This window comes from Arachis hypogaea, chromosome 16 (genome assembly GCF_003086295.3).
Source record: "Arachis hypogaea cultivar Tifrunner chromosome 16, arahy.Tifrunner.gnm2.J5K5, whole genome shotgun sequence".
In the NCBI taxonomy this organism is placed as follows: Eukaryota; Viridiplantae; Streptophyta; class Magnoliopsida; order Fabales; family Fabaceae; genus Arachis; species Arachis hypogaea.
In genome coordinates, this window is record NC_092051.1 from 141,639,615 (window position 1) to 141,711,377 (window position 71,763).

Here is a 71,763-nt window from a genome sequence, read left to right on the forward strand (position 1 = left end):
TTACAGGTACATGCAATCCAAGATATGCCTAAGTGCGTCTTTGTTGCTATCTACCAGTTCTGATTTGCAAAATGTAACTAGAATTCCTATAACATTTGGTACTTTTTAGATTTAAATATTCTCTTACCGTCACTATTCCCAATTTTTTATTTTGTTAGGGATTAAGTCAATTCTCCATTTTTTATACTAATTTGCTTTTTTTTTTTTTAACAGTAATTGGGTTGATTTTTATATTGACAATAATGCTAATGAAGTTTGTTTGTTTGTTTGTTTTTTTTTTTTTTGCAATCTGTAAGAGACTACATTGTTTGAATGATGTTTAGACTCTATTCCTTGATTGATGTAAGTGAGAACTCTTCATGAGTTATGTACATAGGGTGTGGACTCTAACGGGAAATGGTTCTCTTCTGAATACAATCATAGATAGTAGAAAAAATTATTTTATCTGGATAACAATACAAGCAAAGGAAGGGGGGAAATCATATGAACACCTTTATCAAGTTAATAGTTTTCTTTGAATAAAGTAATACATTAACTTTCATGGAAATAGGGATGTCTAGTTCTAGAGGCTGGACACTTCCTCAAGGTCCTATTTTCCCTCTAGATAAAATAAGGTATATAGCACATTAATTATGGAAAATTAAATTCTTCCCAGTTCTCATTCACGTGACTATGAAGAAAAGAATATATGGTTCACCTCATAGGAGTCAATTCCTCTTCAGCATTAGATGAATTACAATTTATCCCTCTTGATGTCCTTGCTGCAAATTCCAATAGTAATGCAGCAAACAATAGCAAGACTGCAATTGAAGAAACTTACATTAATGCAAGGAAAAGCTAAAAGAGAAAGGTGTCAATGGACTGTAAAGGTACATGCATACTTACATGGCCCGACAAAAGCCATTCCTGTAGCAAAAAGAGACCCGAAAAGTTGTCCAAGTGTAGCACCAGCCCCAACAAATCCAAATAATCTCGAACCTGACTGAACACAGGGCAAGTTAAATGAGCGCTGAATAACTAGACTGTGTTGAAAAATAATGTATCTATAAACAAACCTCACTGTCCATCACATCAATTACCCTTGCCCAAGTTGAAGAAATTGTGATTAGATTAAGCAAAGCAACCTTCAGAAAAGTATAAACTAGATCAAAACAATGTCTATTAAAGCATGCTTGCAGCAGAAAGAAGTCAAATTATACATTAGAACATAAAATAGTAAATATAATTATCATTGTTATATAATATATACCCAAAGAAACAATCCAATTCGGACTGAGATATAGAACCATCCATGGCTATCCCAACCTAATGGAGGTGTAGGACTGCCTTGATCACCAATCTTCCCATCTTGCTCTGAGGAATATGTCGAAGTAGTAGACTCCTGAGAACAAAACCCTAATTTAACACAATCAAATATAAATAATACTGAAGTGAACAAGAAGTTCAGAACGAAACATTGGTCAGCTATCTTATTGGCTTACTATCAATTTAGATGTTGATGAGGAGCGCCACAAAAAAAAGAAGACTATGAGTGATATGCTAAAGAACCTGTGTATTGAAACCAATGCCTGTAATACAAAGGAGAACCATTGCAGCATCACATCCAAGCAAACTTAAATTAATAACTATCATATACCATTTTCGATCATTTTATATGATAAAAATGACTAATACTTAAAAAAATTAAATATGGAAGCATGTTTTCTAGTGATAATGATTTTCCCAGAGTATAATTACACCATTGGTCACCCATTGATATATGCATTAAGTTAGGCAGCATAAAATACACCATTACATATCTATTGCACCAAAATTTCAAGTAACTATCTAATTTCTTTTGTCCTCTAGGGTTTCATCACACCTCACTCATAGTACTCCCCTGCATACAAAGCTTCTCATATCCTCAAACTCCAACACTGTCGAAGCCCTTTGATCACCAACATCAGGCTCACTTACAAGTTACAATTTGAGTCAGCCATTGTGGTGGTTTATTTTCGTATTTTGTGCTATTTAACTGGCTATTATAGCTCCAAGTTCAAGATACCACTCTAAAATTCCCTCACATATAACAGGTTACGATCAAAATGTCATAGAGCGATATTTAAAATCTTAAGAGGAATTAAAAACGAACTATTGGCCGTGCATCAGGGGGAAATGTTCAATTAAGTTGCTCAAAATTATGCGAATAAGATGAGTGCATGAATAATAAGATGAATTATGAGAATTCAGTCCAAGATATCCTAATGATGAGTAGAAAGAATAAAATACATGTAAAAATTCAAGAGTACCTTGTTTTTTGAAAGATTAGGGAGAGAAAATATGAGAGATGAAACGGGTGCGGCAATGAGTGTGAGCACCAAAGACCCAACGAATAAACCTGGTAGATTCGATAAGCCCAACGAGATAGCACCCTCGTCTCGCAAAGGAAGAACCACAAAATACGCACTCAAAATCTGCACCAAAAAATAAAACAAAAAACTGTATCAAACGAAGAAGCAGAAGCGTGCGAGCTGTCACAGTAGTTGAATTTTGAAGTTCAGTGCAGAGAAACTCACGAAGAAGAAGCAGAAGAAGGAGTGAAGCAGAGCAGAGGTCTCGTGCGGGTGCACCGTAACGAACACGGAGACGAGCGCATCCAACCGAGACCGCCCCATCGCGTTTTGGATCGGAAAAAAATAAGAACACACCAAAAAATAAAAAATCGAAGAAGATCAAACTTAACGAACACCCTCTCAGGTCAAAACTCAAAAGTCTTCGTTTGCACGTGCAACAATAAAAACAGAACACCGATAGAGAATAATGTGCAGTAGCACTATATAATAACCAAAAATTCAAATACAATCCAACGGTTAACATAAATCCACGTGAACTTTCCTTTTTACATGAAGCGCACCGTAACAGAAGCGTTCCACACTAGAATCGTCTACATCAGCGTCACCAAAGAATCTAGAAAACAATGACTTCAGCGTTCTCTGGAGTAGCAGTGGCGCAAGGTCCAAGACTTCTTCTGAGGAGCCTCAGATTCTGCTCGAACTCGCACGCTAGCGTGAGAAATTGCCGTCCGTTCGCGATGGATTCTTCTTCTGTTAGGGTTTCTTCTTCCAATGGTGGCGGTGGCGACGGCGAGGTCCGGTTTCCGTTGTCATCGGCGGCGTCGGGCGCTCTGATCATTCAGAAGGGAGATATCACGAAGTGGTCCATTGATGGTTCCACTGATGCAATAGTATGCTCAAACTTTCCTCTTTTTTCTCTCTTTTTTATTTCTATTTGAAGAATGGTTTTGAAAAATAAATTATAAATAAAACAAGTTGGTCAATGTGTTTCTTATGCGAATTTTTTTCGTGCAAGGTGAATCCTGCCAATGAGAGAATGCTTGGAGGTGGTGGAGCTGACGGAGGTAACTGAATTTTTTTTCTTTTTTAATTTTAGAAGCTTAGAAAGATTTTGAACGCGTGTAAGTTATTGTTCTCAAATATGATCCCTGAAATTTGAAAATGTTGAAGAAGAAGAATGGAATAGAAAATTCATCATTTTTGCTTCAGCATCTAGAATTGAGTACTTATGTATAGACAGTATAAAACTATTTTTCCAATTGAATACTTAGGTTTGCATGACTATTCAAATAGCTTGGGTAAAAGTCAACGACATATGCAGTTGTTTGTGATCGGACGATAATGCAAAACTTTTTCAGTTGCATTCAAATTGATTCCTTAAAGTTTCAACGACGAGTTTTCATACTTTTTGGTAAGAATTGATCTAGCAAACTAGCTACGAATGACGCCATTTTATGTGACTTCCAGCTATACATAGAGCTGCAGGCCCAGATCTTGTTCAAGCTTGCCTCAAGGTTCCAGAAGTCAGGCCTGGAATCCGCTGCCCAACAGGGGAAGCAAGGATCACGCCGTGAGTTCTTATTACATTTAGAAAAGCATGTTTAAAATGAAGCTTAAACTTGTGAAAATTAGGCAATAAAAAGTATGTAAAAACAGCTTTTGCTGTAAAGGGAATATATACCAATGGTAATAACAAAATAGCACTTCTGTTATACTTGTGAATTGTTATACTATAACTTCCTTTGGTTATTTATTATAAACTCTTTTCTTCGTTCATGTGCACTGCACAGAGGTTTCAAGCTTCCAGCTTCTCATGTTATTCATACCGTTGGACCAATTTACCATGCAGATAATAATCCAGCTGCCTCTCTGGCGAATGCGTACAGGTAGGTTTTGTAAAGCCATGCTCTGTGCAAATATTTTGTTTCAGTTTATAATCTGAGTAAGTTTCATCCTTTTTGTGTTTTGGTTCAGTGACATTGTATTCTGAAATTGGTTTTCAGAAATAGCTTGAAGGTTGCAAAAGAGAACAGCATTCAGTATATAGCATTCCCAGCCATATCATGTGGTGTCTATGGGTAGGTTCATTTTCAATTTTCACCCTGCCATCCTAAATTTTAATGTATTTAGCCTTATGTTTTGATTATGAATAATGATCATTTAGGGCTAGCCAATGTGGCTGCACCAATGATTTGCTTTTAGGAGATTTATATTTAATTATTTCCAAGAATAAAAAGACCATTGTGGCTATTCGTTTTAGGAGTTTATCTTTGGAATTAAAAGAAAATCTACCCAAAAAATAACAGAATAGCTGATTATGATATCAAACACTATCTTTTGGAATGACCAATTTGTTGTCAAATCTCATAGTTTTAATTCCTTTCCTTTCAGCTCATTTTCAATTTTCCAATAGACCTTAAGCTTTTCATAGCAATTGCATAATGTTGCATGTTTTCAGCTACCCTTACGATGAAGCTGCTACGGTGGCTATTTCTTCCATAAAAGAGTTTCCAAATGACTTTAAAGAGGTACTTTATTACGTTTACGCCTTTTTTCTTTATTGGATGAGATATGATAAGAATAGTTATAATTAACTATACATTGCAATTCTTAATTTTAATAAAATGAACATTCACATTACTAATAGCCCTTTAGATATTGACAAATTTAAGCACTGTAATTTCACACTAGTGTTTGATAATTGTGAGATGTCCGGCAATATTATAGGCCAAGATTAAAGAAACCTATTAGTAATGTGACTAAATATTCAGAAGTGGTGATGATGGTGGTGGTGGGAAGGGGAGTGGGGCGTGGTTATGGGTTCGGTTTGAGGGTGAAGAGATGATTGAATGGTGATTTGGTATAGGAGAGAGAAGAAAAAGGGTTTCATTGATGTTTCATGACAAAAATAAGTTAGAGGAAGATAGTGTAGATTGGATAACTAGAGGGGAGGTGAGTGTAATTTACTAATTTACTTAAATATTGGCCTTCAATGTTGATCCAACAATTATGAAAGGTCTTTCTCATATCTCACTATAAACCAAGCTTCTTACAGGTTACATTGTGAATGCAAAACGTTATTACGTAATTATCTAATCATATGTAGTAAAATATAAAGATTATTCGCATATAATTACGTCAGAGATTATATGAAAAAATTGATATTATTGTTTACCACGTAATAGTATAGAGCACTTAAAACTGACTGCTTGTAAGACTAGTAGTGTCTTGGAAGCTCATTTCAACTTTTATTCAATAATTTTACATAGCAACAAAATATCAACAACTACACAAAAGAAGGATACACACACTCACACTGACACACATTTCTCACCTTTTTTTTGTAGTTGTTAAAATAATATAGTTGTTGGTGGGAGTTGTTAATGTAAGAGTTTTGTTTTACAAAAATAACTTATATTGTATAATCAAATTAGTTGTTATTATATAACTTTCCAAATAAACTCAATTCTCAATATTGTGATTGAGTTGTTATATTGGAACAATATGTCAAGTCACTTTATCTATTATTAGATGGAATGTGAAATCAATTAATCCAAATAGAATCCACATTTATTCAATGATAAGTAGGGTATTCAGTATATTGTCCCGTACGTAGTATGTATACACTTTTCTTTTTTTTCTTTTTTTTTATTCTAAGCATAGTGTTCCAAAGTTCAAAATCTCCGTACACGTATAAATTAAAATTAACATCTAGAATTGTAATATGAGCCATGAGACAACTTACTGAGTTATTTGAAATGTGAGAATTTAATTGTTGAAGATTTCAGATTTGTGTACAATAATGCTTTTATGACTTGAAAAGTACAAATTTGATTGGTTAATATTTATGTATTTAAATTCTAAACTTTTATTTCAGGTCCACTTTGTTCTGTTTTTGCCTGAAATTTATGACACTTGGGTAAACAAGGCAAAGGAGTTGCTGAAAGAGTAAATATGCTTCATCTTATACGGGTCCATAGAATTGAACACCATAACGCATTGTTCCACTTCAAACGGTTCCTTTTGGAAAAGATACAAGTTTTTGTAAAACTGCTTGAGGATGTAGTTTTCTCTTGAAAATTCGGGTGTTATATGTAATGACTTGGTTTGTACTAATTGAGATCCATTCGAGTGTTTGATACTTCTGGCTAAAATCATGGTGTGTATACATTTTGCATTTCTTCGGTTAAATAAATAACAAGCAATTTGTGGGCTTAACTACCAATTTCGCTGTCTGAAAGATCCAGCCGCTGATTAAAAACTCCTTGATGTTATTGACAATTCAGTCCTTGAATGATTTAAAAATGTGACCAAAAACACTTAATAATATTGCCCTATACTTTATGTAAGTAACAAAAATTTTCGTATTTAGCAAATGATTTATCTATTTGTCTTGAATTTTTGTATCAATATTTGAATAAATATTTAGAAGTTTTTAGATTTTTTTATTTAAAAAAATGGTCATTCACAATAAAAAATTAAAAAATTTACTTCAGATAAAATTATCAAATTTTAAGGATGAAAAAATTTATTTCAAACAGTAATAATAATTACAAATTTGCTTCAAATTTTTATTTCTAAAGCTTTTTTTTAGAATATATATTTAATATTTAATATCTGATTTTTTTTTTTTGTCGTATTTTTAAATTTTTGGGAACTTTTCTATTATTAGCAAGTTTTGGGGGTTTTTTTGTCAACAATGTTTACTTTCGGCTTCGGGTAGGGGTGTGCATGGGTCAGGTGAAACTAGGTTTGATGTGATCCAGACCCAACCCGAAATATATATCGGGCTTATTTATTAGACCCGAACCCGACCCTAGACCCGATAAAACCTATACACTTTCGGGTCACGATTATAACGGGTAAAAACCGAGCTGTTAACATTACATTACCTTGATACCTTCTTATAAGCTAGCATGTGAAAATATCCAAATTTCCAAAACTCCAACCATTATTTGACATAGTAAAATTCACTTAGAAAAATATAACAAGAACCAACTCTTCTCTAAAATTAATGTATAACCATAATCAATACTAATATTGTCTAATAGCACCAAATATTTAAATCAATACAAATAACACAATATTATACATTAGTCTAAAATCTTATGCATTTTAAACATAAAACATTAACTTATAGACTTATAATAACTAATAACACAAAATATTAAGGTTTACAATACTTAAATTCCACGTAAGAATAGCCATCATCCATCACTAATAACACAAAATATTAATTGTGTATGATGACCGGACCACCGGACCGAATTCGGGTGACCCGAGCCATGGTCCAGACCCGACCCGAAATAATGACCGGGCTTATTTTTTAGACCCTTACACAGCCCTACACCCGGTAAAATCACACCAAAATAGCCCCTAAAGTGTTCGAGGCCAAGCCGGATCTTCGGGGTCGGGCCGGACCATGCACACCCCTACTTTCGGATATCATTTTGATAGTTTACTCTCATTTGTGTGGATATATATATATTGTCTAATTTCAAAATTTATTAAAATGATATCTAACAATTAATTTAGTTTGCTTTAATTTTTTCTCTATCATTTTAAAAAGTAATCAATTTTATTCTTCTATTCAAGTCATTAGTTTTTACCATTCAATTAAATTCTTTAAAATTTGATTTGGTAAAGGTTTTTATTTTCTCAAAAAGTAATTTATAAAAATTAATTTTTAAAAGATAAATTTTTAAAAGTTGTAGTATTTATACTTGGTACATTAAATTAAAAATAATTTTTAATAAATACAAACAACAATGGTATTGAGTAAAATAGTTTTTAGAATTTGAAATACTATAATAACTATAAATATTATAAGAGTTAAATTTAAGAATTAATTAATTAAATATAAACACATGATTTTTTAATTTATCAAACATAAAATAAAATATTTGTGCTTACCTTTCCAAAATACTACATTTAAATTAAGCCTAAATTCAAGGTCTCAAAGACATCATTTTCCTTTTTCATCGTTTAAATTATCTTGTAACATGTGACTTGCTGAATTAGATTAAGTAATATTTATATAAACTGGCAACATGCTGTTCGGTTACGTTATAAGAAGTGAAATCCCAAACTAACTGAATTGCACAAAAACAGATTCAAAATATAAAAATTGTAACACCCTAACTTTTAGCACGTCATAATCGTACCCTAACTTTTAGCACGTCATAATCGTACCAAAAGTAAGGAGTTACTAACCTATTTTTTTTTATTATCTATTTAATATTGAGCCTTTACGTCGATATCGTGTTTCTGTTTTTAAGAAAATTCCAGAAAATAGATTTTAGTAACTAAAATCACATAACAAAAGATCTTCAAATAATAATCACATAATTATTAATAATAATAGATACTATACAATTAAATTCAATGTAAAACTCAAATATAATACCTATCTCTCTGGATAAAATAAAAACCCTAAAGCGACAAGGGCGAGAGAACTCTATAAAAACAACAGGAATCACAAGTAAATCTACTAGTCGTCTGCATCTCCTTACTGAATCTTCGAACCTGTGTCACGCTGAAAGGGTGAAAGATTTTGGGGTGAGAACAAACCACACGTTCTTAGTAAGGAATGGGAATGCCGTAAAAGTAATGAATTTAATGCAAATAATTAACTTACATAGTAAAACTATTTTAGTAAAACTATTTTGTTAAACTTTTGAAAATACTTTTATTTCTACTTTAGATAATTAATTACTTTTCTTTAAATTTCTAATCTCAATACTGATTTTAATTACAAAATTAGCCATACTAACCATCTCTCAGCTACATAATCATTTTTTTTCACAACATCTCACCTCAATACATCCGTGAACTAACAGCACAAGTAAGGATTCAAACCAACATACAAACAAGTTAAACAGCACAATCACAGAGAAGTAATACAAGCAAACACAACCAAATACAAATATGCAAACAACATGATGCATGTCTATTCTTAATGCAGGCCATGAGCTCATGTGTCGGTTGCCTACTCGCTCCCGACATTACCCGGGCGCAAGTCCCAGATATGGCTTTCCAGATACATACAGTGTGCTTATAAGTCGTAGGGCTAGGCCGCATACAATGTAACTTTCCAAATCAATAAGCGTACATCTGGAAAACAATTCTCAGTGTGTGGGCGTCCCCACTTTACATTTGGCGCTAAGGCCCAAACAATGTCACATCTGCTCTCCTGTGGCAGTCATTTCATTAATTAATGTATTCCTTTAATCTTTGTTCCCTGCTCTCCTATGGCAGATATCCTTTTAGTTAATATATTCTCTAATCTTTATTCTCTGCTCTCATGTGGTAGAGATTCTATTAATTATCTTTCAAACCCTTTTCAAAATATTTTCAAGTAATAAATCGTTTTCAATATTCACATCGTTCAAAATATCAAATAGAATCAAATCATTTTCTTTAAAACTAAGCCTCTTTCTATTTCAATAAAATTAGCCCGTTTCAAATCTTTTGTTTTTGAAAATTAAAGGAAATTCTTTTCTTCATTCAGACTTTACAAATACCTCCAACCATACTCGTTTAACATTTAATACTAACCAAAATCACCTTCTTGCGTATTTTTACCGGCCCTTCATCAGCACCTATTCACCATCATACTAGATACTACTACCAAAATCAGTTATCATCCATTTCCATAACCATAAATTCCAGCATCAAACACAGTCTCAATTTAAACCCAATTCATAAACTCAAATCACATTTCAATTTAACAAGCAACACCAAATTGACCAACACTCACAATTACAACCAATTCTCGTCAATTAGACACACAAAACAAGTGTAAACTATTTGCAATTACTCAATAAACTTCTTGGCATTCTTAAATTAAAAACTTGTAATTTTAAAAACGAAACTCCCTACCTCCGTATGACATCAAAATTAACGATAGCTCCGGAGAAGCTTTTCTGACCGAACTGCTAAAGAAGAAAACGTCAGAAATCATCTGTGCTTCCTAGAACTCCAGTTAGCCGAACTCAAAGGGAAGAGGAGTTACGTCACCGTCAACTTCTACTGGACAAAAATAACGTCAATGTGTAGAGGATGAGGATACGAACACTTTTACCGGATTAGATTTTTAATTAGAATTACGGATCTCAAAAAATCGAAGTCGAAAATCTTATGGTCATGGAGGTTCTCTCTTCCTCACTCTCGGTTCCTTTCTTTTCTTTCAAGTTCAGTGACAAATGAAGAGAAGTGAATATGGATTCTTGATTAAGTGACATTAGTTTATTGAAATGAAAGGACATGTGTCATACTTATATATATATATATATATATGCTTATGAACCACACTTCTTATTTCTTTTCTTATGGCTTCGGTGGAAGAAAGAAAAGGGGTAATGAAATTATATGATTATTAAGATACATGTGTCATGTTTATATATATAATAGCTAACTTTGGCTTTCCTTATCTTTCCTTTGGTTTCCTTAAGGCTTCGGCCAAAGGAAGCATAATAATAATAATAATAATAATAATAATAATAAATTTAATATTTGTCTAATCAAAATATATATTTTTGATAAATAACTTAAATTTAATAAAATAAATAACAATTAAATTAAACTTTAATATTTATAAAATTATATTTAATTATTTTTGTTGAAAATAATTTTTTTTAAAATTATATCTTGATATAATATAATAACTTATAAATAGTTAATTATTTAATTTTTAAAAATTCGGGGTCTTACATCCTACTCCACTTATAAAAATTTTCGTCTTCGAAAATTGATGCAAGATGAAAAAAGTTCAAACTAGCTTTACTTTTGAACACATTAGGAAAAAAAGTAAAATATTTTGGCATATATAAGACGTAACATATAAGAAAGAAGCTTTAAGGTCTCACCATATATATATACTTATAAAGTTTTCAAATCCAAGATATTCTTATGGCTTAAAAATATAGGGAAGAAGTCTGGTGTAAAGCAAAAGATACAAGATAGGCTCGATGCAAAAAGGTTACAAGGCACGCTGATATTAGAATGACAGGTATATCGTTTGCACACAGAACTCATACCAACTTTAGAGCTTCAGCTGCCTAAACTTCAACATGACGTAACTTCACCATTTCCAATCATACCATATTAAACAGATTCTCTGTGGATTCTCAACCTCATCAAACATTTCGCAACCCACTAATAGGCACAAGTCTAACTTCAACAAAACTCCTTCGCAAGAATCAAGTTCCTCAACTTCCTGTGACGTCGCACACTTACAAACTCCACCTCCCGCATCCGCACAATGTATCTTAAAGACCTAACATATCTCTTGCTATATCTAATGATCGCACGTGTCATCAAAACAAATCTCGAGCCACTCAAAATGATACAAGACCTCAGAGAAAGGACAAGCAACAAGGATAATATTTACAAAGATTTCTATGTTTCTCTTTGATGCAAGTCCAAAGTTACATCAGAGAATACATGAGCCAAGAAAAAGAGTTTAAACAGCACAAGGCAGATATCCAAGGAATCGCATGTTACTCTAAAACAAGCTTGAGTTACCTAAAAGGATATCAAACTTAGGAAGATCTTACTCACTTGACTTAATATTTTGAGTCATTATTGTAATAAATACTATACTATTAAATATGATTATATATAGTATATATAAAAGTTAAGTATACTTATAATAGATTTTATTATAATCAAACTAAAAAAAATTTAATTATCTTTTTTTTTAATTTTAAATATTATTTACTATCTCATTGAAAAAGTGAATAATAATAATCACTCACATAATTAAAATATATCATCCTAATATACACATGACACTACATATATCAAAGATTACTATATGTGATAAATTATTTCTTTATTTTTCTAAAGATAATTTATATGTAATTTAACTAATTTTTATAACATATGAGCCAAGAAAAAGAGTTTAAACAGCACAAGGCAGATATCCAAGGAATCGCATGTTACTCTAAAACAAGCTTGAGTTACCTAAAAGGATATCAAACTTAGGAAGATCTTACTCACTTGACTTAATATTTTGAGTCATTATTGTAATAAATACTATACTATTAAATATGATTATATATAGTATATATAAAAGTTAAGTATACTTATAATAGATTTTATTATAATCAAACTAAAAAAAATTTAATTATCTTTTTTTTTAATTTTAAATATTATTTACTATCTCATTGAAAAAGTGAATAATAATAATCACTCACATAATTAAAATATATCATCCTAATATACACATGACACTACATATATCAAAGATTACTATATGTGATAAATTATTTCTTTATTTTTCTAAAGATAATTTATATGTAATTTAACTAATTTTTATAACATATGATTTATTGCATAATTTTTTTCCTCTTAATATGAATAAATTGATGAATTTAATATATAAAATATAATTTATATTATTTAACATACAAAATAAGTAACTTAAGCCAATTATCTAAGACAATAAATATAATAATACAAGTATCTATATATTTATTAGTATTAAAAAAATATACAAATAATATAAACATGATTTTGTTTGTAGAATAACAATAATAAAGGTTATTATTAATTAAATTAATTACATAATAAAAAATTATAAATAATTTTTAAATAATAATAAAAAATAAGATCACTATTTTTACATACTATAAAATTTTTAAAAAAAATTAGACAATAAATCAATCCTCAATAAATTATATATTAGCTCTGTTAAAAAAATTAAATGATATATTAGATATTACTATTTGTGTACTAATATATATATATATGTGTGTATTATCGATTATTAAGTTATAATTAATTTTTAACTCAATTTTTGGTAATTAAAATTTAAATGATTAAAATTATTAAATGCCAAATATTTTGCCGTTAATTAATTTTGTTTTTGTTATTAAAGTTTTAAAAAAGGTGAGTTGTTAATTAATTCTGAATTCAAATTTAAATTTAAATTTGCGTAAGAAAATATTTTAAATTTTTTTCATTAACCAGAATTAATTTTGAAATAAAAAATTATTTTGTACATCATATTATAAAATAGTGTAGTCATTTATTTTTTTATTGGCAATTATTGTCAAATAAAATGATATAAAAATGGAAAAAAATATATTCCAATCTAGGAATAATAACTTATTTTTCAATAGAATAAATTATATATTAAATAACAAAAGTTATTATAGTTTCTTTTTACACAATTTAATATACTCAACTACGGTGTTTTGGTAATATTACCAACAAATATTAATCAATCTAATAGCTTTTTTAATGACATAAGTTTATAAATTTAGAAGTTTGAAAATCATGTCATAAAATATAAAATTTTAACCGATAATAACGTTGATCATGTTAGTTGACTTCCTGAATGAATATGATACTAATAAATAAAACCGTCACAGTTAAATTTTAACAAAGCCAAATCTCCATAAGTATTGCTATTATCAATGAGAATTGTTCTACTTTCAAGATAAATACTATTTTCTTTCACTGTATTTTCCAACTCGGCCGAGAACTAATCCTCCACGGATTGAAACTCTATTTATCAAGGGTCTGTCGCTAACCAATCGCTAACCAATGAGTTGTTGTTACATACACAAGGTGAAATTCGAAATTCTAATACTTATTTAGGTAGACGAGTGAGATGACCACTCAATCAATCCAAATCAGTTAAGACAAAGACTAAGTATTTTTAATATTTTTAATATTAAAAATAATTAAATTTTAATTTTAATTATAACTTTGTAAAATATTTATAGTAATAATTATATATATCTTTTATTTAATTTTTTTTATTAAAAAATATATATATATTTTTATTAATTATCCCGTACAATATACGAAAACATATACTAGTTGAAGCAAAATCAAATAAGATTCGATAAATCATTTTAATTTTTCACTAAAATAAAATGGGGAGTACTTCAATTTTGAACAAAAATCATAATGGGAGTACTTTGATTTTGCCTAACTTAAAAAAACATTTCTGGCATATAAAGTTGTATTAATTTGATTTAGGAATTAATGACTTTATTTTATTTATTTCAAAAAAATATTTCATTAAAAACTACATTATTCTAAATGTGCACACAATATAGAAAATAAAACAAAATTATAGATAAAAAAAAAGGAAAATGGAATGAAGTAAAAATAAAATGTTTAAATAAAATGTTTAGATGGATAAGAGTGAAAAAAGTGAAGAACTGAAAGATTGAAAAATTTAACAATTCTATTAGCTAGTGTAACCAACGGTAACTAATTAATACTTTTTTTGAATTATTTATTTAAAAGATACGTAAATTTAAATTATCATGTGAAATATTTAAAATTTAATAAAAAGAAACATCTAAAATAAAAAAATCATTATCTGATTTTCAATATGCGATAATTAATTAAGATAACATTAAAGTAGTTCTCAAATAATTTTAGATAACGTATTTTATTTTCAATAAAATTTTTATTATCCAAAAGAATTTGAATATTTTTTTTGAGATAAATTAGTTTTTTTATTATTTTAAAGAAAATTAATTTATTTTTAATATCTTTTAAAATCTAATTAACTTATTATAAAATTTATTAAGAATTATTTATTTGACATGTATATTAAAAATTGATTACAAATGAAGAAAAAACCAATTTATTTATCAAAAGTAATAAATCTAAAATTGATTAGAAATTACCTATTTAATTAATTACTTATCTCTTCCCTCCTTGCATACTCCATTCTCCCTCCAACATGTGGATTTGATTTTGTTTAAAATATTTTGAACATCATAAAGAGACATAAACCAAGCAAGGCACCTTTCTTGTGTGTCCTCACATGTTTAAGCATTTCAGCACACGTTGCAATAACAAGTAACAACATCCTTGAAACAAAAACACATTTTGCTTTGCTCGCACAACATTTAAAACCCCGCTCCCTCCTTCTCTCTCTCATTCAAATTAATTTCAGATCCATTCATCCATCATCCCTTTTATTTCCCACCAACCCTAAATTCTCCCAACCACACTCTATTAGCTGCTTTTCCCTTTTCTTCTCTTATTCTCTCTTGATCCTTTAACTTCAAAACCTAATATGGGAATTATTGACTCTTAGATTGTTAGATGATACCTACTGTGTTACTATGGAAGAACACTGCAATTCGGAACTTGCTACATCCGAAAAGTCTATGTTAACTACACAATCGGACTCCAAGGTTGGATTTTTAATATATAGGGTCTTGGATTTTAGTGTTCCAGTTCGTTTTACTATATAATCTGAACCAATTTTCCCTCTTTCCTTTACTTTTGTGCTTTTAGATTTTTGGGGAGAAGCGTGGAAGTTCCCATTTCAGAGAGAAGCACGACCTACCTCGGAAACGGGTCAAAATTAGGGATCTTGAATCCGTGGTTCAGTCGGCGGGTAACTTCATATTTTTGGCTCAATCTACTTCGACATTTTCTCCCCGCCACCATTGGAAACAAAAATTCGGTTTTTTCAATAAAAAAAACAAGTTTTAAGATAAATATCGGTTATTAGTGGTGGATGTTAGATTTTTATGTTTTAGAAGTTTTCAATTTTTAAATTCAATATTGTAACTGATGTTCAGCTTATTTGCATTTGAATGTTAGTTATCACTTATTCAAAAACATAACTGCAAGTTGGACTTATTTTCCGATTTATTTATTTGAATCCTGTGCGAAAATTTTCATACCTATGTTACGGGTTGTTGTGTTAGTATTAGCCATAACTTGCACTTCTCGTCAAGTAAAAACCATAATTTGCAGTTGGAATTTTGCAGCACAAACTAGTACTCATTATTCAGATTTTACAAGGCAGGAAGAACATTGTGATTGGCAGGCAGTTAGTGAGAAGGAGGTGTCACGAGTGGCTGAAATCCCCGAAGCTATGGAAATGGATGTTTTCGATGAACAGGAAACCAAGAGGGAAGTAATCCAGGAGGGACCCAGGAATCTCGATCTTAACAATGATGCATGTGGGGGCAAATTTTCCTCTACGGATACAAGAGGCGGATGTGTTGAGAATCTCACTAATGTATCAAAGCAAGAGAAGGAACAAGGTGGTAATCTTATGATATCAAGGGGAATTAATGTCGATCTTAATGCAGAAGATGTTACTAGTTCTATAAATTTGGAAGCAACACATCGTCATAAAGGATACAGTCATCTTAAATCTAAAGATGTTTCAGAGAGTGGAAGCTGCTCTGGACCAATAGAGGAGAAGGATCCAATGAGGATATGGAAGGAGATGAAGCAAAATGGGTTTCTTTCTTCGTCTCATGGAGGCATTCCGGTGCCAAAACAACGTGGGAGAAAAAGCAAAAATGAAATGCTCAAGAAAAAGATGGAAATTGCTAAGAGAGAACAGGTAAGCAGGTTTACAAAGATTGCTGCTCCAAGTGGACTACTTAATGACCTAAACCCTGGAATTATAAATCATGTAAGAAATAGAAAGCAGGTCCATTCAATAATTGAAGCTCTTGTAAGGTCTGAAAATAATGAACACAACAATGCTGGGAGTAATCAAACTGCACACCGAACAAATGTAAGCACTGAAAACAGAAAAAGGGACTTGGATTATATGGCTGATGGGAGCAGACATACGAAAAAACATGTGGGAAAAATGAATGATTCCCCTTGGATTATGGATAGTAGAGTTTGTGATCGTGACAAGTCCATGTTAGAGAAATCTAACCTTCGAAGTTGTTCGTCACACTCGATGTTTGAAAGAGGAGATGATATTTTAGCTTTGAAATTGTCATCTTCAACGAAGGCATTGATGGGTTCGACCACTTTGTCAAGTGAGGAATCATCAAACTTAGCAATCGTTCCTTCTCTTTCCCTAAAAGGCTAGCCACTCTCCCTATCCCCCCCCCCCCCCCCCCCTCCCCTTTCTTTTTCTCTTCAGTTTTAGATGTTTGCCTTCGCTTTCATTTATGCATATCTTTAAATAGTTTCATGTAATGCATAAATAAAAGGAAGGATCAATTGTTTCACCATATTTTCTGTTTGTGTTTGAGATTTAGCAGTTGTTTAAGATAGTAGGAAATTAATTCTTTACATGTGCTTCTCTGGCTCTGCTGATGTTGATTCTTCTATCTTTTATCAGCTGCTACTGTTGCTTCACAATGGTTGGAGCTTCTATATCAAGACATTAAAGGGCGTCTTTCGGGTAATGGCCATATTTATTCTGTTTGAGCTGTTTTTAGAAGTGTAATTGCTTATGTTTGCTTTTCGGACTTTTTTTTCTACATTGTTAGCTTTGCGCCGCAGTAGGAGGAGGGTTCGAGCTGTAATCACTACTGAGTTGCCTTTTCTTATATCAAAGGAATTTGCAAATAATCAAGAAAATGACCCTTTTGCTGCGAAAATGACTGCGGGAATTTCCACTAGCAAACCAGCAGATGTGCATCGGGCAAGATGGACTGCGTTGTTTGATCACATGGATGAAGCACTTTCAGAAGAGGAAAAACAACTTGTAAGTTTGAAAAGGACAAATAAAATAAAATATGTGTTGCACGGTCTTAAGGGTTATTTGCATTTCGTTTAGATCTGCAATGCAATGGTATAGTGATATGAATGATAAGCACAGAGAGAGGGAGGGAAAAAAGAGAATAAGGGGGGGGGGGGGAGGGGCTACATACATTAAAATTGAAACATCTTAATGCTGTCATCTTCATTGTCACTCTTGGAAATTTGGTAAAACAATGTTGTTTTAGCACGAGTCTCTGTTGTGTCTCCAAAACTTGGAATCGAGTTTTTATACTTTTATGTCCTTATGGTTACATACCACTCCATCTCCTCCAATAAGATACAAACCTTGTGAAGTTTCTTGGTTTATGTCTCAAAAGGTCCAAGATACATACATTATTGGACCTTTTTAATACCAGTCACAAAATTCGAAATTGAAAGAAAAGCATTTTGCATAAATTGGAAATCCATTAGGGTTTAGGGTTTCGGGTTCATGATTCAGTTATTTGTGATTCAATTACAGAAATTTTTGCCTTTTTCATCCAAATCTGGAGTATTTTTGGTTCACAATTTCAGGAAAGTTGGTTGAATCAGGTAAAAGAAAAGCAAGTGCTATGTGACCAAGGTCTGCAACAAGTAAACTGGAACATTGCATATGGTTTGCAACAGATGGGAACTTCCGAAAATGATTCCAGGTAAATTTATTATGTATCTTATAAAGATTGGCAATATGTCTCTTCTAAAACAAAGTCAAGCTTTCTGCATTAGAAGAGGTTTTGTTTATATAGCCATATCTTCTGACATGGATAGAGGTTTCTTAATGCAATCTTTTGATGGAAAATACCATCCTGTTCATACATAGCACTAATAAATAATTGTTTCCCTTAATACTCATAAATTTTACGCGATCAAAAATTCCCTTGATCTAGAGTTGTTACTAGAAGAGATAGTGTGTTTTTCTTTGACGCTGGATTGAAACTACTAAAATTTTCTCAAAGAGTCTTCCGATTTTATGTATGAGATGGACTATAAGTTGCTCTTGTGCAACATAGTATCTAAGGCTAATAGTCCAGATGACTGAGGTTGTCAAACCTTAGAATGTATGTAACTCATGAAGTCTCAAGATTAAGTAACTCAAGTCTTAAACTTATAAGACTTTACACAACAACAAAATCCTATCTCACTAGATGAAATTAGCTATATGGATCAAACGACGCTACTAAGTCTTGCTATGGATCAAACAACTAATAAGAGTTTACCCATTTTTACAAAAAATCATGATAAAAGAAAATAATTAAATTAAACAGCATTTATTACTTTGAGTGCTAAAGATTGTGTAATTTGAGTGGCTATTAAATGGAGTTTATGATAGATCTGCCAGTGTGAGAGATAGACAAACTTTGCCCATTACCCCATGATGTTGGTCAGATGCCTGATAAGGTGATGCAGGTTTGAGAATTCTGGAGTGACATCTGAGGTTGCTCCAAAATATGGATACCAAGCTTAGTCTATCACCTATTCAGGTGTTGTGATAGAGGCAAACAAGTGTGAAATTATGGTGTGGGAGTCCTAGCAGGAGTAACTCAAGCATTTGAAGGGAGTTGAGATGAATGAAATGTAGGTCTCGATGTATATGCATGAGGGGCAGAATTGCGAGACAGTAGGAAAATAATGAGAATGAGAAATACTTTAGTTAGCAATGTAGTGAGGAGATTAGAAGCATAGACTCATAGTTGGCATACAGTGGTAGGGTGGAGGTGTAGGCTGAAACCCTTGATCAACCCTATGCCAGGAGTTGAAACTAGTATGACTGGCTTTTGGCGTAGTTGACAAATCATGGAACTATGTTCCGAGTCACCCTTCCGGCTCTTTGTCATCTGTCCACCAGATCTACCACCACGATAACCACCATGTTTGCCTCTAAAATTGTGTTAGCCTGGGATGCAAAATGCGCTTGAAGAACTAGTGTGCAGAGAACTTTGCATTTGATTCAGCTTGAGGTTTGTGAGTCATGAGATATGGCTCCACTTAAGGCATAGAGTAGGGCTTAGACTTGATGTTTATGGAGGTGACAAATGCATCGTGTTCACTTCCGAGCCTAGCAAGGATGACAACAATGTGTTCTTGCTCAGAGACTGGACTTACAACAGAGGCCAAGGTGTTCATGACAGCTCAAATGTGGAGGAGATATTCGTTAGGAGGTTGCAAAGTCTTTGATATGGTGCTCAACTCTAGTTTCCATTGTTGTGCACATGCTCTTGTTCGCGATGCAAAGCAGGGATCATGTTTCTCCCACACTTGCCATGAGAACTCACAATCGACAATAAGTATGAGCACCGAGTTGGTCTTCGTCGATGTCAACCATGCGAGGAGCATCTGATCTTGCTCATCACAAAGCTCATACTCGCTAGAGACGCGGTTGTTGAGAGCATCCTTTGGCGACGCAAGTTGTAGAGGATGAAGAGCACATTGATCAATTAGAATATGAGATTAAAGAGGCGATTGCCTTTAATGCTGATAGGACTTGATGTTGCCAAAGAAGAAAGTTTCAATCTTCGAGTTGTAGAGAGATATTCGGGAGAGGACGCGCGAAGGAGGTGGAATTGTTGGCAGTGACAGATTTCCTAGGTGTTGGAGGGAGGATCCATGCTCAATCTGAATCACTTGATACCATGAGTTTAAGAGAGAGGGATGGAGAAGAACGAGGGAAGAGAGAAGAAAGAGTTGACAGAATTGATCAGAGAAAGTGAATATTCATTCTATTATTATTACTGAGTTTAAACACAGTTCAATGCTTATATACATAGCAAAGTAGTTTATTTAGTAAGCTAGTACAAAGGGATAGAAGGGACTTTTCATGCTTAAGTTAATTGCAAGATCTATTTTAGTTGGAACTTACCCTAACTATCTAACAGATTAACCTAACTGATTCTGCCTCTTCTATACTTTTCAGTAGCGTTTGGAAGGGAGATTGAGATTGAAAATAAATTAAGTCTCTGTTTTGTATTTAGTGTAAAGTGTACAAGACTGAGTTATATCTTAGTATCTTGTTTGGTTTAAGATAAAAAAAAATGGGGACTTAAATAAGTGAAATTACTAAAATACCCTTACTAATTAAAAAAATCAAAATAAAACCCTAGTCCTTCCCCCCCCCCTCTCTCTCTCTCTCACACACACACACACACACACAGTGGCGGTTTCCATCCCTCCACGGCGACGACAGCACCCAACACCGTTGTGTCAATCATCGTGTTCGTTGCGTCCTGTTCTGTTGTGTCGTGTTCGTTGCCGCCGTGTTCATTGGGTTGTGCGTTCTGCCATCGTGTGTTCCAGTTCTGCGCTGTGCTTGCCGATGGTCTGCCGTCTGTTCCCTATTGTGCTTGCCGCGCCGCCTCTGTTTGAATTCCAATTCGTTGCCGCCGTAGTTCCAGTTCCAATATCTCCCACTATTCTCTTTTCTGTTCTGATTTTGTAATCTTGTGTTATGAATCTGATTTTGACATGTTTATGAGATTGTTATTTTTGGTATTATTAATGTTGGTGGTGGTGGAATTTGGTGATGGCAGTGGTGTGGTGGTGGGGTGGGAGGTGGGGTGGGGTTGAGGGTAAGAAGTAAGGGTTGTGAGAAAGTGTTGGCAGCGGAGGAATTGTGAAGGGTAAATTTGGAATATGAAATTTTGAATGAGGGTATTTGAGGAAAAAAAGTTATTGAAGTTTTAGGTTCGGTTTCCAAAAATTTCAGTTCTCTATTTTCTCATTTTTTGGAGGTACTGAAAGAATTGAAATTGTGTTCTGGGATTAAAATTTTAATTCCAGTTTTTAGCTACTAAACACAATTCTAAGTTTCAGTCCCTCAGTTTCGGTCCCAGTCCCAATATCACAAAACAAACACTACTAGGTAGTGTTTGAAAGAGAGACTGAGACTGAAATAAATCTCAGTATTGTATTTGGGGTAAAGTGGGAGATAAAGACTAATATAAGAATGAAGCTCTAATTTAATTTGTACAAAGGGTAAAGTTGGAATTAATTAAAGGAAATGGAGGTATTTTAGGTATAAAATGTTATTAAAGTTTTAGTCTCCATTCCCAAAAATTTCAATACTCTGTGTTTCTACTTTTTGTAGGTATTGAAATACTAAAATTTTGGAAACAGACTGAAATTTTAGTATCAGTTTCTAGGCCAACAAACATGTATTTAATCTTAGTCTTCCAGTATCTTAAAATAAACGTTACTTAAGGCTGCATTTGGAAGGGAGATTGAGACTGAGAGACATAGACTAAATTAAGTTTCTGTATTGTGTTTAGTATAAAATATACAAGACTGAGTTATGTCTCAGGATTATATTTGGTTTAAGATAAATATGAAGACCGAATGATAGTTTAGAATTTGAAAAATTAAATGAGTGTTTTTGGAAAGAAATATTATTAAAATTTTGGTTTCTATCCCTACAAATTTTGGTCTCTTGTATCCCCAGTGTTTGAAGGAATTGAAATTGTGTTCTGGGATTAAAAATCTCTCTTATTTATTTATTTAATGTTGTGCAGGGTCACAGGATTAGATGGTTCAGAGAAAGAATTAGCAGTTAATGCAGCTGCAGCTTCAATATATTCAACATGCAATTTTTTACTGTCAGAGAGCTAAGTATTTGACAAGTTTGATCTGTTTACCTTATTTTATTAATTATTCAGAATTAGTAGCGAGGTTCTTGTAATTGCCATGAGCATGCGAAAATACTAAAGATTAGGTTCCCAAATGAGGGAACCATGATACCTGTCATCACTGTAACACTAGCTGTTTTTACCTTCTAAAATCTTTACTTGTACCAATAATTGTTAGAATTAGAATTCTATAGCAGTTAGATGTTCTTCATTTCTGTATTTTAGTTACAGAAAACAATGATCAGCATCTATTTTAACATCAGTTGGAAGCAAGCTAGGATCAGTGCTTTCTCTTTTTTTTTTTCTTTGGTCTTGAGTGCTTTCTCGCTTGTTCAATTTAAATAAAGTTTCGCATTCGAATCTTGTGAATGTGAAGAGTGGGCTTAAAAATGACTTACGATAGTTTATTTCATTCTTTAATAGTGAGCTGGTTAACTTGAATCTAATTAGTTGAGTTAAATGGATTTGAATTTTGGTACTTTGGACGTTGGACTCTATAAATGTAAAGATTCATTTTAGCAAATTATTCGAAACAATAATATATTGACCATTCTCTTAAAAGGTATGTATTTTAATAGAGATGTCAAAAATATCTTAGGAAGATATTTGTTTCGTTACACTTTAAAAGCATCACTTATGGGAGAAAATAGCAGTTTAAAGGAAATAACGTTTTTATAATATACTAAAATCAAATTTCACAATCTATCATCTAATAATCAAAGGAAATCATCTAATAGTCAAAAGAAAACATCTCTACATAGATAATTATAAAGTTTTCATTGAAATATCTATCTCTTTTAAAATACAATATTATGAAATTTAATAAATTTTCACAATGAAAAAACAAATTTTCTTATTGGTAAAGATCAAAATGTGATGAAATCAATATAGAAATTAGGGGAATTAAAGTAGGCAATTTGTGTGTGTGTGTGTGAGTTTTTTCCATATTACAAGTTTATAACAATTCAGCCACACTACTTTCATACACACAATACTAGAAGAGTTCACATCCACAACTCAACTTCTCAAATTTGAGTGTGGTCATTTCAAAGGCACAAGATGTGCCATTAGACATTAGTACAAGCCTCCAACGATGGCAATATGTTGGATGAGTGCAAGTGAGAGACAAACACAATAGAAACAGAGATACCACAAATTTATAACTGATAAAAGTTTGAGTAAATGTCCTTTTTAATTCCAGACTATTTGTTTAAAGGATAAAACAGTCTTCCACAATTCAAAAATCTTTAACAGGTCTCCAACTATTTAAGTAATTAGTCTAAGCGGCTCGTATAATCTGCTGATGTATCAATGACAGATTAGACTAATAATAAAGACTGCTTAGACCAGTTACTTAAATAGTTGAAAAATAGATAAGAATATTCAAATTATAGAGTGTTATTTTGTCATTCGAATAAATGGTCCAAAAAGAGTATTTGTTCAAAATTCTTTGCCCAATCTATTTGACAAACAAAAAACCATTAGTTTTATTGTTTCACCCTTTGCTTCTCTCCGATCACTCCATATTTGGCATGTTTTCCTCATTCCCTTCTTTTTTCGTTAAACTATTTTTTGTCAACATCCACCACAAACGTTATATCTTTTTTTTTTTTGGTTGTCCACAGTATCATCCAACTCCGACAGAACAAGAACTAATTCGTCGCGAATCTGAGATCTATTTAAAGATCTGTTGCTGGCCAATGGGTTGTTGCATACACAAGGCAGAATCCAAACCCCCGACACTTGTTTAAGCGGACGAGTGAGCTGACCACTCAACCAACTCAACTTAGTTCACAAACGTAATATCTTTATTCTATAGTCTTTACCACCTCCTGGGTTTACGTTGTATCCCTTTAAAAGGAAAAATCAGAATTCAGGGGATAGGGGAGTTTGTGACTGATGAACTAACCTAAAGAGAAACATTAGAAGAGAAAAACAGAATTAAAAGAATTAAAGCAGAAAAGATAACTAAAATATGTATATCAGAACAGTTTGGACTTCCATTTCCTGTTCTAGATTTCCTATTGGGACATAATGAGACTATATTTAGGCGGGCACAATTAAAAGCTCTCGTCTCCATCCACAGCAAGGAGGTACAATTGCCTTATCTGTTATTAAAAGTTAAGCGGAGATAAAGTGTAAAATCTTTACACCTCATAGAAGACAAATGTCATTAGCCATTTTATAATCTTAGTTTAAATATATATGATACTTGGTTTCATTTTATAACAATTTGCCATATTTCAGAAACACTGCAATTAGCATGTACATGACTATCAACGTAATTATACGATTCTCTGTTTAGTTAGTTAATGGAAAGTTTTAAGGTATATACAAAGAAAGTTGAAATTAATCCTAACATTTAGACCAATCTAAAATAGAAAAAGCCACGCAGGACTGTCGCAAGGAGAACCCCATATATAATGGCTTATAAGAAAAAAATTACTAACGGTGATCTAATTACCTAGAATAATTACATCACATATTTCAACCATTTCCAAGGATATACATGTGAACGAAACAAAAGTTTCACGGTGAAAACTCAGGTGCAGTTGATTTCACGTGAAATTAATAGTTGAAAGCCGTTAGATGATTTGACTGATTTGACTAAATTTTCATCTAACGGCTCTCAACTATCAACTTCACGTGAAGTCAACTGCACTTGAGTTTCCACCAAGTTTCACAGCCTACTAAACATAAACGTGTAGATGCTTTGGCCAACACAGCAAGATTTTCTCCATTATTTGAATACCACGTGGCACGTGCTGAAATCTGAGCACCATTGTTGTTTGTAGCTGATAAATGAAGTAGAACACCTTATGTCTCAGGATAGCAGTGCAAATCAAAGGAAATCCTATCGAAATAGCTCAGGAAAAGACCACATCAAGAACTTGGAAAAGATGTCAGACTCCAGGAATTCGATATGTGCAGCACGCCCAATGAAAGAGTTTAAATTCTTGCCATAGGCAGTGGTATCAAAATTGACATCACAGCGCATAAATATTCTTCGTTCGGAGGGATTGGCGTAGATCTGTTCCAAACAACTATTCAGCATTTCCATGAACACAATCCCCTTCCTTGAAGTGTCATGTGAGGCAGCCAGGCACGTCTCAATTCTGGCAGAATGGTATGGCACGTACCCGTCCTGGAAATAGCATTACCAGTTAACAGCAAACTGACTTAATCCTGAAGTAAAAGCAAACTACCATGCATACTCTTAAAATTATTATGTGCCTCTATCCAGACAACCTAAGTTTTTCAGGAAAAAAATGATTCATTACAACACATATTTTCTTTCTACGAATGGATTCAAGAGTCAGGAGAGAAGGGACTACCTGTGGGGAAGATATCAAGATAATATTTTTAAAATGATCCAATGTCTTCTGCTGAAAGAAAGAAAAAATAGAAAGTGAACTCCATTAGAACCTCGTCAAAGCAGTTAACTCACCTATGACAGGAAAATGCTTAGGACCATTAAATCAACACTTGTTCTTTAATATGCAACTAACCATGTATACATTTAAGCACCATAAAAAACAGTATACATTAATTCATTATTTATTTGAACCAAAAATAGCTCATCTGCATGAACATAAATTAAGAAACATATTTCAAAAGATAAGGCTTGTTCACTGCAATTGAAAGTTGTGGGGTCATAGTTATTGTTATGTGAAAAGTAATAGTTATTGAAATGGAAAAGCAAAAAAAGGCATACTACTAACCTAGCCGTTTTGCAAACATTTTGTAGGATAAATTGTCAAGAGATTACTAGCAGTTTGGAAGAATTCATTATGTAAATTGTTGATACCATATTATAAAAATCAAATCAACATTATTTAATGTTTTCAAATTCAAGGAAACCTTACTTGAGCAAACAGTTGATGGTCAAGCATAGTAAATGCTCATGGTATAAGAGTGTAAGGTATTCAAGAGTAACAAATTATAGCTTATGCCAGTCACTTAATCACATACTTCAAAGAAAACTTCCCGTACCTTACACAGCTGATAGATGAATGTATTTTGGATATCTGGATCATCTGTGAAGGTGAGCTGATGAATGCACTGTGTGCCTCTTAGTTTCTTCAAGACCCATAATCCAGAATTAAACAAGGAGTTTGAACTATAAAGATACCCCAAATGAGGACCCGACAGTGAAACATAAGTATATAGATATCTTAAAAATGGCTCCATGATGCTCTCTGTAACCATAGGATAAAATTTAGTGCCAACTGTCAACGTATGAACATTGGAACATTTGAAATTATGAATTACCTGCAATCGCTGTTCTGATAATGAGGTTACCAATAGAATGTCCGACAAAACTTAGCTTAATATCTCCCAAACTCCCATATCTTGATGCTTTGTCCATTTTCTTTTTAACAAAAGAAATAACCTCCTGAGCTAGCCTTTGTCCCATTTCCCTAAAGTCTCCACTTGTTTTATCTTCATTAGTCTCTGACATAAGAAATTCTATTTTGGGATCAATCAAAAGCCATTGATTTCGAATGAGTCTTAGATCCAAATGATGCCCCTACAACATTTTATGTTATGAAGGGTAAGCATTTCACCAAAAGCATAGATAAAAAATATATATGTAGCCAAATAAATGATGCTTTGCAATCAGTTGAAATGAAAATGCTTCAATTGGATTTTGATGTCTATAATATGTTATATTACATGTATTTTCGCTTATTCTTGTTCCTTCCGAAATAAACAGAAACAAAAACAGTCTTATCACCCAGTAGGTAAAATTGGCTACATGGATCAAATAATACCAATGTGCCCTATTTGGGATCATGTCAGTAAAACTCAACCTATTTATGATTAAATTCTTTTTAATAATTTCTTTCAAAGTTTTATTAAGTCTCCCTATATCCCTACCCATCGAGCTATATCCCTCGTGTCTTTGTTCCTTATACTTTCCATTCTGGTGTGACAATTCATCCATGAAAACATCTACATGTCTACCATACTAAGCTCGTGTTCTTGTTGACTCTTTACCAGCCAACACTGTCTCATACAACATAGCTGATCTATAAATCATGTGTTCTAAGCTTTAAAGATATTGTTTTATAGCATATAAATCCCGAAGTACTATCTCTACAACTTGTCTCCACAAATCTAAATTCTCATTTATATCTTCCAAAAGAAAAAAGAAAAGGCGGAAAAACTGATTGAACATGAGCATATTAGTCAATCCTAGGTCATGGCATGAAGTGTCTGACTCTAAAATCAGCATAGGGGATCAAGAAGAATTCGCTAGAATGAATTAGAAGGAGATTTTGGTAGCTGAGATAGCACATCAATACTTGTCTTACAAACATAAAAGAAGGGTATATTTTGCAACAATTTCAACTAGAACAAGACTTGCCTGAAAACCATGCACAAAGACCACAATCTTCAACACCTGTGCATTACTTAGGGGTGTAGATTTCGTGTCTGTAGAGTCAGAACTGTGCGCTGTTTGAAAGCTATCGGAACTTAGGTATTCAACATTACTCAAGTATGAATTTTCACTCAAAGTCCGACGTGGTGCATTCATCACACGTTCAACAATGACGATTGGTATACGTAAAGGATCCCCGAATATATGCATGTCTTGAATTGATCGACTGTTTATCTACAAAAATGTGATCCATTATTAGGCCATATATAAATAAATGTAAAATATGAGCTAGTGATCACATATAAAAGTTGATAAATACCTTCATTTGTGCAATGCTTCTTCGATGAAGTTCAGCACGTGTAGCTGCAATCTGATGAGGCTGTATACAATTGGTGATAGAAAAAAAAAAAGAAAAAAGAGAAGAGAAAATAGGTTTTAGACTTCTGCTAAAAAAAAAAATTCTTAGTCAAAGCCTTATGTCAAGCATATGAAGGAAAGAGCTTACCTCTTCAGATACCTTCAACAAACTAGGAACTCTTCTATGTCCACCATGATGTGCCGACTCGTCGCTCTCACTTTTTGTATGATGATGAGGCATTTCTACCTTAGAGTACACCATCCATATTGACCATTCAGCTTTCCGATCCTTAGCCCATGTATCACGCAAAAATTCTAGTATCTTTGTTTTGTTATTCCTATTAAGATGTAAATATTAGCAGGTAAAACAGGTTGAGGTGATCTTACATAGGACATGCCCATGTGGGGTCACGAAAGAGACCACGTATAATGTTTTCTCAAATTGCAGGTTATATGCACTAAATATGGAAATATATTCTGAAAGTCCAAGGAAAAGAAGGCTTAATGAGGAGAACAGTAGGTGACAAAATTGCTTATCAGACCCAAGAAAACTTACAAAATAAACACTTTGCAAATCAAATTACATCTGCTTGCTGGAGGAAACACACATACAAAGAGAATTTTAAGTACAAAAAGGATAAGGCTCCTCATGAGAGAGAGAGAGAGAGAGAGAGAGAGAGAGAGAGAGAGAGAGGTGGTGGTGGGGGGAGCTAAATCTTAAGATAAAATGTGCAACAGTGCTTACCAATTACATCGAATGTCAAATAACAACACCCCCAAGAAATCAACCAAGAGCAGAGCACAAAAGGAAAACCAAAAATGTAAAAAATAATTCTAGCAGGTTAAAAAGGAAAGTGTTAGAACAGATGATCACAAATAAAGCAATTATGTTACAGCAATGAATGCATTGTGCCAAGGGCCTTAAGATTTCACTGATCTGAGGAAAAGTAGAGCCTGCACAACTCTCCAAGACTCTGGTTACTAACAAATGTCACCGACCCATAATTTAATCTCTTCTATTTCTTTATAAAGATTAACTCCCCTAACAGCAGGAAAACTGTTATTATGCTGCTGTAAAATGTTGCAACTACATAGCAAAAATAGCTACAATATTGAATCTGATTCAGACCCGAAACTTAGATACCTATTCTTTCCTGTTAAGTTCTAATGATGTGATGAAAAGCAAACCTGTGGAACTGCAGAAATACGCTCCATAAGTGTGTCAATTGATCTCCCAATATGTGAAAACAGTCCAACAGCTGATCAATTGCCAATAAATCAAAGTTCTCAACATTTAGAAAATCTGGATCACTATTTCTTTCCTGTACAGGAATACAAAGTACAATTAATAAAAAAAAGAAATAGTAAAATTGATATAAATGGAAAGTCAATAGTCTATAGCATGAAACAAAAGTAAGGACCTCAAGATCAATTTGTGGCTTGCCTTGTCCTGAAGGTTCAACATCTGTTGGGAACTGATTTGATTCCAGAACAGAATTTAATAAATTTGTCCTGCTCTTTTTAGATACAAATTCTGTAATATCAATAGGTTGATCAACTACTTCGTTAAGCTTCTGTAGTTCTTCAAGCAATATATCACGAGCTGCGAAGAATGCTTTAACAAACGTGACATTTTTCAAATCGAGAGAAGCAAATTCACCCAATTCCTGGTCAAATAAAGTGTTCTGTTAATGAATGATAAGAGTATCAAAAGAACTAAATCAATTGGAAGAAATATATAACATTCCTAGTTTTTATAATACAAAAACCAAACATTTAACACCACTTTTCTAAATGATTTAGAAAAATACCTCATATAATCTTTATCATATCTTTAAATAGAGTAGATTATACTAGAATATGAAAGTGAATCTTAGACGATATATTATGATTAATTTCTATATATTTCATGATTTTTTTCTTTTATTTTATTATGATAGAAAAATGACCTCATTTCTATTTATTAGGATTTATTAGGATAGATATGTATGTGACTTGTAGTTTTATTTTATATAATAATTAGATGTCTATATATTGTAAAATATTATGAACTTGCTACCTTTTTGTCTGTATATATTAAAGAAAACAGCATTAGCACAAATAATACGCAGGGACACTATGTAAGATATCAGTTATTTTAGAAGCCTAGGGTATAAATCAAGCAAAGAAAACAAACATGAAGACATGCAAAGAAAGATTTTTGCATAAAAAATTTTGTAGATAGCCACACAATGAATTAGAGCATACTTGGTCCAATGTGTCATCGTTTTTATCAGCAACAAGTTCAACATTGCCAGAATTGCTGAAATGGAGCAACTCAACAGGTTACACTATAAAATCAAACATGCAATGGGGAAAAATGCTATCAATTTTAATACATATCTAGTATAATCATACTAAAATAATCAAGAAACATGACAAACCTGGGTACCTTCGATGCCCTCTGGGACGAGGTAGCTTTCAGTAAACTAACATGTACACTGACATCAACAAGCACCGCATGTAGCATATCAAAATGGACCGGACAATAAGAATGCAATCCTAAAAGAGCTTTAGGAGGAATGCGGAATTCGTGGACAGCAGCAGGGTAAGCATCTAGAGAAGATTGCAAGTCAGCACTGTGCAGGATACACTCCAGTCAGTATGCTGATTTTACTAGAATGAGATCAACTTTAAATAAACAAGCATGTGTTTTTGGCTCTTTAAAATAAATATGCAACTTTTATCACTCACCCATTTTCAAATGTGGGAGCATACACAAGCTCAAATTTTAGAATTACAGCAGTTGTTGGTAAGCCCTGCAATTGAGAGCCACATAACACAATATAGTGAAACAAGAATACTGAACACGAGAAATAAATGATGAAAGATATAATTGATGAGTAATAGGTTGCTTAGAATCTTAGAAAGGGTTGAGTAGTTTTATTTTGGTCATTCTATAGCTTGTCTTAGAGATTAAAGCAAAATCCTCCTGACATATTTGATTGGTTTTTACATATAAAACTGTATATGAGCAGATGAAAGTGTCAACATGACAAGAAAAACCTTACAAATATTACAGATAAAAATAAGATAAAAGTAAAACAAGTTCCTATAAAGCATTTATTTACTTGAATATTATTATTTTTTCAATAAAAAAGAATTTTATTAAGATAGGGTAGAGAAGATACAAAAAGGCAGAGGAAAAGACATCCTCCCAAATAGAATAATATAAAGCAAATCAAAACATAAGTGAAACGCAGGTTTCCAATCTCTAAACGTGTCTAAGAGGGAAGTCCTCTAAAGATATCATGTCCTTTGCACCATATAGATGCCTGACGCCTAATTCTATCCCATACAGCAACATTTCCCAAAAATCTATCATTAAAAGTGAGCAAACTGCATTCGAGCCAAATACTCCGAATAGTGGCATATGTTGTACATTACCACAAAGATTTTGCCTCTTTTATATCCCAAAACCCTCAAACCAGGCCAATAGAAGCCGATCTTGCGATATGGGGCACACCAAAGATTCGCCAACAACACCAAACAAAGAACTCCATGAAGGTGCCGGAGCACCTCATCTTGTCATTTTCGTTCTTAATCAGCCATATGGCAGTGCAAAAACAAATGTGAGGTTGTTTTTGAGCTTACCCCACACATAACACACTCACATCAGGGGAAATGGCCTTATGTGGCCTTCTAACCTGCAAATTGCCATTTGTGTTAATTCTGTTGAGCACAGCTCTTCAAATTAATGATTTAACTTTAGAGGGAGCTTTGGATTTCCATATTGGTTTACCGAGGAGGAAAGGGGTTGTGATTGAGGGATTTACTCTGATATGATGTTTTTAGAATTTAATAAACTCAATTCAATACTGGTTATATTGAATGTTGATCTCAAAAATACTTTTGCAATAACTATAAAACCAATAGAGTCTCCAATCAGTAGCTTAAACTTCTAAGAGAGTAGGTCCTTGGCATAATATGAAATCCCCCATGTCCACATAGTCAATAGTTACAACCTTGCTGTTCCCCCTATTATAGCATAAGTCTATTTTCATGGTTCAAATTGTAACACCTTCACTAACAGAATACTACGCTTAAGTAGATATAAAGGTGCAGTATTCTGTTAGTGAAGGTGCTACACAAATCAAGCACAAAAAGGGCTTGCATGATGGGGCTTATATGATACATAAATCAATCATGACTTATGAGCATCATGCAACAACTTAATCATTTAAGAGAGTCAATACTTGACATGACAATTTTTAGAGCAGACAAAAGAAATAGGATATAATCGTGTGGGGAAAAACATAATGATGTCAATTCTTTAATGTGTGATTCTGCCGATCCATCGCTTGTGCCTAGATTGGCTTGACATGCTTGTGTTAGTACACAGTGGATTAGAAGATATTTTGATTCATAAATGAGATCACAAAGTGTCATTTTAAAGTTTTAGCAATCATGATACTGTTTAATTAATCAGCATAACCTGATACTAGAAAAAACTTTCTAGTACATATCTTACATTCCTACACAGTATTTACCCTTGGCACATCAATGGTTTTATATCATAATAATTCACTCTCACATGGAAGAGCCTTTGCAGTTACAAAAATTGGTTGGTCCACATAAACCTGTTAGAAAGCTTGATCAGCAACAACAAATGGTTGTAGTCTGATAGACCACAAGACATAGTTGTTAAAAAGAATAAAAATAAATAAATAAATAACTTGTATAGCAAACGATTTTGGATAGACGTGAAATTTTCTAGAGATGATCTACAACATATAAGCTTCTAATCCAACGGTTAGAATTTTAAAAATTACACAAACAAAAAGTTATTAAAATGTTGTAACATTTACTTAAATTGAGAGAGTGATCATTACCTCAAATCCAATAAGTGGTAAGTTGAATGAGATCATCATACATAAATAAATATCCTGCCTAGCATATTTTATGCGAAAGGGTTGAGTTGAAAAACTGTAGTCTGTATCGTCAATCCTCCAAATACCATATACACTACCAAGACCCAGCTCGGGAGCTGCCAGAAAATAAAGGGAAAAAAAAAAAAAAAACTTATTAGTAATCATCAAAACAAAACTGAAATAGCTCTCTAAAAGCTTTCATACGAAGAACAGTGTAACTTTACAAAATCTAATTTGAAATACAAAATGTCTACAGAATAATAAATCAAGGAACCACAGTCAAATGCATAACCAAGAAAAATCCTTGAAATATTCAATCTATATCTACAACTTACTTTACAAATACCAATTCAATAACCTCCAAGGGAGTCAAATGTTGGTTACCAATAGGCATATATATGTTATTAAAATAGGACTAGACAGGGTTGGCCCTCTTAAGGCAAGTCTTGTTGCTAAATCATATACTCATATTCATGGTCTTAATTATGGCACATTTTCCTCTGGCCAAAATTGCTTCCCTACAGCTCTTTTTTCAATTGCAGCTATTGCAGCAATACATTTTCCCCTATAACCAAAAGTACTTCACTATGGCTATCTCTTCCGCTGCAGCTATTGCAGTTATATCAATAATCAATTGCACATGAAATGCATTTCTTCACAAAGATCTAGAGGGAGAAACTTTTATAGTTCAATCTCCTCATTGTGTTGCTTAAGGGAAAAATGAAAAATCAATAGGGAAGATGATTGAATCATTAAAAAGCTCATCTGCAGTAGATTTCTCATATCTGTAAGGAACTGGTATCTAGAGTAGGAGAAAGACAATAGAATAATGAACAAGCAACATTAATAATAGAGCACAATATTGACCAATTACCTTCATATTGAACCACCCTAACTGGAATTCCAAAAGATGTATTTTCATTATCCTCCCATCTCATAGTAATCTTGATCTGATACCATCTACATAAAAATAAAGTACCGATATCAGTTAACCAAGTAAGAACTCATAACGGAACTTAGAAAGACAAAAAGTAGAAGTTGATGCATACCCCTGCTGGAAAAGGTCGAGGTTGTGAAACCTATGAATGTAGATGCCAATCTCTTGTACAGCTTTCAACATACCTCCTGGCCTGACTTTGACAGAGTTTGCCATTACATTAGACAGCCCTTCTGTTAGCCAGGATCTTCTATTTATAAACCAAAACAGAAGCCTACTTATTTCCTGTAGCCTGCATGCTGCATGTGCTTATATATCTATGACAATACCCAGTAACACACACGTACGTAATCTTTCTTTTGTTTCACATCTAGCATCAAATTCAATTGGCGATTCAGATCTCATGTGCTGCTGATTCTTAGCCAAATTGACCAGCGGTTAAAATGAAAAACTGGATTGAATTTCACAAGATTAGCTCTCAGTAACCTCCTCAATCAACTAAAAGCTGCACATATAGATAAATAACAGAACACAATCACAATGAGCATATAAACAAAAATTAATTATCAAAGGGCTTTCCAAAGAGCCAGCTTTGATCAGAAGCAACTTTAGTATGGGCGCACATACAATGATATAAAGTATTTAGTAGTTTTAAGAATAATAGTAACAATAAAACAAAATACTTGTATACCACAGCATTTACTTCTTAGTTGGTAACCAATTTTTCTTTTTCTTTTTTTTTTTCTCTTCCTTAAATGATATCATGTCATGGCATACACAGTCCCCTTACAGTCAAATTTCTACACTGATAAGTGTTTGCAAAATCTCACAATTTCTAAAACATGGAACCATCTTTTCGCTAAATTCCGTTTTCCTCTGCCTATATACCTATTAACAAGCTATCCAAAATTAAGAACAGCAACAATTAACATTACGATGACTAATTGCACGTAATTAACCATTAATCCCCATAATAATTAAGATAACAAACGAAGTTAACAAAACAAAGTTCCGGTATCAAAGCATCGGTAGAGAGAAAGAAGTTGGAGGGAAAGGCAATTAACAAAAACAAGGGGGAAGAAAATAATACCAAAGGATGAGAGTGAACGAAGCGAGGAACACGAAAACGGTGATCCCAGATTGGGAAATGGGAATGCGTTGGTAGTGTTTCGTAGGGTTTGGTGAGAGGAGAGAAGAGAAGAAGGAGAAAGTGAAGAAAAACTGCCCAAAGGGAAGAGGTAACTGGTAACAGAAAATTGGAAGGCGGAAGCACACCGGTGATCAATGTAATTCGGTAATATTTGATACTCTGAACGACATGCGTTTCGTTTCGTTCATATGCCATGTTCCAACAGTTATTTTATGTGATCCATTTCTTAAGAAATGTTTAAATATTTTATTTTAATAAAATATAATTTTGATTGTTTAATTACATTTATTCTTTTCAATAATTATTCATGTAAAATTTATTATTTTTAATATTATATAATTGGATGTATATATAAAATTATTTAAAATTTTAAAATTAAATTTTTAATAAATATATAATATATAATAAATATGTTAAAACTTTAAATTTTATATTTTAAAAAAAAAATAATATTACCCTCAAATTAATAATGTTACTCTCCTTTAATTATTTTTTATTTATATACAACATCGAATTTGTCTCATTAGATGGGTCGGCTACATAGATCAAACAATGTCATTGGACTCTATTATATATTATGTCTACAAAGATATCGTTAATATATAAATTTCGTTTGACAACTCATGGATAGTCTTCCTAGGTCTTCTGCCTTTCACCTCTTATCCATCTTCCATTCTTCCATCTCATCCACTCTTGTGACTGGATTCTGTTGGTCTTCTTCCTATATGTCCAAACCACCTAAGACCCGATTCTACCAATTTTTTTTTACAATAGATGCTATTCCAACTCTTTCTCACGTATGATCACTCATTCATCTCAACATCTTCATCTCTGCTACACTTAATTTATGTTCGTGCTTCCTTTTGGGCGCCCAACACTCTGTACCATAAAATCTAGCCGATTTGATAGCAGTGCAATAAAATTTACCTTTAAGTTTTAAAGGCACTTTTTTGTCACATATAAAACGTACTCAGCTATTTTGACTAACCTATTTGAATCCTATGATTTACATCCTATTCAATATCTCCATTCTCCTTATGCACCCAAGATACTTAAACCTTTTAACTTTTTATAGGATGTTTTCTCTAATCTTCACTTCTGTATTAAGATTTTTTCTTCGACGGCCGAACTTACATTTCATATATTTCGTCTTATACGTGCAGATCATACGTTTCTACTTTCTAGGATTTCTCTCCTTAAATCTAACTTTTTATTTAAATCTTTTCTTCTTCGTGTTAGGTCCATAAATTATCTTTTATTTATATATTCTTTTAAAATTATTTTTAATTTTTATTTGTCATATTAATATTTTCTGATACTTTTTTATCATAGCAATAAAAGTGGTGGATGATTTTCGAAGAAGGCAAAAGCTTATAATTAAGAGGAAGTATGTTTTTTTTTTTAATTGATAACCTTAAAATTTGAATTTAAAACGAATATTAACGGTATCCTTCTACTACATCAATAACTATTAATACCAACTTTTATACTTAAACTTTACATCTCAAAACTAAAATCCCTTTCATAATTAATCGAGACATTTATATAAGATGTGAATGGATTTTCTCAATTTTTTGTTTCACTTGAAAAAGTAAAGTATTTTTTATTATATATTTTGTAGGTGAGATAAAAAAAATATAATAAAAAAATATTAAAGAATTAGAAATTATATTTTATTTTCTCAATTAGAAAAAAAAATTGAGAAGATTTATTTCCTACCTAATACATCTACATTTTCTCAGCTAAAGGGAAGTTCTGAGAATTTTTATGCTTAAAGCACCGTTTTTTTTTTCGTATAAAGAAGAACTGCAAAAAAAAAAAAGGCATTAAACTAATGAATCAAATCGCACTGCATTAGGGAAGCAAATCCTTATTTGGAATGAGGCAATTCACATGAGTAAGTTGATTTTTAGCATCCTATTTAACGACCTGCTCTGCAACCAAGTTTGTTGATCTATGAATTAGAGAAAACTTCATTAATCCATCTCTTTCTATGAGTTCAATAATCTTTTGAAGAACTCTTGTAAGTTTTATATCTAAACATTATACATGAGATCATCTTCTACTATTTCTAAGTTTTATATCATGCATGTTTTATATCTATCATCTTATACATGTATGCTATAATATCTAATTTTCTATTTTTTACATTATATATATATGTATTGATTTAAATATTAGAATGTCTTTTACAATTAGATGTACTTTTACTTATTTCATGTTTGACTTCAACATTAAACTTAGATCAGGTTCACTATTTTACCATCCGTTTCTAACTCTGAAAGAAATTTTAGATAAATTATAGATCATAATATTACTTTCGTCCCAAAATACTCTGTACGATATTAGGGATTAAGAATTTCAAATCAATGTGATTGTTAAATATTAGTGTATTAATAGTCACTAAAATGTCCATTAATCCATTTTTTTAATAAATTAATATAAATAATAATAAAAATTTTAGATGACAGTAAATATATTACATTAAACCAAGAACTCATGGATTTACCTCAGCTTCCTACAATCAAAACCCCTTATGGAAGTATTCACCTTAGGATAAATGCAAAGACGCAATTCCAAAGAACACCAAATTCAATATGGTCTTTCGTGCCTAAACATAGTCCATCTAATAATTCAATATTTTGAATTCTTCGTCTCTTAACCAAATCTTGAGTGTTCCATCCACCTCTGGAACATAAAACCTTCAAAAAATTGGGCTACTATCCCAACTATTGAAGTGCCTACAGTCAACACGAGATCAGTTACCTTATTTGGTGGTTACCCCAGTCGTTTGGCCAAAAAAAAAAAAAAAAAAACTCAACCATTTTCATGTCAAAATAATCAAGATCCTCATTGAAATTAAGAATCGCTTCTTCCAAAACTTGCAAGAGTCTAACACAATAGATGCACAAATCACTGTCTCATTCAAGATTAAACAACTCTGTACAAGCATATTCTTCAGCTCTAGGTTCTTGTGCCAGCGTAGAAGTACTCAATGTTATTTTCCTTGATCTTGAAATGAAAATTTTGAATCTTAATTGATGAAATTCCTTGCTGCTTTTGTGTTTCCTTATTTAAAACCATCACCTGAATCCAAAAAAGATGAATAATTAACAAGACAAAGTAACTAGACGTTAATGTGGTAAAATTCATGGTTCAGGCAACAGTTTTACCAATATTAAGTCACCATTAAACAGAAAAGAAAAAGTGAAGCAAGTGCTATTTGCAGTTGCAGTTGCAGTTGCACTGTCACTAGAACATAATTCAACATTAGAAAGATTAACAATAAAGAGTTTCTTCCTTCTTTCCTATTTACTCGATAATTTGCAAGGATATGAAGGACTTAGCACATGAATTTACAATTCCATGAAGCAATTGTTTATAGATTTTGCATATCAATTGCATTATATAACTGCCATGCTTTATTTCAAAGATAAATTGGGCATGAAGCAACTAAAGCAAATTTTAAGCTTCGTATGGGTGCAGTTAGAACAAAAGAGGAATGGAATTCATGTGGAACTGAAATAACTTGTTTGGAATAGAACAAAAATGAGAACTGATATAATTTTCCAAATCCATGTTGTTGAGTTAGAATTAATTTTAGTGTGATAATATGATGACAAACATTGTTATTGGGTTAACAGCACAAAAGTGTGCTAATGGGTTTATGAGTAGTGTAGGCCCAATATATTCATCTCAGCCCACATCATGAAGGTTCAGCAAAAACTCCACAATGCTCAAATCAAAGCTTCAGCCCTGGGTGATGGTGAGTACAAAAATCAGAATCACCGTACCAAGAGAGATGGTTCAACATTGCATGGTTTGACTAAGGAAGCAAAAGCAAAAAGGGACAGTTGGCAACACTATGAAGAACGAGGGACAGCAAGGACATAAGGACAGCACAAGATCAAACTGCAGAAGATCATTAGCAAAGTTGGGTAGAACAAAACAAAAATGCAGAGCAACGGGCAGCTATTGTAATGGTGCAAAATGGAAAAGAAAGCACGCCAGGAAAAGGACAGCTACAACGGGCAGAATCAGCAAAGAAAAAGAAGAGGCAGTGAACCAATTCGAAGAAGCAAGCTACTCACTATATAGCTGGCTCTCAACAACATTTGAAGAGTTAAGGAAAATAGAGTGAAAAATTCAAAGTATCATCTTATACATGCATAATTATTTTCCTTCATCTTTGTGCTTCTGTTAGGGACTTGGGTATCATGGGGTGCTTAAAGTCCCACATCGAGTAGGATGGGATGCTTGATGTTGTATAGAAGGAGAGTGGTTCTTCCCCTTTATTAGCTAACTTTTAAGGTGTGGTTTTCCACTTTTCTTAGATACTTAACAATGGTATTAGAGCATGGTTGTTGGCACCATGGAAAGGGCTACCTATAAGCTGGATTAAAGTGAATACTGATACTGATAGCCGGTAACAAAGTGGCTACCGTTGGATCAATGTCGATAGAGTGAAGCCACCGTGGACATCGGCTCTCCAGGGGCGGTGTATTGTTAGGGACTTGGGTATTATGGGGTGCTCAAAGTCCCACATCGGGAAGTATAGGATGCTTAACAGCTTCATTTTAGATACTTAACAGCTTCATTTTAGATTTCTGTAATAGAAAAAGGAAAATCATGATGAGGTGAAAAATAAAAAAAGCCATGAGAGAAAAGAGGCAAGAGAGATACATTGAAAAAACCAGATATTTTCTGTGTATTTTCATGTCACTTTTAATAGAATTTGATGGGAAATGATTTGATTTAGATGACAAGAATGTAAAAAGTAAAAACATGGGTCGGAGGAGATCATGTACAGGTAGGGTAGTCCAGTTACAGGGAGTTGGAGGTGTAGATCCTCTCAATTTAAAAATCCACACGATCATGTTAAACTCTAAATACTCTTGTGGGACCCATGATAAGATTTTCACCAATGGTTGGACTCTCTTGTTTGGGGAGTGGAGAGGGCCATACTCTCAAACTACTTGAAGGTCTATTGTAGACATTCTTTTCACTTCTGCAGAGCTGCTTTGACCTAGAAGAGAGATATTGGATAACACAAGGTTCCATCACCAAACTTCTGACCTTTAATTGTTTGTTCATCTAACTTCTAACCTGAACTACGAATTGGTATCAAAGCTCCCATATTGATTTGACAGATAAGACAAACAATGTAGCCTCCAATGTGAGACTTCCATACACAATGAATATTTCAAGTTCATATGTTAAGCAATGGTATAGTCAGGTAATTCATACAAGTTGAATGTTGCAGGTCTAGTGAACAGGTCAAGGAAGAAACTTTAGGAAGCTGTTGTAGGATGAATACCAAGAAAGAGGGTCAGAAGAGGCCTATGCTTTGATGTGAAGGGTATGTTTGCATGAAGGAACAACTAAGGGTAATGCTGATATACTAGAATGTTACAGTAAGACAATTAAAGCAAGCCTCCAAATTACAACATTGTCATCAAAGTGGGCTCATATTAAGTGAGACAGAAGGGTTACGGTTTCTTGATCACGAGTTATCTCACACAATTTCATCTCAAACAAGGTGGCTGAGGAAAATGAAGAGAAACTAATCATTATGTTTGGAAAACTCTATTGAGTTTGTGAAACATTTTGTTTTCATTTTCAATGTTTTTTGTTTTCAAGATTTTTTAAAGGAAAAAGTGAGAACAAATATAAGATTTTATTGTTTTCAATTTTTTTCTTCACAAAATCCTTTTAAAAAAATGCTTTTACAAATCAACCAAACTCTAAAGGTGCCTTGAGTACGTTCACACTTTTCTTGATTAAAAGTTGGCCTCTTCACTCTCCTTAACTGCCACCCAAAATAATAATAGCGTAGTTGCAGGGTTTATTTGGCCAACAGATGAGTAAAATACACAAGGTTTGTAGAGTCTTAGCAATTAGTCATGAAAAGTAAGGAACTGCTTAGTGCCTTCTGGGTGTCAAAATCTATCAAATAGAAGTCAAAGAGAGGTTGGTCTCGATCAAAAGATTTCATTACTTTCTAGCATGAACATTATAAATAACTGGTCTATGAACTTCTTAAATAGAATGATAGAACCAAACCTGTCCATGCACATCTTTTGCTAAACCAGTAGCTAATGGATCAACCTTGATCAAGATATCAGCAAGGTACTCTATCTCTAACATAAAAGCAGGCCTCTCTCCATCTGAATAAATATCTTGATGATTGAGTGCAACAAGTGCATAGCCCTGTGACAAGAAAAGAGAGAAATAAAGAACAGAACTATATTAAAATGATCTAACAAATTGGTCGAGCAAATGTTATCTTACATTTTCTGATGTTAGCGTATAGCAGTAATGCAGGAAGTCTAAAACATCATTTGATGAGCCATTAGCAGCAACTTCAAGGCACGAGATGTCATCTATGACGACAGTGACAAATTTCTTGTTTTCTGGATGTAATTCACTGATCACTCTTTCAATTTTCTCAAAGACAGTAGCAAGTCCATCGTGCTTTGGTTTTCCTTCAACTGGTCATCAATAATGTCGGTGTTATTTGGCCATGTGTATGATCCTTCAGAGACAATGCAGATATTTCAATTTACTTACAGACTTACAGCCCCTAATGAACGGTAAGTTATAACAAGACGTTAAAACCAGAAATGTTTTGTTTTCTTTTCCATGTTTCCTTTACAACATGTCGGAAACAAGAGACGGTGAAAAAGGTGACAATTTTTTGCTTAACTTTGAAAACAAAATATGTTTTCTCAAACTAGAATAACCTAAGTATCTCAACTTACAAGCCTTATATCAATTAATTTTGTAAAAACAAATGGTTAGAAAAAGTTATAAACAGAATCAAAACCAAACATAAATAAATAATTTCCTCACCTGGACACTGCAACATAAGCATGTCAAGGAAAAAGAATCTCCCGTTATCTCTTTGAGAAGATAAGTTGCAACCCTACCATATGCAAATATGAATAATTCAAATACAATCCATAAAGAAAATAAAGGCATTTTATTTGTAAATAAACTACAGAATCATAGAAGTAACCAGTTAGCATGTAATCGAAGGACACTTCAAGCTGTGGTGGAAATGATGCAATTCATAGACAGAGATATTGGAAATGAGAAGAGTTTAAGTTTGATGCACTAATAACAACAGTTTAAAATCAACATTGTCCATTTGCATGTATGAAAACCCTAAACCCCTTCTACTAAGATGGTAATCCATAAATAATAACTGAATGTCTATATAAAGTTTCTTCTGAACGGAAGTATTTAAAGTTAAATTCTAAGAAACGGCGATGCCGAGAAAGAGGAGAAAAGTACAAGCTTCCTGAGAACACGGTCGTAGTGGTTAATAGGATGAGCAAAAGCGAGGAAGATAACGGCAGAAGAAGGGCGAGAAGTGAACGAGCGCTTGAGAATGTGGTGAAGAACGAACGCACCACTGGTGTCAACACAATCCTCCACAAGCACGAAGCGACCGCACAGAGGCCATGGCTGCTGCGTCATGTTGCTGTGAAATCCCAATGCTTGATCCATAAGGTTCAGGCCCTGGGGTTCCATCTTCTGTTCTTCTATCGTGCTTTCTAGTTCAAGTCTAGGGCACAAAACAAAAGGAAACTGAAAGTTATAATTAATTAAACAATTCACATAGGGTGGAATGAACAGAGCTAAGAAAATGGAATACCAGTATCGGATGTCTAAAAAAGTGTTGTGTTGAGAAAGTGTTTCCAGGTTGGAGCGGTGCTAATAAGGAGAATCGGCGTTGTGCGGCGGCGGGGCTGTCGTCGTGGTCGGTCACAAGTCACAACGCAGGCGGCCGGCGGTGGTGAGTCAGGAATAGGAAGAAAGCGGAGAAGACTTGTGCGGCCTGTGGTGCGGGGTGGCGGCCTATTCAGTGAAGTGAGTTTTTTATTTTTTTGGTTTTATGGATTGGATAACTCCTAATTTAGGCATTTTATTTAAGTGAGTTGACAGTAATGAATCAAAATGGGCCTAGTATTACGGCCCAATGAAGAATGAGATGGGGCTAAAAGGTGTTAAAGCAATTGAGGATACTTCTCTGTGGCCCAAGAATGAGAAGTGCGGAATGGAATTTGGAAAAAGTGGTGAGAATACATGACCAAAAAAGAAGAAAGTGATGAGAATTGTGACGATAGAGCAAATCCTCATTTTGGTGTCTAAAAAAAATACACGTATAAATCATTTTGGTTTTCATCGGGCAAAGTAGTTTTTATGGGTAATAAACTTGAGTTGAACTAATTCCATAAAAGATTTAATTTAACTCAATTCTGTTATTTATGAAACTATTTTGACTCATTTAGGGTGTGTTGAATTGCTATCTATATTCATCAGAGATATGAGATAATGAGTTAATGACACATGTTCACTTTTTTGTTTAGTAAAACACAAATTTTAATATTACATGCTAATACACAATGATACACACAAAATATATTTATTTTATTGTCTTGCCCAAAAATTAGGATAAAAATATTAGATATAAGACATGCATCTTTATCACAAATTTTATCTTCAATTTTTCAAAATTTCATTTTCTATCATTTTCACCTTAAACACGAACGACTTTTTCGTTATTAGAGGTATTTATTATAAAAATAAAACTTTACATTTAAATAAAATACTTATTTAAATTTATCCAAATTATTATAATAATTTTTTAAATCATGCATTTTTTCTCCTTCTCCGTTTCTTTCTCCTAGTTCTTCTTCTTCCCTCTTCCTCATTCTTTTTTTTTCTTCTTCTTCTTTCAAATTTGCACACACACAAAATTTTCTTCTTTCCTTTTTCTTTTTCTCCTCTTTCTTTTCCTCCTCCTCCTTCGTCTTTTTTTTATCGTCATCACCAATAATATTAACATTTTACAAACGTCTTTATTAATTCTAATTTTCTTTGCTGCAATCATTAAATAATTTCGATTCATTTCTTAATTTATTTCGATTTATTTGTGCGTTAATTATCGGTTCATTTGTGTGTTAATTTCGGTTCACTTAATGCTGTTAATAAGTATTGACCAAATTTTTTATTCACAAGTAAACCGAAATTAACACACAAATGAACTGAAATTAATTTATAAATGAACTGAAATTATTTAATGATGGCACCAGAGAAAATCAAAACAAATAAAGATGTTAGCAAAATGTTGTTGTTGTTAGTGATAACGATAACTAAAGAAGAGAAGACGAAGAAGAGGAAGAGGAGGAGAAGTAGAAGAAGAAGAGGAGGAGGAGGAGGAGGAACACAAAAAGAATCTGCATGTGCGAAGAAGAAGGAAAAAAAACACGTATAATGACTTTCTTTAATTTTTATTGGTGTTGAATCTACTTAAATAAAAAAAATACTTAAATGTATAGCAATTCTCTTATTATAAAAACATAAATCTTTTTATCGATGTATTTCTTATAAAAGCATAAAATGAGAAAAACAGAAAATGATCTTTTAGCATATTTTTAACAAGTGTCCTTGTCTTAATAATATTCGTTAACAAAAACTAAAATTTATCCCAAACCATATGACAGTTCTAATAAAGCTTTTGTAGTGAATAGTTATAGGAATGAACTGTTAAGTACAAAATATCTTGAAAGATTTGTTTCAACAGGAAGATTCCTTTTATATTGAACAAATGTTTTAGTTTCAGCCGTGAGGGATTATAATACTAAGAAAATATCCTATAGAACAAAAAATTTTCAAAATTCTGAGGATTGACCCGAATATTATTAATCTCATATTACGATCATGCAAGTAAGAATTTTGACTACTACACAAAGTTGTCCATCAATTGTTAAGAAAAAAGAACCAATTTTTCAAGAAGTGGCTATCAGCATCTGTGACAATTTATGCTAATAATAGAAGCAGCAATATTTTTATATTCTATTCTCGTTTTATAGTCCCCGCAAACAAATATCAACATATTCACAGGCCACGACTTTGTTGTGAATAAGACAGTAACTTAGTGTAACTTTGTCAAACAAGCTAAGTAATTTTATTCATGCATAATAATATTTTGAAGTATTTTGGTCAAATTCATGAGTTCGTATTATTATATCTGTTCATACCCTAACTCAACACTAAGGCCTAAATTCAAATGAGAGGTCCGATCCAAAAGATTGATCCTCACTCTACACCGATCTTCTCTCAAAAAATCAGTTCCAACCACGACTTGCTCTAAGAAAGTCGAAAGTGAAGATTAGCTGACAGATAACACTTATTCAAAAAAGTAAATGCCCCCAAAATCTCTCATCCACTTCCAGGAGCCATATCTCAACTTCCCTAAGATAAATGGACGGTTATCCTCATTAAAAGGTAGAACTACTTCAACGGTGGTTATTGGTTCACCATTATAAATACACTGACACCCCTCAGGTATCAAAAAGTTTCAATACTCTCAAAACTTGCTTAGACCCTTGCTGACTTAGGCATCGGAGTGTTTTTGCAGGTACCACCCCCATTCTCACACGCACACACAAGTCGGATGGAGGCTCTCAAACGCGAACCTAGTCAAAGGGCTCCCTCCTTCAGACGATTGGACCAACCCAATGAGTCCAACCCGTTAATCTCTGGTTACTCATCGTAATATTGACGCCATTGTCGGAGACCCGAGAGATCAACCAGCAATGGCGACAATTCACCCGAAGATAGTCACACAGCGTCCGATTTTGAATAAGAGAATCTGGACGTTGGGAACAATGACGCGGACATGGCCACCCACCAAGGGGTGACCAACCAGAACAGAGAGGGCACTTCTGGGTTGAAAGACCCAAAGGCAAACTCTTTTAACGAGCGCGAGTCAGGAAAAGAAGGACAACCCCATGCAGCTGATTTCATGGGTTTGTTCCACAGCCATCAAGGGCGCTTGGAACAGTTGGAACAAGAACTGGAACGGTAGCGAGAGGTAAAGAGAAACTTGAGGAACGAGATAGAACGACGAAAAGAGCTAGAAGAAAAGCTCTCAATGTTGGAGTCCACTCTCAAAAGTCGAAGTTCCCGTAGCGACCGAGAAGATTCTCCCTTAGGCAGGGACGGATCCAAAAATTTTAATAAGGAGGGGCCGAATTTTAGATAATTTGGCCGAATTTTAGATATTTTTTTTATTTTATAAAAATAATTAACATATAATTATTAGAGTTAGTTTTTTAAAAGATGAGTAAAATATTGTTTTTGTCCCCAACGTTTGGGGTAAATTCTATTTGTATCCCTAACGTTTAAATCGTCCTATTTGTATCCCTAACGTTTGTAAAAGTGATTCAATGTTATCCTGCCGTCAATTACACATCATGAACGCTTTAGTTTGAGTTTTAAAAATCTCTTCTTGAAGTTAGAATACAAATGTCTGGCATAAAATCGATGATCCACTCCGAAAAATTGCTCATCAAAAGTTGAAACTAATTCCTACAACATTTACATAATTCACTTTTCTAGGGACATAATTGAATCTAAATACAAATAGTGGGTATAATATTAAAATTGAACACATCCAAGTGAGGTCTAATTGAGAATGAATACATCCAAGTAAGAATAATTGAAAAATATAATCTGATTTGTTAATATAAATGATAGTAGGATAACATTGAATCACTTTTATAAACGTTAAAAATACAAATAGGACGATTTAAACGTTAGGGACACAAATAGGACTTATCCCAAACGTTGGGGACAAAAACGATACTTTACTCTTTAATATATATATATATATATATATATATATATATATATATATATATATATATATATATATATATTTTCACATATCTTATTAATTAAAATTAGTTCTTTCAAAAAATTTTAAAAAATTTAAAAATAAATTATAAATTATTAATTATTTAAAAGACACAATACCCTTATAAAATACAAGATATAAGATATCTTTATAAATTTGTTTCTTTTAACAACGTAAATTTAGAAGAAAAATGAGTATTTTTTACAAAAAAAATAATATCTAAAGTACATATTGTGATTACCAAAATATAACTACGTAAGTCATTATTAATATAATAATATAAATGTTAAATATCTTAATATAAAAAAATAAATGATTTTTTAAAAATAAATATAGAGATTATTATATAAAAACTATTTTGAAAGGTACAAAGACTTGAGAGTATGATATGAAATTAGTTAAGTAAAAAATATTAGTGAATTAAACAATTAAGACATAAATCCATCACATAATGAAAAATAATACATATAAAATTATTAAATTACATAATATTTTTTTTATTTTTTAAACACATATCTCATATATAAATATAGTTTCTTAAAATTTGGGGGGAGGGGGCGAGGCCACTACTCGCCCCCCCTCTAGGTCCGTCCCTGCCCTTAGGTGGAGAAGACCCCTTCAGCGAGGACATAATGAGGGAAAAAGTTCCAAGGAACTTTAAAAGTCCTGATATGGACCTCTACGACGGAACCACGGATCCGAAAAATCATTTAAGCAACTTTAAAAGTCGGATGTACCTGGCCGACGCTTTTGATGCTACTCGCTGCAAGGATTTCCCGACCACCTTGACGAAAGTAGCGATGAAGTGGTTCGACAGTCTTCCCCAAGGTCGGTCACTAGATTCGACGACCTCTCGCGAAAGTTCTTGATGCGGTTCTCCATCTAGAAGGACAAAGTGAAGCACGCACCGAGCCTCCTGGGAGTAAAACAAGAGGTCGGAGAACCTTTAAGAGACTACATAGAAAGGTTCAATAAAGCGTGCTTGGAGATTCAAAACCTGCCCATGGAGGCAGTGATTATGGGCCTGGTAAATGGACTTCGGGAATGCCCCTTCTCCCAGTCTATATCGAAAAGGCACCCGACCTCCTTAAGTGATGTACAGGAGAAAGTTGAAAAGTACATCAACATGGAGAAAAATGCCAGGCTACGAGAGCCGAGTTGGCGACCTGGGCTTTCTCACTCATCAAAAGAGAAAGAAAGAGAGCCCAAGAAAAAAGAGGAAGTCGGCCCCGAAAGACTTAGGAGATATCACTCCTATACTCCTTTAAGAGTTTTTCTGGTTGATGTATACAGGAAAATCTGCCATATTGAAAGGCTACCACCCCCTAGACCCATCAAAAATAAAAAGGGCGAGGGGGAGTCGTGGCGACTACTGTGAGTACCATAAGATATATGGTCACTCAACAAATGATTATTACGACCTTGAAAATGTGATAAAAAAGCTGGTCAGAGAAGGTCGGCTTGATAGATATCTCATGGAAAGGTCGGACCATCTTGAAAAAAGGAAGCGAGATGACGAGGACCGAAGAGATCCACCACCACAAACCCCAGAAAGACATATAAATATTATCTCAGGGGGATTCGGTGGAGGCGGCCTCACAAACTCAGCGCGCAAGAGGCACTTGAAGGAAGTCTACCAGGTCGGGGGCCAGGCTTCCGACCTCCCCACTATCTCATTCACCAAAGAAGATGGGCAAAGAATCATTCCTGGACATGATGATCCAGTGGTGATAACCATTGGCCTTGCCTAGGGATGGCAACGGGTCCCTATGGGGCGGGGACATGCCCCCCGCCCCCCGTCCCCCGCCTCCAAAATCTGTCCCCGTCTCCGCCCTGTCTCCGCTACGGGTAACGGGGACCCCGTATCCGCCGGGGACCGGGGTCTTCGCGGATATCCGCGGAGTTCTGTAAAAAACAATAAAAATCTAGAAAAATAAAAAAAAATTGAAAAAAATAGAAAATAAAGATAATCCCGAATTACATTCAAAATCAGCCAAACATAATAACATATACATAATCTATAAATAACCAAACATAATTCATCACATCAAAGAAACGTAATTCTCAATAATTCTCAAACATAATAACATATACATAATCTATAAATAACCAAACATAATTCATCACATCAAAGAAACATAATTTTCAATAATTCTCAAGCCTTCTTCATCTTGTAATAGTTGTAATGGTAGTGATGTGGATTCCAATTTACTTGAATCGTACAAACATAAATTACAAAAATCACAAACATAAGTCATGAAATTCAGAATCAGAATAAAAAACATAAATCATAATTAACCTAAATCAAAGAAATTATAACACAATCACATAAATTATGTAAATCAGAATCAAAATAAAAAATGTAACATAAACACATAAAATTACATAAATCACAGAATTAACAAAGCATCACATAAATGATAAAAATCAAAATCAGAATAAAAAATATAAATTATAGTTAACCTAACTCAAATCAAAGTAAAAAAAAAAAAGTAAAATCTCTGGTGCTTCAAATTACAAACTAAAAATCAATATCAGAATCACAAATGCTTCAAATCAAAGTAAAAAAAGAAATTCAGAGTTCATAGAAGCTACCTATCAGAAGGAAGAAAAGAGGGTCAGAGATCGGTGAAGATCGGCGACGGCTGAGAAGCGGCACAGAGGCTCGGACACTCCAACGGCGAAGACGACGAAGACTGAGAAGTGGCGCAGAGGCTTGGATGCTCTAACGGTGAAGACGGCGATGCCTCACTCTGTTGTGACGTCGAGACTGAGAGGGGAGGATCTGAGCATTGTCGGTGAGGGGCTTCAGCGGTAGGAGGTGACGGTGGAGGTCGGCGGTGATGAATTCGTGAGAGGAAACGGTTTGAGAGAGATAGAGTCGCAGAGAGGAGAGGAGAGGAGCAGAGGACAGAAGAGAGGAGCGTAATGCAGTGTGAGTGACGGCTAGGGTTTGCTTCAACTCTCATATGTTATATATATATAATAGGGGCATTTTAGTATTTTCACATAAACGGGAATTAAACGGATCCCCACGGGGCGGGTACTACTATCCCCGTCCCCGCCCCATATAATAAACGGGTCCCCGCCCCCCGTCCCTGCGGGTTCAAAAAGCCCCCCATATCTTCCCCCGGCGGGTAAATTCCCGCGGATACCCGCCACGCCGGGGGTTTTTGCCATCCCTAGCCTTGCCAACGCCCATTTTCACAGAACCCTGGTAGATCAGGGGAGCTCAGCCGTCATCCTTTTCAAACCAGCGTTCGATAAGCTGGGGTTGGATGAAAAGGAGTTAAGAGCTTATCCTGACACCTTATATGGACTGGGGGATACACCAATAAAACCACTGGGATATATAAAAGGGGGAAATTCCAAAACTCTGAGCATCGACTTCAGTCAATGGCTACTTCCCGTCCTCTCAGTGGAAATGGTCCAAATGCGCTGTCACCGCACGGCTAATCATCTGTCGGTTCTCGATCATGTTGGAATAGGATCCATTGATCCTTTTGCGTCTGTCACTACGCCCAACACTCGCGAGTTTGAAGCTTGTCACAGTCATCCCTTCCCAGATCCTACTCGGAATACCACAGACAACGGTGATGCCCAACATACAGCTTGTCATGGAAAGGAGTATGAATGATTGGATGAAGGCAGTAGGAAAGCAGAGATTCAGAAGGAACAAAGTATCTCCATACGCTTATCTGAAATTCTTACCAATGAATTGCATAAGTATCTCTATCCATCTTAGTTTACTCATTTTCTGTAAACCCTAGCTACTAGTTTAGTATAAATACTACTTTTAGAGACTAACTATGCATCTCATGACATTTTACACGTTTCATATTGTATTTCTGACGGCATGAGTCTCTAAACCCCATGGTTGGGGGTGAGGAGCTCTGCTGTGTTTCGATGAATTAATGCAATTACTACAGTTTTCCATTCAATCACACTTGTCTCTATTCTAAGATATTCACTCGCACCTCACCCTGATGAATGTGATGATCCGTGACACTCATCACCATTCTCAACCTATGAACGCGTGCCTGACAACCACTTCTGTTCTACCTTAGATTGAGTGTATATTTCTTAGCCTCTTAGTTCATGATCAGAGTTTTTGTGGTATAGGCTAGGACTATTGGCGGCCATTCCTGAGATCCGAAAAGTCTAAACCTTGTCTGTGGTATTTCGAGTAGGATCTGGGATGGGATGACTGTGACGAGCTTCAAACTCACGAGTGCTGGGCGTAGTGATAGACGCAAAAGGATCAATGGATCCTATTCCAACATGAGTGAGAACCGACAGATGATTAGCCGTGCGGTGACAGCGCACTTGGACCATTTTCACTGAGAGGACGGATGGTAGCCATTGACAACGGTGATCCACCAACATACAACTTGCCATGGAAGGAGCCTTGCGTGCGTGAAGAAGAAGACAGTAGGAAAGCAGAGATTCGGAAGACAGAGCATCTCCAAATCCTCAATCTGTTCTCCATTACTGCATAACAAGTATTATTTAATTTATGCTATTTACTCTTCATAAGCCCAATCATTTTTATTACTAATTTCCTGACTAAGAATTACAAAGTAACCATAGCTTGCTTCAAGCCAACAATCTCCGTGGGATTGACCCTTACTCCCGTAAGGTATTACTTGGACGACCCAGTGCACTTGCTGGTTAGTGGTACAAGTTGTGAAAAGTGTGATTCACAATTCATGCACCATGTTTTTGGCGCCATTGCCGGGGAGTGGTCAGAGCCAAGGAAGAGTTGTGACCACAACCCGGGAGAAAAACTGAGGAGGTACGAATCGGAGAAGAGGAAGGAAGAAAACACCAATATAGGAGCCAACTTGAAAGAAGATGTGAAGGAGAAGCTTGTAAAGCTCCTACAAGAAAATTCCGACCTCTTCACTTGGAAAGCCTCCGACATGCCAGGGATAGACCCCGAACTCATGTCACACAAACTATTAGTTTACCCCGATTCGCGACCTGTTCAGCAAAGAAGAAGGAAGCTTGGACCTGAACGAGCTCAAGTAGTGTAAGAACAAGTGCAAGCCCTCCTAGAAGCCGGGTTCATCAAAGAGGTCAAATATCTGGCGTGGCTGACAAATGTGGTGCTAGTCAAGAAACAAAACGGCAAGTGGAGGATGTGCGTCGATTACACCGACCTGAACAAGGCGTATCCCAAAGACCCATATTCACTTCCAAGCATTGATACTCTAGTAGACTCCAGCTCAGGGTATCAATACTTGTTGTTTATGGATGCATACTCGGGATACAATCAAATCCCAATGTACAAGCCGGATCAAGAAAAAACATCATTCATCACGCCTAGGGCAAACTATTGCTATGTGGTCATGCCCTTTGGGATGAAAAATGCTGGAGCCACGTACCAAAGGCTGATGAACAAGGTGTTTGCATCTCACCTTGTGAGATTAATGGAAGTCTATGTAGACGACATGCTAGTAAAAACTAAGGATGAGACCGACCTCTTGACAGACCTCTCGCATGTCTTCAACACCATAAGGTTGCATGGGATGAGGTTGAATCCCACAAAGTGCACCTTCGCAGTAGAGGCTGGAAAATTTCTAGGATTCATGTTTACACAAAGAGGAATTGAAGCTAATCCCAACAAGTGTAAAGCAGTCCTAGAAATGAATTGCCCAACTTGCTTAAAAGAGGTCCAGCAGCTGAATGGCCGACTTGCCGCCCTCTCCAGGTTCTTGGCGGGATCAACATTAAGATCCTTACCACTCTTCTCTCTACTAAGAAAAGGATGCTAGTTCGAATGGACTCCAGAGTGTGAAGAAGCATTCCAGGAGTTCAAAAGGTTTTTAAACTAACCTCCCATTCTGATCCGACCTAAAGTTGGGGAAGAACTCGTCCTGCATTTGTCCGTAGCAGACAAAGCTGTAACATCAGCTCTAATACGGGAAGACGAGGTCGGGCAGCATCCTGTATACTTCACCAGCAAAGTTCTACAAGGCCCTGAATTAAGGTATCAAAAACTCGAGAAGTTTGTGTATGCCTTAATAGTAGCCTCTCGAAGGTTACGACCTTATTTTCAAGCTCACACAATAAGAGTCCGAATGAACCAACCCATGAAGCAAATCCTCCAGAAGACGGATATTGCAGGTAGAATGGTTCAATGGGCAATAGAGCTATCCGAGTTCGACTTAAAGTACGAAATTTGGACAGCAATAAAAGCCCAATGCCTCATTGACTTTGTAGTAGAATATGCAGGAGACCAAGAGGAAGAATCCACTACATGGGAGTTATATGTAGATGGATCCTAAAACAAAATAGGAAGCGGTGCAGGCATAATACTGGTCAAGAAAGGGGAACGCAAATAGAAGTTTTCCTCAAATTTGAATTTCCAGCTTCTAACAACCAGGTAGAATATGAAGCCTTGATTGCAGGATTAAAGCTGGCAGAGGAAGTCAGTGCAACGAAAGTAGTAATATTCAGTAACTCTCAGGTGGTGACCTCCCAGATAAATGGAGAGTATCAGGCTAAAGACCCTAACATGAAAAGGTACTTGGACAAAACCTAGGAGTATCTTAGGCGCTTTGTAGAAACCGAGGTCAAGCATATAACTCGGGATCTCAACAGCAGAGCAGACGCCCTCTCCAAGCTAGCAAGTACCAAACCAGGGGGAATAATAGAAGTTTGATCCAAGAAACTCTCCAAGAATCCTCTGTGGCAAAAACAAAGACCAAGCAAGACGTCCTTGAAGTCTCCGGATTAGACCTCGGATGGATGAGTCCTTTAATCGAATACCTAAAATTCGACATCCTACCCAAAGAGAAAAAAGAGACCAAGAATATCCTACCCAAAGGGAAGTACAAAACTACATTTTGGTGAAAAATATCCTCTATAAAAGGAGGATATCAACACCATTATTGAAGTGCGTTCTGACCTCAAGGACGACCGAAGTCTTAGAAGAGGTCCACAATGGTATCTGCGGAAATCATCTTGGAGCCAGGTCATTAGCCAGGAAAGTCATCCGAGCTGGGTTCTACTGGCCGACCTTGTAGAAAGATGCCACAAAATTCGTGAAGAAGTGTCAGCCATGCCAAATGCATGCAAACTTCCACATTGCTCCCCCCGAGGAGCTCATTAGTATAACTTCTCCATGGTCTTTCGCAAAATGGGGATTAGACCTATTAGGACCATTTTCCTAGGCGCCTGGACAAGTAAAATACCTAATAGTGGGGGTAAACTACTTCACAAAGTGGATCAAAGTATAACCATTGGCTACCATCACCGCCCAGAGAAGTCGGAAATTTCTCTACAAAATCATTATCACAAGGTATGGAGTATCTCACTCCATCACCACTGATAATGGCACTCAGTTCACTGACTCAGCCTTCAGAAACCTGGTAGCCAGTATGAAGATCAAGCATCAGTTCACCTCGGTAGAACATCCACAAGCGAATGGACAAGCCGAGACAGCCAACAAAGTCATACTGGCAGGGTTGAAGAAAAAGTTTCAAGAGGCAAAGGGAGCCTGTGCTGAAGAACTCCCACAAGTACTATGGTCTTATCAAACTACACCTCAGTCTGCTATGGGGGAAACACCCTTCCGACTTACTTATGGCGTAGAAGCCATGATACCAGTTGAAATCAATGAGAAAAGTCCAAGGGTGAGCTTCTACGACGAGGTTGGAAATATATAGGGGCACAAAGAAGAACTTGAACTACTCCTTGAAGTCCGAGAACAAGCCCAGATAAGAGAAGCAGCATTGAAACAAAGGATGACAAATATATATAACAAAAAAGTCATTCGAAGAAGTTTCACCCCAGACGACTTGGTTTTGATTAGAAATGACATTGGAGTCAATAAATCTGGGGATGAAAAGCTTGCTACCAATTGGAAGGGACCATACAAAATTAGTGAGGTCTTAGGAAAAGGCTATTATAAAGTGACCGACTTAAACGGCACCGAGCTACCTAGGTCGTGGCATGCTTGTAATATGAAAAGGTACTATAGTTAAAAGCGAACTCCATTCCCTGATGTACTCTTTTCCCAACTTCATGGTTTTTTTCCCAAAGAAAGGGTTTTCCTGAAGGGGGTTTTTCACGAGGCATCAAAGTGAGGGCTAAGGGGTAACAAATTGTCAAAACTCTTAGTAGCAAAAAGTACCTTTGTGAATAAATAAAGATCTTTTCTCTCCACATCTCTTTATAAATTCCATTTTGCGTTATTATCATTCTTTCTACGAAACGCGTCGACTTAAGCTCGACAAAATGTGAAAATCCCATGAACCGACCTAGGTGGTCGTCAGGATAAAACGACGAGGTACAAGTTGGTGTAAAGAGGTTATAAAAACTGATCATGTAACTCAGAAGGATAATGACTAACAAGTCGTAAAACCTAGAAAAACGAAACGTATCACAAAAATAGCCTAAGTTACTCACAATTCAAAATAAGAAAATTTGAGTTCATAAGGAATACAAAAAGAGATAAAAGAAAGCCATCAAAAGGGCAAGTTGTCTCAAGTCTTTTAAAATAATCAAAGATAACTTAGACAAAAACACAACCTGCCCAGAGATAAGAGGCTTTCAGTAAAAAGATCAAAAAGGTTTTTCGAAAAACCTAGAAACAAGAACAAAAAGCAGGCACACACTAGATTTAACTTTAACCCCTTATCCAAAAAAGGGGAACAAAAAATTAAAAGCATTTTTTGTTAACGACCATAAAAGGCCAGGAAATGTCAAGGACCAACCACCACAACAAAATAAAATATAAAATTGTTTAAAAACAAGGGGCCCACAGGCCGGGACCCAGTAACCAAATTTTAATTAGCAGGAGGATCAGCATCGCCAGAAGAAAAATTCCAGCTCCTCCTACCAGAAAGTACAGGATGCTAAGAAGAGGTTTCGCGCTCGGGTTGACGCCGCCAGGGCTGCTAGTACTCTGCCTCCTCCTCCTCCTCGCAACTTGGGGACCTCCTCTCATCCCATTTTAGTATCTTCTTCTGCTTCTTCTCTTCCCTCTCCTCCGCCCCGATCTTCTCCTGAACCCGAGAAGAAGAACCACAAGACTTCAGAGTCTGGCTCTTCTTTTACTGGGGAAGCTAATTTTGATGGTTCTAAATTCGTTCGTAATCACATCTATCCTTATACTCGAATTAATATGGATGATGTTTTCATTCAAAACCATCTTAATTTCTTAGTTCAGGGGAGTGTCCGGGCGGCTGGTGTGTGTACCAAATTGCTTGATATTTTTGAAAAGACTCCCCTCAGCTCTTGGGTTCTTCCCAAAAGGTTGGGGAGCTAGAGGGGAGAATTTTCTTATATCAAGAAGAAGAAAAGAGGCTAAAGGAGGAAGTCACCGAGTTGAAAGAGGAGAAGGTTCGTCTCCAAGAGAGGGAGAAGAGGTTGATGGGTCAGTGTGCCATGGCGGAGAAACTTAAGGAAAAGGTGGAGCAGAACTATGTTAGGCTCTTTGGGGAGAATCTGGACTTAAAGAAGGTGCTGGCAGGATGTCAGGAGGCCTTCCAGGAGCTGGAGGACTCGATGGCTGAAGGTTCCGAGGAGGCGTAGAGGATCTTCAAGGAGCAGATCGGGGTTATTGCCCATGACCTGGATCTTTCTCTGCTGGACCCCGACAAGATCGTGGTTGATGGGGCCATTTTCTCTCCTCCCCGACCAGAGACCGACTCCGACTTTAAGACAAGGGGACTCCACTATCCTTTGTCCCCTCGTCTTCAAGTCGGAGTCGGTCTCTGGTCGAGGAGGAGAGAAAATGGCCCCATCAATCACTTGTCGGGGTCTAGCAGATCCAGGTTAGGGGCAATAACCCCGACCTGCTCCTTGAAGATCCTCCATGCCTCCTCGGAACCTTCAGCATCCGAGTCCTCCACTCCTTGAAGGCCTCCCGACATCCTGCCAGCTCCTTCTTTAAGTCCATATTCACCCCAAAGAGCTTAACATAGTTCTGCTCCGCCTTCTCCTTAAGGCCCTCCGCCATGGCACACTAGCCCATCAACCTCTTCTCCCTCTCCTGGAGACGAACCTTCTCCTCTTTCAACTCGGTGACCTCCTCCTTCAGCCTCTTCTCTTCTTCTTGATATAAGAAAATTCTCCCCTCTAGCTCCTCAACCTTTTGGGAAGAACCCAAAAAGCTGAAGGGAGTCTTTTCAAAAATATCAAGCAATTTGGAACACACACCAGCCGCCCGGACACTCCCCTGAACTAAGAAATTAAGATGGCTTCAAACAGAAACATCATCCATATTATTTCAAGTATAAGGATAGATGTGATTCCGAACGAATTTGAAACCATCAAAATTAGCTTCCCCAGTAAAAGAAGAGCCAGACTCTGAAGTCTTGCGCTTCTTCTTCTCGGGTTTAGGAGAAGATCGGGACGGAGGAGAGGGAAGAGAAGAAGCAGAAGAAGAAGATACTAAAATGGAACGAGAGGAGGTCCCCAAGTTGTGAGGAGGAGGAGGGGGAGGAGAAGAAGGAGGCAGAGTAACAGCAGCCCTGGCGGCGTCAACCCGAGCGCGAGACCTCTTTTTGGCATCCTCTACTTTCTGGTAGGAGGAGCTGGAATTTTTCTTCCTCATCTCTGAAAAGAAAACAGAAAGATAAGCTATCAAGTCGGAGGAAAGCAAAAGTCCCCAAATAACAAATCAAAAACAACAAAGTCGGAATCAACAAAATCAAGTCAGAAAGCAATAGTAAAACTACCTATTTGGGTCTGAACAAAATTCGGAGACCCTTGGAGGAATTTCTTTATATCCAGATAAGGGGCCCTCCCCCAAACTTCTCGGAGGAACCCCACAACAGCCTCTTCGACCTCATTTAAGTCGTCCAGACCATACTTCTCCATAAGAGAAGCCTCCAACCAGTGTAAAGAAAAGCGAGGAAAAGAATTTTCATCCAGAAAAAAGAGATGGTGACCCTCTACGGCTTGAACTTTAAAAAAGAAGTTTTTGAAGTCATAGAAAGATTCATCAAAAAGGGTAAAGACTCTTCGACCTTGGATGGCCCGGAAAGATACCCACTGTTGTTTATTATTTTGCCCACTGAAGGGCTTGGTCATATGAAAAAGAAAGAGGAAAATCTTCAAAGAAATCCGAAAATCTAATTCACGGATAACAAGTTGATAAATTTTCATGAAACCCCAAGAATTGGGGTGAAGCTGGGTGGGAGCAACTCGACAATGCGACAACACGGAGGTTTCAAAATCAGAAAATGGCAGAAGAACCCCCAAACAGGTAAACAGACAATCGTACATAAAAAAGAAAGGAGGGTCAGTATCAGCGGCTTTCCCGAAACAAACCCGGTCTTTAGGACTCGGAGCAATCAATTCATACTTGGGTTCATCCTCATCAAGAACACAAATTCTATGGTGAGTATGAAGATCAGTGATATAATCGGTATCTACGAGGGGTTCCTCTCCAAGGACTGTGACATCCACCCACTGGAAAAGATATTCTAGGGAAGACATCTTTTTTTCTAAAAAGGTGATGAAACCTACAAAGAAAAAGGGAACGGATCAAAAATAGGGTCTCTAAAAGGCCTAAAGCAGGTACTACAATAAACAGAGCCACTAGGCCTACAGTCAGACGCATCGTAAACACTCATCTAAAACAAAACATGCAAAACGAAAGCATTTCACAAAAGAGGAGAAGGAAAAGAACTGACCTTTACTTCTGGAGAGAATCAGGTGCGATAGCAAACACTCGAAGAAGGAAGAAGCTTTCTTTCGAATGAAGAGTGTAAGTGAAAAGTTTTCAGAAACGAAACAAAGAAAGAGAGGGAAAGTATTTATAAGCACCAGGGGCATAATGGTAAATCGACGCGATCATTAAATAGATGCGCCGTTACCAATGTAACTGCTCCCCATGTGTAAATACGAAAACCCAAACGGATGCGACGTTTGATTAGACGCGACTGTTGAGAAATTTTGAATCACATCGATTTTGAAAAATCACGTCGGTTCCTCACCATATCGGCTACAAGCACGAGTTAAAATACTCGAACCCAACTCTTAAAGAAAAGAGATTGTACTCGAGTATGGGGCACTGTTCATACCCTGACCCAACACTAAGGTCCAGGTCCAAATGAGAGGCTCAATCCAAAAGATTGACCCTCACTCTACATCGACCTTTCCTCAAGAAGTCGGTTCCAACCACGACTTGCTCTAAGGAAGTCGGAAGTGAAGATTAGCTTATTCAAATAAGTAACTGCTCCCAAAATCTCTCACCCACTTCCAGGAGCCATATCTCAACTTTCCTAAGATAAAGGGACGGTTATCCTCCTTAAAAGTTGGAACTACTTCAACAGTGGTTATTGGTTCACCATTATAAATACACTGACACCCCTCAGGTGTCAAAAAGTTCCAATACTCTTAAAACTTGCTTAGACCCTTGCTGACTTAGGCATCAGAGTATCTTTGCAGGTACCACCCCCCATTCTCACACACACAAGTCGGACGGAGGCTCTCAGACGCGAACCTAGTCAAAGAGCGCCCTCCTTCAGATGATTGGACCAACCTAACGAGTCCAGTCCGTTAATCTCCGGTTACCCATCGTAACAATATCCATTTTGTAACTCTAATACCTTATGTTGACTGTAATCTAATCTAATATCTAATCTAAAATCTTCTAATTTAATATATGAAAAGGCAGGCATGTCTTGTGTAACGAATGAAGAGATTTATTAAATTTGAAATTAAGTGAGTTTAACTTGACTCTAAAATTTAAGTTTATATCGTGAGAGATTTTAGATTTTTTTAAATAAATAAAAAATATTATTTTTAAAAACAAATTACTTTAATTTTAATTTCTGAAATGTGTTTTTTTTTGTTTAGGATGAGTTCATTCTCCGACGAACTTTTATAATTTTATACGGTTGGCCGCACTTCCGGCGAACTTCACCAAAATTCTCCCTAAAATCCAACTGAGACTGAAATTTAAATTTATAAACTATTATAATTGTCTTTAAGAGTTCATAGGAGTACACAAAAGTACACAGACAACCATTATGGCTTCTTCAATATCGTCGGCGATAATAACAACCATTATTATCAGACGATGATAATGGTTAGCATTACCTATTGTAAAGTTTAAGAATTTAAGTCAGCCAGTTATTTATAAGAATTGAAAATTAAAATATATTTTTTTTGGAAATAATATTTCTTTTATTTATTTAAAAAGAAATCCAAAATTTTTTTATTATTTTTTAATTTAGATAAAATATTTTTTTAGTCTTTAATATTTAGGTCAAATCTTAATTTAGTTTGTAACATTTTAAACGTCTTATTGCAATGTAAAAAATTTTAAACAAATTTAATATTAGTCCACCTTTAAATTTGATATGAATAATTAATGGAGTGAGTGACGTGAACATTAAAAATATTTTTAGTTAAATCATATCTTTTTGTTTCTGTGTGTTAGAAAAACATAACCAAATTTTTTTTTGTAATACTTCTTCTTTTCATTCTTTTTTTCGTATAAAACCTCCAATCTTAACAATTAATCTTCAACGCTCTAAAATCAAAGAAAAATCATTTATATTGGTGATTATTAAAGGTCAATTTCTCTTACATACTAAAATCGAACGTTTATTATCTCTTCAACATGTTAATTATTCGTATCAAATTTAACAGTGAAACAACATTGAATCCATTTAAAATTTTTTAGGACTAAAATAAGACATTTAAAATGTTAGAGACTAAATTAGAATTTAGTCCAAACATTAAAAACCAAAATAACACTTTATCTTTTTAATTTTAATATTGGGGAGGCAATGATATTTTACAATATTATTGGAGTATGGTATATTTAACTAGGATGTGGAAGACACAAATATAATCAAGCCAACTAATTTGCTATTTAATACACAAATCTAACCTTCAATTTAGGAAAAGTATAGGGTACCAACATATTATCTGCCAACTTCTGCCAACTCTTATTTATAATTGTATTTCATGGAAGTGTGTTCGTAGATGTGTCTAATAATTAATATATTTTAAATACATATATAAAGAGACACATCCAGAAAATATATCTATAAAGACACTTTTATTAAACACAGCTATAAAAAAATATTTTTATTAGACACATCTACGAACACACTTCCATAAAACACAATTATAAATAAGAGTTGGCAGAAGTTGGCAGATATGTTGTTGGTAACGTAGCGGAACCGTTCAATTTATGTACCTAAATTTTTAAAATTTTTATAATGTAACAATCTGACTCTTATATTTATGTACCTGAATAACTCTCATATTCTTCAAGTTTAAGAGTTATTTGAATAGAATTGTAGAGAGTAGATTAAAAACTTGATGTTGTCATCATTCTCCTATTTCCAAATTTAATGTTCCAAATTCATTATTCTTAATGGTGGGGGTGCACCTGAAAAATTTTCGACGCTCAAATTAGCATAGATCGTGAGAGACACTAAGTTAGAGATCATACCTTAGAGCACGTATTTAGAATAGTGCATATATTGTGAGGCTGTGATGTTACAAGCTTCTTTTATGTGAATTGCTATTTTCATGAGCTACTCTCATCATAAGATACTTGATACTTTTTGTGGTCTCCCTTCATACCGTGCTCTTAGGCTTTTAATAGTTAATATTATAACATTCTCCTTTAATAATAAAACGATGGTTACAATGTAACAATTAACTATATAAAATTGAGTTATTAGGCATTAGAATGAGTTATGAGGAGTTAGTATCCTCTTTGTAACATATATTTTGATATCCAAGAGAATACTTAATTATCAAGCCAGTTTCTTAAAACTTCTTATACTCTTAAATCCGATTTTTAGTATTGGGCCTATAGAAATATTCTATAACAGACCCCCAAACTCAGTATGTCTTTTTTTCGAGAAAAATTTTTTGAGTTTCAGATCTCAACCCAAGCGTCTCATCCTTTAAGGTGGAGCAACCTTTTATTTTGCTTATTTTTCTTATAAAGTCCGAACTCTGACCATAACTTCTATCAATCATAGGTTACTACCTTAATTTATGAGATTGGAAGCGAGATTTTTTAATAAAAGTTTGCATATTATGATTCTAGGATCAAGAGTCAATGTTTTCATTCCTTGAATGTTGAAATAATTTTTTTTTGAATTTTTTATTCAGTTTCATGGACTTCCCGTGGTGGGTACTCCGAACTCAGCTTGTAGGCTCGAGCGTCCGAGTTTTCAAGATTTCGATGAAGGCATATCAAAATAAATTCAAGTGTTGTCAAAATCAATAATTATTAAATTTACCATGCATGAAATAGTAACTTAATCATGAAAATGTTGAGTTTAAAATAAAGAAATTATTTCTCTTAAAACAATTGCTTGATGAATTTTTTCATTTAAGTACAATCTATAAATGAAACATTTTTCGATCTAAAGCAATTGTTTATATAATTGAATGATGGATTTTTCAAATTTAGATTAGTTGACTCATGAATTTTTTTCAATACACAATTATTCAAAGATTATTCCTTTATTTCTACCATAAATTTTTATATTATTATTTTTTAAATAATAATATGCTCTAAAATATTTTAAAAAAATTTAAATAAAATAAATCATACTTTTACGTTTCTAAATATGAATGTGGTTTGATTTCAAGGAACTTAATTAAGATTTTTAACATGAGATAGAGTTTCCGTCTTTCGACTTTGTAAACTTCGATCTGTGAATGTTAAGTTGTATTTTTTTGGTAAATTTGCAAAAATTTTTTTTTCCGATTTCTTACTTCACAACTTTTACGATGTTACTAAGCCTCCAAATCACTGACCATTTAATTGGTTTAACAATTATAAGTATTTGAAGCTCTATAGTGATATAATCACAAATTTAAATTTGTAAATCTTTTCATCTCTTTGATGAAATTTTTGTATTATGTGCTTTAATATTTGTCTTTTGTAACCATGCATTTTCTACTCTTTTTTTACATTATTCACTTTGTGAACATATCTCGTGCTAAACTTATCTCGGGGTAGAACTTAGAAAGAAGAGAATGTGACAAGTGACGTGTCTCCACAGATGGCACTATATTTAGAAGTGTTTTTGCTCTACCGAGTTTAGGAGTTATTTGAACAAAATTGTAATGAGTAGATTGGAGACACGATGTTGCCACCATCCTCCTATTTTGAATTTTCAATGTCCTAAATTTGTCATTTCCAATGGTGGAGGGTGCACCTGCAAGGACTCTGACGTTCAAGTTAGCATGGGTCCTTTAATTTTGTGGTCTCACAATATATGTATTATTCTAAATACGTGCACTAAGGTATGATCTCTAATTTAGTGTTTCTCGCGACCCATGCTAACTTAGCGTCAGAGTCTTTGCTTTGCTGGTGCATCCCCCACCATTAAAAATGACGAATTCGGGACATTGAAATTTCAGAATAGGAGAATGGCAGCAATATCGTATCTCCAATTTACTCTCTACAATTTTATTCAAATGACTCTTAAATTCGGAACAACAAAAACTAACTTCTCAACAAAGAGAAATATCACCCCACCATTGAAAATGACGAATTTGGGACATTAAAAATTTAGAATAGGAGAATGATAGTAATATTATTTGTGTCTCCAACCTATTCTCTATAATTTTATTCAAATAACTCTTAAATTCAGAAGAACAAAAATATTTCTGAACAAAGAAAAACATCAATTCTTTTAATAAACATAAATTTTCTCCAAATCATAAAAAAAATTTGTTTCACATTTATAAATTTTTTTAAAATTTTATTTTTGAGATGTAAAATTTATAATATACTCCTTCGCATGCAAATTTTATCATCTGGAATGTGAACAGATGACTTAACAACATTAAATCGAAAAATAAATTTTAATACTGAATGAAATTTAAAATTGAATATAAAATTGAATAGACCAAACTTAACCTCAAAAACTAATTTATTAAGTAAAAAATATTTTACACTTATCAATTTTTTATAAATATAATCTTATCTTTTATAATATAATAAAATTTGACAGAGAATTTCAAACACAACTCTTTCCCATATATATATAATAAATTATTTTCTTTTGTACATACACATTTAAAAGTCACCAAATCCAAGTCCAGCTATTTAATTTGGGGAAGTGTCATTGCAAGAGTTTGTTTCTTTGTTTTTCTTTTATTTTTTCTTTAACATGAAAGATAAAAATCTAGTAACATTTTATATATTTATCCTTAAAATACCTTTATTTAAGTATGTTTATTTAGCCAGACATGCCTTCTTGCAATGAGTGATGTGACTTTGTTAGAAAATTTTAAAACAACTCTTTTCAATAATAAACTATTTATTTTATTTATTTTGGAAAGTATACTTTTAAAGATCACTAAATCTAGGTCTAGAGCTGTAGCTATTTAATTTGGGGAGCCACAATTTGTTTGTTTGTTTGTTTTTCTTTGTTTTTAAGATAAAATTTTAGTAAAATTTTGCATAGTAAATCATTAAAATCATGGTCTGAAAAATCGAATTGGACTAGTCGATTCAACTAAGTTAATCAAAAATCGATTTTCTAATCGATTTGATTGATATAAAAAATTGCTTAATAAAAAATTCATAAAAAAAACCAAGGAACTAACCAGTAAATCGTATAAATTAGTCCCTTTTTTAAGATTTCTGATTTAATGTTTCTAAAACGAAGTTGTTTTAATTTTAAAAAAATGGTTTTTCTCTCTTTTAACAATCCAATAACCTAAATTTGTGTGAATTAGTTTTATTATTATTATTACTACTATTACTATTATTAAAAAATTATTTGTATAACAATATTATGTGTTTATTATTTATGTGTATTTTACTTTTCTTTAGTTATAGACTTTAAAATTTAAATTTATTTGTAAACTTTTAATAATAAATTATAGACAAATTACTATGTAAAATTGTGAAATTTTATTAGTCTAAAAATTATAAAATTTTGATATTTAAAATTGTATATTAAATTTTTAATAATTTTATTTTATATTTAATTAAATTAATTTAACTACGGTCAATTTTAGTTAGACTATTTTCACTCTATTAATTTATGGATTGATTTAGTTCTCACAACCTTGATTAAAATAACTTTTAGTTAAGCATGCTTATTTACATAAAGAAGTGCATTGACATATAAAAAATTTAACAATTTATTTTGGATTTTAGATATAGCAAACAAAAAAATAGTTAACAAATGGAGTAAAAAAAATACATAAATTTAAGAAGGATTTATAAATAATAAATTATTATTAAAATTTTAATTGAAATGATTGAATCTTCAATTCATCGGATACAAATATGTTTATTCATTTAAGAGTGGTTTTATTATTAACTCATAATCTAACGTTATAACTTGGTTTGACCAACTGCATAAAGCAAAGCACGGAATCAGCGAACCAAATCTCGGAATCAATGAACCACTAAGTCAGGATTCTTGGGATACAGATTCATAGGGCAGTTACACTACTTCCTTAAATAGAGATCAAGTCCGAGTAACAAAACACAGTCAGAATCCACTACTCACGATAATCATTGTTAAGATATTATTCCTGCATGCGCATAAACTAATTTAAGCATCGGAATCCTTTTGGCAGGTACTCCTCACTGCTCAGACAAGGCTCGCATTGGTGGCACAATCTTTGAGCGAGAGCAGCCGCACAAGCATCCCTGTAGCTGCCACCGACCTATACCTCGGCCAGAGCCCTAGGCAGGAACATTTGGCGCCCACCGTGGGGCCCAAGAGTTTAACTTTGCCCATCCCATTATTTTAATTTTTATAACGTATCCATATCCGCCTTGTACTCCTTTTTCTTTGCAAAAAAGGAAGCATAACTAACCTCTCGGAGACTCAGCAACATCCTCGAACCAATACCGACCTCATGGCCGTTAATGCCGCTTTGCTAGCAGAAAATCAGCGGATGGACGAGCTATTAGCAACAATGCAGAATAATGGAGAACGGAAGGATGACAACAAAAAAGCAAACACCGATCAACACGAAGAGCACCAGTCAGACTCTAACGCAAAGACAGGGGAAATACCCCCCAAAACTGGAAGATGACGAACAAACCCGTTTTCCGAAGAAATAATGAATTTCAAAATGCCTAAGAATTTTACACTCCCTATGACTTTGGCCCCATATAAGGGGATCAGAGTCCTAAAGATCCTGTTGCAAAATTTGAGTCTATGATGCTCCTCAATAGTGACTCTGATCCCATCCTGTGCAGATTTTTTCCAACTTTTTTAGATGGAGCTGCCTTATTATAGTTTTCTAATTTGCCTGCAGGATCCATAACCACCTTTGACGAGTTTGCCAAGATGTTCATCAATCATTTTGCAGCGTCCAAAATCTATGTGAGAGACTCGGACTACCTTAGCACAATTAAGCAAGGACAGCATGAAAGCCTAAAGGACTACATGACGCGTTTTACAACAGCAGCCATGGAGATCCCTAGCCTTTATCCAGAGGTGCAGTTGCACGCTATAAAGAGTGGCCTTTGATTTGGAAAATTCTAGGAAGCTATCGCCGTGGCAAAACCGAAGACATTGGAGGAGTTCCGGACAAAGCAACTGGGCAAATTGAAATAGAGGAGCTCTGCGAAACTTGGAGGAATGAGAGACCACCGTTCAGGAAGGAAGAAGAAAGACCTTACAGGTCCCAGAACAAAGATTCTAAAAAACCTTTTAAGCTAGTTCCGAAATTCGATTCATACACCAAATTCAATACCAAAAGGGAAGACATAATAAAAGAAATCCTTCACAATAAGCTCATAAAACCACCAAGCAGAGTAGGTACGTACCAAGACCAAAGGTATGTCGACAAAACAAAGCACTGCGCCTTTCACCAAAAATTCGGCCACACCACGGATGAATGCGTGGTGGCTAAGGACACATTAGAAAGGCTGGCACGACAAGGTTTGCTGGATAAATACATTGGCAGGCAAGTGCGGAAAGATCCGTCAACTTTGAACGAGGTAGAACACCTGAAGACAAACAATGAAAAGTCTCAATGGCAGAATAGTCAACCACCAAAGAAAGTCATCAATTACATTTTAGGAGGGTTCGCGTGCGGGGGAGAAACAAGCTCGGCCAGAAAAAGAAGTTACAGAACCATGTTAACAGTATAGGACGAAACACCATCTGATACACTCATACCCAGAATCCCTGATATAACGTTCACAAGCAAAGACTTCGAGACCAAGACTCCTAACCTCGACGACCCTGTCGTAATCTTGGTAACAACCAGAGACCTTCTAATCTGGAAAGTCCTGTTAGACTAGGGAAGTAGCGCTGACATCATGTTTCTATCAACCTTCAGGAAGATACAACTGAATGAAAAAGTGTTACAACCATCCTCTGGTGAACTAGTCGCATTCTCAGGGGAGAGAGTCCCCGTAACAGGTTATGTTTGGGTGAGGACGACCTTAGGGGAACTTTCTCACTCAAAAAATTTGGACATACAATATTTAATTTTTGACTACTTTATTCCTTATAATATCATTTTAGGCAGACCATCTTTAAATGCTTTTGGAGCTATAGTCTCCGCTATTCACTTGTGTTTTAAGTTCTGTTCAGAGAAAGGAGCTATAGCAATAATACATTTAGACAGGAAAGAAGCAAGACAATGCTACAACGCAAGTCTCAAAGTCTAGCAGACACCAACAACGAGAATAAACTCAGTATACAACGCTAGTGATATACCAGACCTTGCCAAGCTAGATCCACGGATCAACCATGAACAAAGGCCCACACCTGAAGATGATTTAAACAAGGTAAGATTGATAGAAGATAAGGATCAATACACTAACATCGGTTCTACTTTGCCTGCAGGATACACACAGCAGGTAACAGACCTTTTCCGAGCCAATGCCGACCTATTCACATGGACTCCGGCTGACATGCCAGGGATACACCCGGATGTCATATGTCATAGGCTGGCCTTGGACCCCAAAGCTCGGCTAGTAAAATAGCAGGGAAGACAACTCGGGAAGGAAAGAACCGAAGCAACAACAAAGGAAACATAAAAACTGATAAGTGCATGGTTTATCTGGGAAATACAATTCACATCATGGCTGGCAAACGTAGTGATGGTAAAGAAGAACTCAGAAAAATAGCGAATGTGCGTGGACTTCACCGACTTAAACCGAGCATGCCCAAAAGACTTGTATCCCTTGCCATGTATTGACAAGCTTGTCGACAACACTTCTGACTATCAAATACTAAGCTTCATGGATGCATATTCAGCCTACAATCAGATACTCATGCACCCCGCCGACAAAGAGAAGACAACCTTCATAACTGATCAAGGCAACTTTTGTTACAAGGTCATGTTGTTCGGCCTAAAAAACGCAGGTGCCACCTGCCAGCGTTTAATGGACAAAGTATTCCAAAAGCAAATCGGGAAAAATATGGAGGTGTACGTAGACGACATGGTAGTTAAATCAAACACCGAAAAAGAACACCTGACCGACCTCAAAGAAGTATTTGATCAATTAAGAAAATACAATATGCGGTTCAACTCAGAAAAGTGTGCATTTGGAGTACATGGAGGAAAATTTTTAGGGTTTATGCTCACTCAAAGGGGAATAGAGGCAAACCCCGACAAGTGTGAGGCAATCCTGAACTTGAAGTCGCCATCAACAGTCAAAGAGGTACAACAACTCACAGAAAGGCTAGCCGCTCTATCTGTAACACCCTACCACACACAGAGTCTTATGCTTAAGTCATAAAACAGAGGTGGCGAGGTATTACGACCTCTAAGAACAAAATTTAGTACATATAGTATTGCAAAAATTTTTATAACTAGGAGCCTTTGAAGAAAAAGGGGTAAATCAAAACCGTTAAATAAAAAATGCGCAACACTCCAATCGATAACGTAAACGAATAGATAGAGAGAAAGCTGACGCTAAGAGATATATAAAAGAGTGCCAAAATATATATATCAAGACTCGGGACTCGGCTTGCGAAGATAACTGGTCCGATATATATATATAAGGGAATTACCCAAAAACAACCCCAAAGGACAAAATACAAAACCTGCTTCTCCAAAATAACCTCTAAGAGGAGTTAATACAAAATACATATTCAGTGGAGAATATAGTATCTAAACAAGTATATAGTGATCAAAATAAAATCCCAAGAGTCAAGGATCTCTGCCAAAAGGAAGTCTCCAGCATGTCTCAGCGAGGAGCCTCACGTCCTGCATCTGAAAACCACAAAATCCGCATGGGTGAGAACCGAAGGTTCTCAGCATGGTAACAGTGCCCAAATATCTAACATGTAATGTCCTGGGAAAGCCGAAGGCAATCCTAGAACTTCCAGATTATAATCAAAGCATATAAACATAACTAAACCATAACAAATGTAAATAGGCGACTAACTTAAGGATCTTTAGACTAACTAGATATCCCCTTTCCAAATCCTACAAACCTCCCAACCACCTACAGTAATAGAAATGCAAACATAAGTATATCAAACAAAGAGCGCAAGTAGGAAGCAGGTAAGACAAATAGGCAATTTGCAAGTAATGATGTAGTCAATTAGGCAATCCAGACAAATCACATATAATGCATATGATGCATGCCTGTCCTAGTGGCTAATGAGTCTCATCTGTCGGTTATAAAGCCAACCCGACAAGTCCTGGTAGCTAACCATTGGACTGTCCCTCTATCGTGCATCCCCAACTCGAGTTATACTCAAAATAAATCATAATTCATATATATCCAACACCCTCACTGGTGTATATTTACGGGGGCGAGCTCATCCAGAACTTTCACAGTGTCCGGCCACACTTACGACATAGGGTCAACAAAGTATTGAGTCTCTACCTGGAGAACGTGGTGGCTAACCACTGCTTTCACCAAGGGAAACTCGTATCTCAGATAGGTGGAGTGCAACATTCACAAAAATAAAAAATTCAGCATATATGCATATAAATCACAGCCATATATTAACATTCATCTCAGCCATCCGGCTTACAAATCATAATCCGTAATCAGCCATGATCATCATTACACACCGCCATTCGGCTCATATCATATCCAGCCATTCGGCTCATATCATATACAGCACTCCACCATCCTCCTCAATAACATCCCCTTCTTCCTCCACAAGTCACCCTCTTCCCTAGCTTACTTTCATTCACTAGGCATTTTACATCAATTTAAGATTTAGGGGATAAAATTGGGGGTTTATAAGTGAGAAACAACATCTCGAAAGGTTACAAGCTTGTTGGGAATGTGCAAGACTTAAAAACAGTAGCTTTAAAAAAGAACTGGGTTGCGTGCGTACGCACAGGGGTGTGCGTGTGCACGCCCAGAAGCAGTTTCAGAAAGTGTGCGTGCGCACAGGCTTGTGCATTCGCACAAAAAGTTAAATTTTCAGGGTTGAGTGCGCGTACAAGATGTGCTAGCGCCACCAACAGCATACCATTTCCAACCTGTGCGTGCGCACAGGGCTGTGCGTAGGCACAGCTCGAAATCCTTTGTTGGTTATGTGTGCGCACAGTGCGTGCTAGCGCTCCCATCAGCAGCCCTATCCCCGCGTGTGCGTGCGCACAAGGCTGTGCGTGCACACATATTCAAAATTCCGCGGGGTGTGCATGCGCACACAAATCAGAAATCACAAATTCTGCAGAAGTTGCAGAATTCAGATTTTTGGCCCGAACTTCCAACGATCATATCTCCTTCCACAAAATTCAGATTTCTACCAAATTTAAACCATCTTAAAGCTTATTAAATTATCTTTTAATTGATGTAAAGATCATCAAATTCTAAAAACAATAGCTCGAGATATGATCCGTTGAAATTCGTCAAAATCCCATTTTTACCAAAACTCATAAACTCCCAAATTTCAAAACATACATTCCAAATTCATCCAAAAACCAACCAAACTCAGTCATCCAAAATCAAACACTTCTATTCACTCATTCAAACACCAACCCACCAATTGTTCCTCATTTAACCCAATCTCACATCAACATCAACGTTTCATATATCAACCTCCAAATAAATAATCAATTTATCCATCACCATATACATATACATATCTATTCACAAATCAATTTTATACATCAAATCATGTTCATTAACAAGAGTCTCAACTCTATCATCAATCCAACATATTAATCCATATCTCATACAACATTACATGAATTACCAACCAATACAACCACTCACAATCATTTTCACCATCATTCATATATATATATATATATATATATATATATAACTCAATCCAATTTATCTAACAACTACATCAACATTCCAAAGCCCTATTATCCTAGGTTCACTAGCCTACGTTTTCACAATCACATTACATTTTAGATACAGGAAACCGAAACCATACCTTGGTCGATTCCCGTTCCACCCGGAACACTCTCAAATTCAACTTCCAAGATTTCCAAACCCCACCAACAGATTTCCAAGCTTGGTGCTCAACTCCAAAGCTTTTCAAAACCACTAATCAAGCTCCAATACTCATATACACAAGGCCTAAGCCACAATATCACACCAAAACACAACAACTCAATACCCAATACCTTAAATTCAACATTTTACTAGGGTTTTGAGGTCTCTTATCTTACCCAAGGATCAAGGAAGCAAGAGCAACCCTTCCCTTCAAGTTAATTTGAGCCTACAATATCCAAACTCAAAAATCTCAACACTTTACCCACTAAAATTCGAAAATGAGGGCTGAGGATTCGAGAAAGAAAATGTGGCTTACCTCAAGAATAATGATATGGGTTTTGTAGAGCTCGACGTCACGGTTGCATGGCTGCAAACGGTGCGTCAATCGAAGCTCCGAATCAAAAGTTATGATCAATTGAATTTGGGACAAGGGTTTTGGAACTTCTCCCCTTCCCCTTTGCCAATTTTCAGCGTGTGTGTGTTCTTGGAGAAGAGAGTGCTGAGCTCTCTCATT

At 34.8% G+C, this 71,763-nt stretch overlaps 5 protein-coding genes across 13 annotated transcripts in view; 2 read left to right on the forward strand and 3 right to left on the reverse strand.

Annotated features, from left to right (window-relative positions):
- LOC112755399 (uncharacterized) overlaps nt 1-2,860 on the reverse strand; it is a 6,978-nt gene extending 4,118 nt beyond the window's left edge. For 2 of the 6 annotated variants that reach the window (XR_011874607.1, XR_011874606.1), the window contains exons 1-7: nt 2,556-2,783; nt 2,289-2,453; nt 1,482-1,568; nt 1,250-1,381; nt 1,056-1,124; nt 886-982; nt 698-800 (exon numbers count right to left, since the gene is read on the reverse strand). Coding sequence is in view for 4 of the 6 variants with exons in the window: in XM_025803466.3 (XP_025659251.1) it covers nt 698-800; nt 886-982; nt 1,056-1,124; nt 1,250-1,381; nt 1,482-1,568; nt 2,289-2,453; nt 2,556-2,654 (752 nt within the window). In the remaining 2 variants the exon portion in view is untranslated. Of the gene's footprint in view, nt 1-697; nt 801-885; nt 983-1,055; nt 1,125-1,249; nt 1,382-1,481; nt 1,569-2,288; nt 2,454-2,555 lie in introns of all 6 variants that reach the window. The other 4 variants (XM_025803466.3, XM_025803464.3, XM_072221361.1 and 1 more) reach the window with 2 other exon arrangements.
- A 96-nt stretch (nt 2,861-2,956) lies between these two features.
- LOC112755400 (uncharacterized) lies at nt 2,957-6,551 on the forward strand. The gene is made up of 7 exons (XM_025803468.3): nt 2,957-3,223; nt 3,349-3,397; nt 3,801-3,903; nt 4,124-4,219; nt 4,337-4,411; nt 4,792-4,861; nt 6,211-6,551. Exons 1-7 carry the CDS (start codon nt 2,957-2,959, stop codon nt 6,283-6,285), a joined length of 735 nt encoding a protein of 244 aa, XP_025659253.1. The 3' UTR covers nt 6,286-6,551.
- Nucleotides 6,552-15,094: 8,543 nt separating this feature from the next.
- On the forward strand, nt 15,095-22,737 carry LOC112755402 (uncharacterized). Of its 2 annotated transcripts, none has more exons than XM_025803469.3 (7): nt 15,095-15,505; nt 15,609-15,711; nt 16,091-17,158; nt 17,419-17,481; nt 17,570-17,787; nt 18,357-18,475; nt 22,325-22,737. In XM_025803469.3, exons 1-7 carry the CDS (start codon nt 15,434-15,436, stop codon nt 22,419-22,421), a joined length of 1,740 nt encoding a protein of 579 aa, XP_025659254.1. In that variant the 5' UTR covers nt 15,095-15,433; the 3' UTR covers nt 22,422-22,737. The 2 variants fall into 2 exon arrangements, with proteins under 2 accessions (XP_025659254.1, XP_025659255.1); XM_025803470.3 differs by having other exon boundaries at nt 15,113-15,505; nt 16,091-17,110.
- A 1,917-nt stretch (nt 22,738-24,654) lies between these two features.
- On the reverse strand, nt 24,655-35,360 carry LOC112755403 (uncharacterized). Of its 2 annotated transcripts, none has more exons than XM_025803476.3 (16): nt 35,119-35,360; nt 34,141-34,533; nt 33,966-34,051; nt 33,053-33,207; nt 30,915-30,979; nt 30,605-30,799; nt 30,429-30,483; nt 29,603-29,848; nt 29,370-29,503; nt 28,330-28,519; nt 28,144-28,203; nt 27,810-28,058; nt 26,711-26,969; nt 26,432-26,637; nt 25,774-25,821; nt 24,655-25,583 (listed from the first exon to the last, which is right to left on the reverse strand). In XM_025803476.3, the coding sequence occupies exons 2-16, from the start codon at nt 34,242-34,244 to the stop codon at nt 25,293-25,295; spliced, it is 2,343 nt and encodes a 780-aa protein (XP_025659261.1). In that variant the 5' UTR covers nt 34,245-34,533; nt 35,119-35,360; the 3' UTR covers nt 24,655-25,292. The 2 variants fall into 2 exon arrangements, with proteins under 2 accessions (XP_025659261.1, XP_025659259.1); XM_025803474.3 differs by having other exon boundaries at nt 25,774-25,824.
- A 2,263-nt stretch (nt 35,361-37,623) lies between these two features.
- On the reverse strand, nt 37,624-43,081 carry LOC112755404 (elongator complex protein 6). 2 transcript variants are annotated; one of them, XM_025803477.3, is made up of 6 exons: nt 42,839-43,081; nt 42,475-42,748; nt 42,031-42,103; nt 41,470-41,669; nt 41,242-41,388; nt 37,624-38,265 (listed from the first exon to the last, which is right to left on the reverse strand). In XM_025803477.3, exons 2-6 carry the CDS (start codon nt 42,712-42,714, stop codon nt 38,143-38,145), a joined length of 783 nt encoding a protein of 260 aa, XP_025659262.1. In that variant the 5' UTR covers nt 42,715-42,748; nt 42,839-43,081; the 3' UTR covers nt 37,624-38,142. The 2 variants fall into 2 exon arrangements, with proteins under 2 accessions (XP_025659262.1, XP_025659263.1); XM_025803478.3 differs by lacking the exon at nt 37,624-38,265 and adding an exon at nt 39,274-39,785 and having other exon boundaries at nt 42,839-43,057.
- Between the last annotated feature and the right edge of the window lie 28,682 nt (nt 43,082-71,763).

Excerpts from the sequence above, each read along its gene's own strand:
- LOC112755403 (XM_025803474.3), bottom strand. The coding sequence starts at position 34,244 with ATGGCAAACTCTGTCAAAGTCAGGCCAGGAGGTATGTTGAAAGCTGTA. Across the intron at positions 30,980-33,052 it reads TACCACTTATTGGATTTGAG|GGCTTACCAACAACTGCTGT; the intron begins GTAATGATCACT and ends TCTCAATTGCAG. Across the intron at positions 30,484-30,604 it reads AGGGCATCGAAGGTACCCAG|CAATTCTGGCAATGTTGAAC; the intron begins GTTTGTCATGTT and ends GCTCCATTTCAG.
- LOC112755404 (XM_025803477.3), bottom strand. The coding sequence starts at position 42,714 with ATGGAACCCCAGGGCCTGAACCTTATGGATCAAGCATTGGGATTTCAC. Across the intron at positions 41,670-42,030 it reads GCTTATGTTGCAGTGTCCAG|TTGAAGGAAAACCAAAGCAC; the intron begins GTGAGGAAATTA and ends ATTGATGACCAG. Across the intron at positions 41,389-41,469 it reads ATACGCTAACATCAGAAAAT|GGCTATGCACTTGTTGCACT; the intron begins GTAAGATAACAT and ends TTCTTGTCACAG.
- LOC112755400 (XM_025803468.3), top strand. The coding sequence starts at position 2,957 with ATGACTTCAGCGTTCTCTGGAGTAGCAGTGGCGCAAGGTCCAAGACTT. Across the intron at positions 4,220-4,336 it reads TCTCTGGCGAATGCGTACAG|AAATAGCTTGAAGGTTGCAA; the intron begins GTAGGTTTTGTA and ends ATTGGTTTTCAG. Across the intron at positions 4,862-6,210 it reads TTCCAAATGACTTTAAAGAG|GTCCACTTTGTTCTGTTTTT; the intron begins GTACTTTATTAC and ends CTTTTATTTCAG.
- LOC112755402 (XM_025803469.3), top strand. The coding sequence starts at position 15,434 with ATGGAAGAACACTGCAATTCGGAACTTGCTACATCCGAAAAGTCTATG. Across the intron at positions 17,788-18,356 it reads CAGAAGAGGAAAAACAACTT|GAAAGTTGGTTGAATCAGGT; the intron begins GTAAGTTTGAAA and ends TCACAATTTCAG. Across the intron at positions 18,476-22,324 it reads ACTTCCGAAAATGATTCCAG|GGTCACAGGATTAGATGGTT; the intron begins GTAAATTTATTA and ends AATGTTGTGCAG.